This window comes from Hordeum vulgare, chromosome 2H (genome assembly GCF_904849725.1).
Source record: "Hordeum vulgare subsp. vulgare chromosome 2H, MorexV3_pseudomolecules_assembly, whole genome shotgun sequence".
Classification (NCBI taxonomy): domain Eukaryota; kingdom Viridiplantae; phylum Streptophyta; class Magnoliopsida; order Poales; family Poaceae; genus Hordeum; species Hordeum vulgare.
The window spans coordinates 533,894,320-533,966,408 of NC_058519.1; the positions used below are offsets into that span (position 1 = coordinate 533,894,320).

Consider the following 72,089-nt stretch of genomic DNA (forward strand, 5'->3'; position numbering starts at 1 on the left):
TGCTCACGAAATTATTTTTAATTCCTATTGAGAAAGATATTGTGAGTTGATTATTTTTGCTGGTGATTGATATGCAAATTTCCCTAATTGTTCAGAATTTTTGGGATAGCAGAGGTATACGAAATATGCAAAATTCTACATATTTTTCTGTTTTTCACAGTTTCTATTTTTGTTGTGTTGATTGCTTATTTTGATGAAACTATGGTTAGTATCGGGGGGTACTAGCCATGGAGAAGTGAGAATACAGTAATATACCATCAATCTAAATGGAAATTAAGTTTACTACAGTACCTAAAAAGTTGGTGGCTTGTTTTCTTATGCTAATGATATCACGAGTTTCTGTTTAAGTTTTGTGTTGTGAAGTTTTCAAGTTTTGGGTGATGTTCTTATGGACAATGGAATAAAGAGTGGAAAGAGCCTAAGCTTGGGGATGCCCAAGTCATCCCAAGATAAATTCAAGGACACCAAAAATCCTAAGCTTGGGGATGCCCCGGGAAGACATCCCCTCTTTCGTCTTCAATCCATCGGTAACATTACTTGGAGCTATATTTTTATTTACCACATGATATGTGTTTCGCTTGGAGCGTCGTGTATTATAGGAGTCTTTGCTTTTTGTTTTATCACAATCATCCTTGCTGGACACCTTTTTGAGAGGGACATGCACTCATCGTGAATTTGTTAGAATACTCAATGAGCTTCACTTATATCCTTTGAGCTAGGCAATTTAGCTCCCATGAGCTTCACTTATATCGTTTGAGCTAGACAATTGAGCTCCCATGAGCTTCACTTATATCTTTTGAGCTAGGAAATTTTTCTCCCATGAGCTTCACTTATATCTTTTGAGCTAGATAATTTTGCTCTAGTGCTTCACTTAAATCTTTTTAGAGCACGGCGGTGTCATATTTTGTAGAAATAAAAACTCTCAATCTTCACTTATATAATTTTGAGAGTGCTCTCTCTAAGTAACTTGGTAATTGGCATGTGTTATGAAATTAGTCTTAAATATGATAGGCATCCAAAGAGCATATATTAAAAACTTTCATATTCAAGCGCATTGATTAGTAAGAGAAGTTTGATTCCTCACAATTAGTTTTGAGATATGGATATGGTAATGTTAGAGTCGTGTTAGTAGGATGTTGTGAATCTAGAAATACTTGTGTTGATGTTAGTGATTCCCGTAGCATGCACGTATGGTGAATCTCTATGTTAGGAAGTCGGAGCATAATCGATTTATTGATTGTCATCCTTTGTGTGGCGGTCGGGATCGCGCGATGGTTAACACCTACCAACCCTTCCCTTAGGAGTATGCATTTAGCACTTTGTTTCGATTAATAATAAAACTTTCACAATAATTATATGAGTTCTTTATGACTAATGTGAGTCCATGGTATAGATGAACTCTCACCTTCCACCATTGCTAGCCTCTCTAGTGCCGCGCAACTTTCGCCGATGCACAAACCCACCATATACCTTCCTCAAAACAACCACCATACCTACCTATTATGGCATTTTCATAGCCATTCCGAGATATATTGCCATGCAACTTCCACCGTTCCGTCTCATGACATGTGCCATCATTTTCATTTTGCCATTGCATGATCGTAACATAGCTAGCGATATGTTTCAACGTCATACGCTAAGCTAGATCGTTGCACATCCTGGTACACTGCCGGAGGCATTTCCTATAGAGTCATTATTGTTCTAAGTATTGAGTTGTAAGTAAATAAAAGTGTGATGATCATCATTATTAGAGCATTGTCCCATGTGAGGAAATAAAAAAAGAGGCCAAAGATGCCCACCAAAAAAAAGAGAGAAAAAAATGAAATGAGAAAAAAGAGGCTAAAGAGCCCAAACAAAAAAATGATGAGAGAAAAAGAGAGAAGGGACAATGCTACTATCTTTTTCCACACTTGTGCTTCAAAATAGCATCGTGTTCTTCATGATAGAGAGTCTCTTGTTTTGTCACTTTCATATACTAGTGGGAATTTTCATTATATAACTTGGCTTGTATATTCCAATGATGGGCTTCCTCAAAATTGCCCTAGGTCTTCGTGAGCAAGCAAGTTGGGTGCACACCCACTAGTTTTCTTTTTGAGCTTTCATACACTTTAGCTCTAGTGAATCCGTTGCATGGCAATCCCTACTCATTCACATTGATACCTATTGATGGGCATCTCCATATCCCATTGATACGCCGAGTCGATGTGACCATCTCCTCCTTTTTGCCTCACAACCTCCACCACACTCTATTCCACATATAGTGCTATAGCCATGGCTCATGCTCATGTATTGCGTGAGAGTTGAAAAGGTTTGAGAAAGTAAGAGTGTGAAAACAATTACTTGGCCAATATCAGGGTAGTGCATGATTTAAATTCTTTGTGCGGGGACGATGGAGCATAGCCAGACTATATGATTTTGTAGGGATAACTTTCTTTGGCCTTGTTATTTCGAAAGTTCATGATTACTTTGCTAGTATGCTTAAAGTATTATTGTTTTCATGTCAATATTAAACTATTGTTTTGAATCTTATGGATCTCAACATTCATGCCATGATAAAAAATTTACAAAGAACAAATATGTTAGGTAGCATTCCACATCAAAATTTTGGTCTTTATCACTTCCCTACTCGAGGACAAGTAGGAGTTAAGCTTGGGGATGCTTGATACGTCTCCAACGTATCTATAATTTTTGATTGTTCCATGCTATTATATTATCAACTTGGGATGTCTTATATGCAATTAAATGCCATTTTATACCATTTCTGGGACTAACCTATTAACTCAGTGTCTAGTGCCAGTTTCTGTTTTTCCGTGTTTTTGACCTTTTTTAGAAAAGAATATTAAACGGAGTCCAAACGGAATAAAACCTGCAGGATGATTTTTTCCATAATACAAGATACCGAGAAGACTTGAGAACCAAGGCAGGTAGTTTCATGGGAGGTCACGAGCCCCCTAGGCGCGCCTAGCTGAAAGGATTGATATGGTTGACTAGGGGGTGAATAGGCAACTACCAATCTTTAGCTTTTCCTAACAAATTAGTATTAGCAACATAAAGGTTCTCTAAAATGACACTAGGTGAGCAACCTATATGATGCTACTTACAAAGAGTAATGAAGCAAGTAAGATATACTCTACAACAACAACAAATACAAAGTAAAGGTAAGAGATAACCACAAGTGGAACCGATGAAGACGAGGATGTGTTACCGAAGTTCCTGTGGAGGCACAATGCTCCCAAATAAGCCACTAGGGCCACCGTATTCTCCTCACGCCCTCGCACAATGCAAGGTGTCGTGATTCCACTATAGGTGCCCTTGAAGGCGGCGACCAAACCTTTACAAACAAGGTTGGGGCAATCTCCTCACAATGCTTGGAGGCTCCCAACAAGACCACGGAGCTTCACCACAATGGAATGTGGCTCCAAGGTGACCTCAACTGTCTAGGGTGCTCAACCACCCAAGAGTAACAAGATCCGCAAGGGATTAGTAGGGGGAATCAAATATCCTTTGGTGGAAGTGTAGATCAAAGCCTTCTCAAGCAATCCCTAGAAAATCAACAAGGTTGATTGGCTAGGGAGAGAGATCGGGCAAAAATGAGCTTGTGGAGCAACAATGGAGCTTAGAGGGGTTAAAGGTGAGCTCTAGGAAGAAGAAGATACCTTTATATAGTAGGGGGCACATCCACCCGTTACCCACCTACCACATAAAAATACAAGCGGTACTACCGCTACCTAGAGCGGTACTACTGCTCCTGAGAGTGGTACTACCGCTCAGCTTCTCACCAACCACGGTAGTACCGGGATACTACCGTGCCAACACCTCCTTGGAGAAAAGTATGCGAAAAAGCCCATCAGCGCGGTAGTAAAATAATACTACCACAGTGAGGGCGGTAGTACCGCCCTTGGAGCGGTAGTAAAAAATTACTACCGCACTTGGGGCAGTAGTACCGCTCCTGGAGCGGTAGTAAAAAATTACTACCGCACCTTGGGCGGTAGTACCGCTCTTGGAGCGGTAGTGAGAGCGGTACTACCGCTTACCCTTTTCGCATAGACATAGAAAACAGTCATTGGGGCTCCATTGTGGCCAAAATATAGGAGGGTGCATGAAGAGTGTGCGTGAAGATTCCACCCAAACCTTTCCGACGTGGACTCCCTCTTAATAAGAAAACTTTCCTACGACTCAAACTAAGAAGAGAAACATAGAAGAAAGTCCGTCTTCGAGAACCTCCGAGGGGCGTCGAGTCATCTTGTGCCTAGAAGAGAATAGTCTGAAATGCTCAAGACACAAGATTAGTCCGCACAACAATTGTCATCAATCACTAAAACCACTTAGGAGAAATATGCCCTAGCAATCTCCCCCTTTTTCGTGGATTGATGACAATGCTGGATTTGCACAGAACAATATAGATAGGCATATGCAAACTCCAAAGTTTACACAACTAGAGACTAGTTTCCTCTGGGTATGTGCATGCCAACAACCAACCACAGAGCGAACACTCCGCCTAGATTATATAGACTAAGCCATCCTTACTACATATGTATGAGTAGATGCAAGAATATGGAAGCATGGCATATCATGTGAGCAAAGGAATACTGGCACAAGATAATATGTCACAATGCTAATAACAAGATAAATAATACTGAGACAAATGATAAGGAAGATAAAGCATATGTCTCACACCATGATAGGGTCTCACGGCTCATAGTCTCAACCATAAAGCAAAAGCAACTAACGGAAGCAACAAAGTTTTATCAAACCAAATAACCAGGAAACCTAGAAAACGAGCAAATCCTACACTCTCCCCCCTTTGGCATCGGAACACCAAAAAGGCAGAGAGGACCCCTACGACCCAGGTGGTAGTGCGAACGGGAGAGAACGAGGGCATCAGTCGGTGTCCTCCTCATCAACATACTCCTCATCTGAGTCATCGTCGGTGTCCTCCTCAGATGCAGCCCACTGAAACTGGTGCTTCGCCATCCATTGAGCCTCCGGGGTGATCTCGCGCTCAGAACCGCTGGAGAAGGGCAGGTCAAGCTTCCTCATGATCAATTTGTCACGTTGGCGACTCTCTTTCTGAGCAACATGGGTCTTGTACTCGCCCTTGGCCTGCATGCAGAACAAGGTCTTCATCCTGTCGGTGAGCCGTTTGGCCCATGATGGTTCCGCAGAGGCAGGCATATGGGAACCCTCACCCTGTTGGTGAGCCTCTGGAGGGGCCTCATCCTCAGCATTAACCACATCCTCATCAGAATCCCTCGGGGCAGCAGGACGAGAGGAGGTGTTGGCCCATTTGTCCTTCTGGCGCAGTTTGATGGACTCATGGCGAACCCAATCAGGAGCAAGAAACTCAACCCCGGGAAAAGTCTTGGCCCAAGTGGTCTTGATGAAGAAAAACAAGTAAGGACCGTAGATTGAGACCTTACGGTTGATGACTGCGGAGTACAGCTCATTCCACATGACATGAGAGACATCAAGGGGTTCACAATGACGATTCTTCCCCTTCTGACACATGAGTAGCATATCTACCAGGTAAGAGTGAACTTGGTCCTTGTTGCCAACTCTGGGAAACAGCGTGTTGCGAAAAATGCGGTGCATCACATCCAGAAAGGGGTTCATGACATAATAGACCTCACCAGTTGGGGTGTGCTTCACACTGAGGTAAGGGAGCAGCTTCTCCTTGGCAGTAGCTTGAGGCTTGGCATGGGGGCGCAAGCCAACAGGATGATCGAGGCCCTCATCCCTAACCTGAAGGAGATCCATGAAATCCTTCCATGTAGCAGTCAGATGCTCTCCATTGGTCAGCCAGGTCATGGTACGAGCATCATCATGGTGAAAGTGAACTGTGGCAAAGAAGTGAGCCACTATCTCAATGTCAAAATCTTGCTGAAAAGAGATGCGGTCCACAATCTGAAGCTGGTCCACCAGAGAGAGGGCCTCCCCAAAGTAAGACATGTCCTTCTTCAAGTGATCAAGATCAATCCATTGCACCAGTACATACAGATTCTTCTTCGATATGAGAACATCTTCATAAATCAGGAACTGATCGTGATTCCAAAACATGTCACCTCCATGGAATGTCTCCCTATCGCTGGCATAGGGATTGAGCTTGTAACGGTGTTGAAACTCAACTCAGCGGCATGGTGTTCCAGTTGACTGAGTTCTTCTTCGGAGCAGGCTTCTTGAAACTGCGCTTGGGTGCATTGGACCCTTCATATGGGTCGGAGGAGGGACGCTTGGAGCTGGCATTGCGAGGCGGGTTCGAATGCCGGGAACCACCACCTGGGACACGCAAAAAGCACAAAAAACACGAAAGACAAGGAAAACAAGTCAAGGCAAAGATCAAGAAGGACCGGAAAACCCAAAGAACACAAGAGAGAAGTGTGTGTGCAAAGAGGGGAGCGGTAGTACCGCAGATGGAGCGGTAGTAAATTTTTACTACCGCTCTGGGAGCGGTAGTACCGCTGCTGGAGCGGTAGTAAAATTATACTACCGCTTACAGGAGCGGTAGTACCGCTGCTGGAGCGGTAGTAAAATTTTACTACCGCTCTGTAAGCGGTAGTACCTCTCCACGAGCGGTAGTACCGCGCCGCGAGGGGCGGTAGTACCGCACGGGAAGCCTAATCCCATATCTAATCATGATTTTGAACAATAGAACTGCGAACTAGTATCTAAAACCTTAGATCTGGAATCCTTTGCACTCCTAGACACACAAACCCCATATGCCAAGGGACCACACTAACCAAGACTGCCACTAAATCCCAATCACGTGAAGAAATGGTGCCATGAGTGACCGGAACAACGATATGCCCCTAACCCTAGATTGAATCAACAAGAAAGCAAAAGAACGCAGATGAGGGGTAGTGCCGGGGTCCATGGCGCGTGGGGAAGAATCCCACCGGTCGGAATCGGAGGACGATGGTCGGATAGGGAGATCCGGCAATCCCTTTGGGCAGTTCTTGGAGAGAGGAGAGAGAGAAAGAGAGATGAACTCGGGGCTGAGGGGAAAGAAAAAGGCCTCCCAAGCCCTTTAAATAGCCCCTAGGTCGAGGCAGCGTTGTACTACCGCAGTCATCGCGGTAGTACCGCTGCCCAAGCGGTAGTACCGCTCCCGCAGCAATAGTAAAAAATTACTACCATGCTGGGGGCGGTAGTACCGCTTGGTAAGCGGTAGTACCGCTCCCCCAGCGGTAGTAAAATTTTACTACCGTGCTGGGGGCGGTAGTACCATGCACTAAGTCAAAAATTAGCCAAAAAATGAGCTCTCTGCTCCTTAGGTGGTAGAAGGATGTTGATCAAAGCAAGAGAAACAAAACACAGGAACAAAGAAGGATCACAGAAAGAAGAGAATCAACACAGAATCTCCAATGGAGAGGGCGGTGGCCAAAGCCACATGTGTTTGAGACAAATGGTATGACACCGCGAAGAATTATCCTTGGGTTCATGACCATAGCTCATCTTTGAAGCACAAGTGCCATTTAATAATGGTCAAAGTGAAAGACTTGATCGATTTATGCATAATGGGGGGAGGGAAAGTTCATTGAGAGAACAACACTCCCCTATGTCCATGCCTACACCTAGAGCAAGATGTAATGCAGAGTGAGGTGCAAAGTGCCTAGTTTCAATCCACATTACTTGAATCAATGATATTTAGCTCATGCCTTAACTCCCGGAACCTTGCTTCATCTAGGGGCTTAGTGAAAATATCTGCAAGTTTCTCTTCAGTGTTGATGAAGTGAATCTCAGTATCACCTAGCTTGATATGTTCAAGAATGAAGTGATGGTGAATATCAATATGCTTGGTCTTGCTGTGTTGCACCGGATTGAGGGAAATCTTGATAGCACTTTGATTGTCACATAGAAGAGGCACTTTGTCACAAGTGACACCGTAATCCTTTAAAGTTTTCCTCATCCATAGCAACTGGGCACAACAACTTGCAGCTGCCACATGCTCAGCTTCGGCGGAAGATAGTGAGACACAATTCTGCTTCTTTGAGGACCAACTTACCAGTGAACGACCAAGGAATTGGCATCCTCCAGAGGTTGACTTCCTCTCCACACAGTCTCCTGCCCAATCTGAGTCAGAATAGCCCACTAGGTTGAAGTTTGCTCCTTTGGGATACCATAGACCAAAGTTTGGGGTATGAGCCAAATATCGAAAGATTCGCTTAAAGGCCATAAAATGGCTTTCTTTTGGTGCAGATTGAAACCGTGCACAAATCCCTACACTCAACATGATACCGGTCAATATGCACAAAGGTAAAGAAGGGATCCAATCATGGAGCGATATACCTTTTGATCCACTGTTTTACCATTGGGATCACTGTCAAGCTTGCATCTTGTTGGCATGGGAAACTTAACCGGCTTGACATCCTCTAGCTCGAACCTCTTGAGCATGTCTTGAGTGTACTTGGCTTGTTTGATGAAGGTCCCTTCTAAGCCCTGTTTGATCTCAAACCCGAGGAAGAACTACAACTCACCCATCATAGACATCTCAAATTTCTCGGTCATTAGTGCAGCACATTCTTCATTGAAAGATTCGTTAGGAGAACCAAAAATGATATCATCAACATATAGTTGGCATATGAACAAAACCCCTTTGACCCTCTTAGTAAAAAGAGTGGGATCTATCTTCCCAATTTCAAATCCACGATCTTGTAACAACTCAGTAATATACTCATACCACGCACGTGGGGCTTGTTTAAGGCCATAGAGTGCCTTATTAAGTTTGTACACATGATTGGGGAGCTTGGGATGTTCGAACCCCTGGGGTTGTTTGACATAGACCAACTCATTTAAAGGACCGTTAAGAAAGGCACTTTTCACATCCATTTGTTGTAATTTGAAATTATGATGAGAAGCAAATGCAAGCAGCATGCGAATAGATTCTAGACAAGCAACAGGGGCAAAGGTTTCACCGTAGTCGATACCCTCGACTTGGGAGTAGCCTTGAGCCACCAATCTTGCCTTGTTTCGAATCACAATCCCATTGGCATCTTGCTTGTTTTTGAAGATCCATTTGGTCCCGATGACATTATGTTCCTCCTTTGGTCTTGGCACTAAATTCCAGACTTGATTACGCTCGAAGTTGTTGAGTTCTTCATGCATGGCCATAAGCCAATCCTCATCATCGAGTGCTTCCTGTACCTGTTGAGGTTCACAATACGAAACAAACGCGTGATGCTCACAATAATTCCAAATTTGTTGACGAGTGGATACTCCCCTTTTAAAACTACCAAGCACATTCTTCATAAGATGTGACTTGACTCTCAGCTTGTTCGCAATCTTGGCTGCGCGACGCTCCAAGAGTTCTGCATTGGATAACTGGGGAGCATCAACTTGATTACTTTGCTTGCCCTTGCGTTTTGATCCTCCCTTTGCACCAATAGCCCTCTTAGGCGCCGCAGAAGGGAATTGAGAGACAGCATCCTGATCAACTTAATTTTCGACTTGAGCAGGTTCACTGGTTTGTCCTTGTTCTTGTGGTTGCCCTTGATCTTGATCTTGTACTTCTATTTTGTCTAGATCTTGTAGTTGCACTTGATCTTGATCTTGAGCAGATTCGGAACCTTGTGAAAGCACTTGTACATCATGGGACACATCACCATCTTTGAGCAATTGATCTTGTCCTTGAACTTGTTCAACTGGTTGAGGGTCTTCTCTTTGTTCATCGGAAGTGTGTGGGGCTTGTGAGGATGATGGCTCCACTTGAGTAGAGCATTGTCCTTCTCCTTTGGCCACAAGGGGTTCCTCAATGGGGAGTATTTGACCAATCCCCATTCTTCTTATAGCTTGGGGAGGAATTTCATCACCTACATCACAAAGACCACTTTGCTCCACTTGGGAGCCATTATTTTCATCAAACTCCACGCTACACGTATCCTCAATGAGCCCGGTGGACTTGTTGAGGACACGGTAAGCATGAGAGTTTGTAGCATAACCAACAAAGATGCCCTCTTCTGCTCTAGAATCAAATTTAGCTAAACGTGCACCTTTCTTGAGAATGAAACACTTACACCCGAATACCCGGAAGTACTTGAGATTTGGTTTGTTTCCGGTGAGAATCTCATATGGGGTCTTGTTCAAGCCTTTGCAGATATAGAGCCGATTGGACGCATGACATGTTGTGTTGATGGCTTCGGCCAAAAGTTCTATGGAGATTTGAATTCCGCCATCATTGTTCTTGCAGCGTCCATCAATGTTCGGTTCTTCCTTTCCGCCACACCATTTTGTTGAGGGGTATATGGTGCTGAATATTGATGTTTTATTCCCTCATCACCTAGAAACTCATCCAAGGTGTAGTTCTTGAACTCGGTGCCATTGTCACTTCTAATCATCAAAATCTTTGCTTCATGTTGACGCTGAGCTTCATTAGCAAAGTTGATGACAGTTTGTTGAGTCTCACTCTTCCTCTTGAAGAAATATACCCAGGTGTATCTTGAGTAATCATCAACAATCACCAAGCAGTACTTTCTGCCCCCAAGACTATCAAATGATGGAGGACCGAAGAGATCCATATGAAGAAGCTCCAACGGCCTCTTAGTGTAAATGAGAGTTGTTGGACGATGAGCAGTTTCATGAATCTTTCCTTCAATGTAGGCATTGCAAGCACGATCTCTGGCAAAACTCACATTCGTTAGTCCACGAATATGGTCCCCTTTGAGGAGACTTTGCAAATATCTCATATTGACATGAGCTAGTCGGCGATGCCAAAGCCCGCCCACATCAACTTTAGCCATTAGACAAGTCGCAGTCTTAGTGGGTCGCTTTGAAAAGTTCACCACATAGAGACCATTTTCGACATATCCAACATAGGCTACTTTAAGAGTCTTGCTCCACAAAAGGACCACAATATCAAGATTAAAGAATGTGGAAAAGCCCATAATTGCAAGTTGACGAACCGAAAGTAAATTGTAAGCAAGGGACTCAACAAGCATGACCTTCTCAATAGATAACTCTTGAGAGATGACCACCTTACCAAATCCCAATACCTTTGAGGATGATGCATCGGCGAATTGGACATGGGTGGGCATAGATGGGGAAGGATGCACATCCACCACTAAGTCCTTGCTTCCGGTCATATGATTTGTTGCTCCACTATCGAGCAATCATGACACCCCGCCGGAAGCAAACTCCTGCAATAGATCAAGGCTTGGTTTTAGGTACCCATTTTTGAATGGGTCCTTTAATGTTAGAGACAAGGGTCTTAGGAACCCAAATAGCCCATTCAATGAACTCATAGTAAGAACCAACAAATCTGGCATAAACATGCCCGTCACCAGCACGACATAAAACATAGGAAGGATTGAGTTTGCCGACTGTGTTGGTAGGAATGGTTTTGCCCTTATTGACGCTACCATTTTCCACCTTGTTCTTGTTCACCTCCTGAGTCCCTTCGCCCTCTTTGACAAAGATGTCCATGAGGGTAGGGGATCGTTTGTTCCTGTTCTTCCTTTTTCTTTTTGACTTGGATGTAAGTCCAAGTCCCTCCTTTCCTACCACACCCTTTTGATTGCTCAAGAGGTCGTTCAGGTTCTTCTCACCTTGGATGCATGACACAAGGCCCTTCTCAAGTTTATCCTTCAACTTGGCATTTTCCTCCACAAGATGTACATGCTCACAACAAGGGTTAGTTGTACAAGCATTATCAATTAAAATGAAAGGAGGACAAGTAGATATTTCCTTGGTAAGCTTTGCTTGGAGTTGATCATGAGACTCTTTTAGGGAGAAATGACCACCTTTCAAGACCTTGTGGGCCTTGTCAAGTGTGTCAAACTCCACTTTGAGTCTGTCATGGCCAACCCCAAGAGCATCCTTTTAAGACTTAAGCATACGAGTAAGAACAGTACCATGATCTAGTTCCTTTTGCAATTTAGCGTAGTCGTTGTTGTATGACTCCTCAAGAGCCAAACGAAGAGTGCGCTCCTTTTCTAGTGCAATAGATAGTTCAGCAATCTCATCGGCATAGTCACGACTATGTCCTTGCAGCTCGGAGATGGTCTCCTCATGAGAATCGATGAGGTCATTAGCCCCACCCAGCTGTTCCCAAAGAGCAACAAAGTGCTTTTTGGTTTCTCCTTTGATTGTAGACAGAAATTTGTCAAGATCATGCTCATTAAGTTCCACAACATCACTATCATCAACACAATTCAACAATGAAGGAGCAGTAGTGATGTTGGTCTTGATGATGGGTGTTACCTGATCGATACCTTTGGCCATGAGGCACTTGGCGATGTGGTTATTGTTGGGGGCGTTGAAGAGAGACACATTCTTGGGAGAAGGAGTGGCAATGGCGACAGTCGCAGTTGGCACCATATCGTCATCTTCATCATCATCGGAGGGGTACTCTTCAAGCGCCACCATACCCTTTGGGTGGGGTTTCTTGACAAAGTTGTTCTTGTTTGGGAACGACTTGGTTTTGTATTTGCGAATGAGCTTGCCCCCGTTGTCTTCCCTCTTCTCATAGGGACATTCTGCCACGAAGTGACTCACAGTACCGCAGTTATAGCATGTCCTCACTCGTTGCTTGGGTTTGAACCCACTTGAGTTGTTCTTGGTGAAGTTGGGTCTTGAGTTCCTCTTATTGCCCCAGAATTGCCTTGACACAAGAGCCATGTGTTCGTGATAAGCACACTTAGTGTCTTCAGGGCAACTCTCCTCTTCATCATCCTCTTCTTCTTCAGAAGCAGCCTTTGCCTTTAAAGCAAGGTTGGGTGAAGCTGTCTTTGACCGAACTCGATCAAGTGCATTGTCAGCGGTCTCGTTCATGATTGACATTGCAATGAATTCATCCAACACCTCACTGGAAGACAAGGAGTGGAAATCTGGTCGTTGGCGAATGACTGATGACATGGCTTTGTTGAAAGGCATGATGGCCTTGAGAAACTTGCGCTTGATCCATGTGTCATCCACATCCTTGCTCCCATGATCCTTGAGAGCAACAACAATAGCAGTCACCCTTCGATAGAGATCACGAGGGTCCTCATCTTCCTTCATCACAAACTCATCGGCCTTATCAAGTACCACTTCATAGTTGGACTGTTGAATGCTTGAGCTTCCCTTGTACAGCACCATAATGTGCTCCCAACAGTCCTTACCCAGAGTGAAGGGGCGCAAGTGAGGAAGATCTTCAGGAGGTACTGTGGACTGTAGAATAAACAATGTGGAGTGATTATATTGATTGTCCGCTTCTTCTCTTGGAGTGAGGTTGCTTGGGTCATGAGGATAGTAGCCTTGCTCGATGATTCTCCATAAATTTGTTGAGTTGTGATTCAAATGAGACTTAATAGAAAACACCCAGTTAGCAAAATCACCCTTAACAAGCTTAGGAGGAGGACCAACAGGGTTAAGACGCGATGTGGGAACAAGTCCTCCATAGACCATGGGAGGTGGAACTGAGGCATAGGTTCCAGTCCCATCCTTTTCGAGAGGGGACGAAGGTCGCATACCTTTAGCCGCTTACTTAGTGGAATTGGCCTCCGAATCTGTGTTGGCGGGTTTAACCACCAACGCCGGTTCAGGTGAACTTTTAATTCCCTCAATTAACTCTTTAAGCATGGTTTTGACTTCGTCCGTCAAGGACGTCTTGCGGGTGGCCATAGCCGTATTCAAGTCGTCCCTTGTGACCGAAGTCAAGTCCATGGCCTTGGGTTGCCCATGGGGAACTCCCTCTTCATCTTCCATACTCTTCGGGTGGTGAAATCCTTAATAAAGAGACGTGGCTCTGATACCAATTGAAAGGATCGATATGGTTGACTAAAGGGGGGAGAATAGGCAACTACCAATTTTTAGCTTTTCTTAACAAATTAGTATTAGCAACATAAAGGTTCTCTAAAATGACACTAGGTGAGCAACCTATATGATGCTACTTACAAAGAGTAACGAAGCAAGTAAGAGATACTCTACAACAACAACAAATACAAAGTAAAGGTAAGAGATAACCACAAGTGGAACCGATGAAGACGAGGATGTGTTACCGAAGTTCCTTCCCTTTGACAGGAAGTACGTCTCCGTTGGAGCGGTGTGGAGGCACAATGCTCCCCAATAAGCCACTAGGGCCACCGTATTCTCCTCACGCCCTCGCACAATGCAAGGTGCCGTGATTCCACTATAGGTGCCCATGAAGGCGGCGACCGAACCTTTACAAACAAGGTTGGGGCAATCTCCACACAATGCTTGGAGGCTCCCAACAAGACGACGGAGCTTCACCACAATGGAATGTGGCTCCGAGGTGACCTCAATCGTCTAGGGTGCTCAACCACCCAAGAGTAACAAGATCCGCAAGGGATTACTGGGGGAATCAAATATCCTTTGGTGGAAGTGTAGATCAAGGCCTTCTCAAGCAATCCCTAGAAAATCAACAAGGTTGATTGGCTAGGGAGAGAGATCGGGCTAAAATGAGCTTGTGGAGCAACAATGGAGCTTAGAGGGGTTAAAGGTGAGCTCTAGGAAGAAGAAGATACCTTTATATAGTAGGGGGGCAGATCCACCCGTTACCCACCTACCACATAAAAATACAAGTGGTACTACCGCTCCTGAGAGCGGTACTACCGCTCAGCTTCTCACCAACCATGATAGTACCGGGATACTACCGTCCCAACACCTCCTTAGGGAAAAGTATGCGAAAAAGCCCATCAGTGCGGTAGTAAAATAATACTACCGCACTGAGGGACGTAGTATCGCCCTTGGAGCGGTAGTAAAAAATTACTACCGCACTTGGGGCAGTAGTACCACTCCTGGAGCGGTAGTAAAAAATTACTCCCGCACCTAGGGCGGTAGTACCGCTCTTGGAGTGGTAGTAAAAACTTTCTACTGCTTTGAGAGCGGTACTACTGTTGGTACAATGGTACTACCGCTTACCCTTTTCGCATAGACATAGAAAACACTCATTGGGGCTCCATTGTGGCCAAAATATACGAGGGTGCATGAAGAGTGTGCGTGAAGATTCCACCCATCCCTTTCCGACGCGGACCCCCTCTTAATAATAAGACTTTCCTACGACTCAAACTAAGAAGAGAAACGTAGAAGAAAGTCCGTCTTCGAGAACCTCCGAGCGGCGTCGAGTCATCTTGTGCCTAGAAGAGAATAGTCTGAAATGCTCAAGACACAAGATTAGTCCGCACAACAATTGTCATCAATCACTAAAACCACTTAGGAGAAATATGCCCTAACACTAGCAGGCTCGTGGGCCCCCCTTGCCTCCTTTGCCCTACCTCTTTCGCCTATAAATTCCCTAAAATCCCGAAACCAATCGAGGGAGCCACAAAAATACTTTTCCGCAGCCGCAAGCTTCTGTCTCCGCGAGATCCCATCTGGGGACCGTTCGGGTGCCCTACCGGAGGGGGATTCGGACACGGAGGGCTTCTTCATCAACACCATTGCCTCTCCGATGATGTGGGAGTATTTCACCACGGACCTTCGGGTCCATAGCTAGTAGCTAGATGGCTTCTTCTCTTTCTTGGATCTTCAATACAAAGTTCTCCATGATCTTCATAGAGATCTATCTGATGTAACTTTCTTTTGCGGTGTGTTTGTCGAGATCCGTTGAATTGTGGACTTATGATCAGATTATCTATGAATATTATTTGAGTCTCCTCTGATTTCTTATATGCATGATTTCGTATCCTTGTACTTTGGCCAACTTGATCTATAATTCTTGCAATGGGAGAAGTGCTTGGTTTGGGTTCATAACGTGTGGTGTCCTCACCTAGTGACATAAGGGGTAGCGAGGCACGAATCGTGTTGTTGCCATCAAGGGTAAAAAGATGGGGTTTATCTCATATTGCATGAATTTATCCCTCTACATCATGTCATCTTGCTTAAGGCGTTACTCTGTTTGTTATGAACTTAATATACTAGATGCATGCTGGATAGCGGTCGATGTGTGGAGTAATAGTAGTAGATGCAGAAAGTATTGGTCTACCTGTTTCAGACGTGATGCCTATATGTATAATCATTGCCTTAGATATCGTCATGGCTTTGCAAGATTCTATCAATTGCTCGACAATAATTTGTTCACCCACCGTAATACTTGCTATCATGAGAGAAGCCTCTAGTGAACACTATGGCCCCCGGGTCTATTTTACACATTATATATTCAGATCTACATACAAAAATACCAAAAATACCTTGCTGCACTTTTATTTATATTTACCTTTTATCACTATCAGGTCTCACCTTGCAAGTAATCGTGAAGGGATTGACAACCCCTTTATCGCGTTGGGTGCAAGTTTGTTTGTTTTTGCGCAGGTTCGTTGGTGCCTCATCTTGATACTCCTACTGGATTGATACCTTGGTTCTCAAACTGAGGAAAATACTTATCTCTACTTTGCTGCATCACCCTTTCCTCTTCAAGGGAAAAACCAACGCAAGCTCAAGAAGTAGCAGTGTCATATCGTATCGCCATCAAGGTATACTTAACGCGGTTGACATTGTCATTCCCGACCATGCTCCTTTGCACCATCGATGGTGCATGAGGCATTTCTATGCAAACTTCTACCGGGCATGTGGTAGCAAGGAGTTGGCGGATGATCTTCAAGATTGTTGTCAAGCATTTCTGGACAAACGATTTGCAAGATTGTAGAACGCTTTGGTTGCAAACAAAAAACTTGATGCAGGTGGGCTTGAGTTTCTCAACAGGCACATTCAACTTCGGCCCAAGTGGGCACGACTTATGACGAAGATGGTCGAAGATATGGCCAAATGACAAATAACATGGCAGAATGCTTCAACTAGGTGCTGAAGGGTGTCTGTGCATTGCCGGTGACGGCAATAGTTCAATACACATTCGACAAGTTGAGAGCATACTTTCTAAAGTACTCGGAATAAACGGACGATTAGATTGCAGGAGAGAACAAGAAAAAGTACAAGTACCTGTTCCCACCAAAGGTTGGCAAATGGATGGTATTTCAATCATGGAAGGCTGACTCCCAAACAGCTACATTGTACAACAACGAGGATTGGACATACCAAGTGAATGAGCCCGGAGGAACGACAAACGATGTCCAGCAACACGGAAACAGGGCGTTCAAGGTATCTTTATCGTTGTGTGATTGCTCTTTTGGGAGGCCAAGGTTGCTTCATCTCGCATGCTCGCATTTGTACACGGCAGCTCGCACTAGGAATGTGGACGTCAACCATCCACTAACCGTGAGGGAGTCCGAGTTCTCGATCATGACCACGAAGCATACATGGGCTCCTAGATTTGAACCATACTTTGACCAATCACAATGGCCGAAGTATCATGGAGTACAACTATGGCCCGACCCGGAGTGGAAGGTTGTCAAACGGGGAAGACAAAAGACAAAGCATTTTAGAGGAGACATGGATGGATGGGGCCATGGTGGTGGCAGAGAAATGGGGAACAACCAATTCCAAGAGCCTACTGAGAGATCACGTTGTGGAGAGTGCGGTGTAACAGGGCACAACACAAGAAGGTGTACAAAAGCCAAAGAAGAAGTCCAAAAACAATGATTCAAGGTCAAGCCAACCAAGTCCTAGCCAACATGGTCCTAGCCAAGCAAGTAGTAGCCAACAAGGTCCTAGGCAAGCAAGTACAAGCTAACAAGTTCCTACTCAACATGTTCCTAGCCTACTTGGGCTTACTAGAGGACGTGGTGGTGGTGGTGCTAGAGGCAGGGGTGGGATAGGTCGGGGTGGTGCTAGAGGCAGGGGTGGGATAGGTGGTGGTGGTGCCAGAGGCAGGGGTGGGATAGGTGGTGGTGGTGCCAGAGGCAGGGGTGGGATAGGTGGTGGACTTACTAGGATTGTTATGCGTGGATACCTACGAGGACCATTTTCGTATGTCACATATTTGACTTATCTTTATCAGGTTGTTTTTCATCCTCCTTTGTATGTTATTGTACTAACTCTGAGCCTTGTTGTTTTTATGTAGGTATCGCGGCGTCTCAACCCAACAAGGCAACAACGGAGGGGGGAGGAGAAGGATGCAACCGGTGAGGACCAGTGGTTGTGGGAGAGGGTTGCAAAGAAGTTGAGAGAGGAGGACGCAGCCAAAGCACGGAAGAAGAAGGAAGAGGAGTATGAAGCAAGGATGAAGGACGAGCTGAAAATAATAATTGACCACTGGAGATATGAGAAAAGGATGAAGGAGCAGCACAAGAAGATGATGGAGAAATGTCAAAGAGAATTTGCAGCTAGCTTTAACAAGATGCTGGCAGAGAGCGCAACAAAGAGAGAGCAGGAGCATCAACGCTTCACGGAGAGGGTGATGGAAGAGGCTTCAAAAATGCGCAAAAGGGGAGAGGAAGAGGAAGAAGAGAGGAATAAGAAGAAGGGAAAGGGGCCTTCCTCGATACAATAGAGCCGGAGGCTTCTATTCTCACGCGCGCTTTCATCTTTGAACCCTTTGTGTTGTTGAAACTTGTTCACTTGCGCGCTTTCTTACTATGAAACTCCACTATTATTTACTTTAAAACCCTATTATGTATCTTTGGACATATTATGTATGTTTCAACCTATTGTGTTATATGTTTGAACCTATTGTGTTGTATGTATGTTTGAATCCTTTGACTGTATGTTTGAATCTTATATATTGTGTTATATTGAACTCCACTAGTATGTATGTTTGAATCTTATATATGTGCTGCAGTTTTCAGCGTGCCAGAAGGTGTGGCGCCTGAGGCCTAGTGTGACGCCTCAGACTTAGGGTTGCACATGTGAACCATAGTAACATAAAGTCAAGACTTCAGATGCTAATAGGTTGAACATGTGTGGCGCCTAAGCCTTGGGTGCCACACATGTGAAATTGCTGGCAGTAAAAAAGCCAGTAGGTTGAACATGTGTGGCGCCCAAGACTTGCGCGCCACACATGTGAAATTGTTGGCAGTAAAAATGCCAGTAGGTTGAACATGTGTGGCGCCTAAGGCTTGGGCGTTGCACCTGTGTGGCGCCTGAGTCTTAGGCGCCACACATGTTAAACCTACTGCCATCTCTTATTTTCCACATCATTTCAAAGCATTGATTCGCAACATTACAAAGCATATTAATTCACAAAACTTAAAACACCCAGATAGACCCAATTCATAGCATTAAAACACCCAGAAGTGCAAATGGTTCAGAAATAGTGCAAATGGTACAAATGGCCACAACTACTAGCCAAATGGTTCACAAATAGTGCAAATGGTTCACAACACCCACAAGTTCAAATGGCCACAAATAGTGCAAATGGTACAAATGGTTCACCCAACTACTTGGGGCCTCGTCCCCTCTTAGAAGCTAGCTTCTTTCTTCTCACAAAAGGCTCCGGTTTATCCAACTCATCGTCATCGTCATCCTCATCCTCATCGTCCATACCTCTCATCCTTGACAGACGCGAGCCCCCGGCGACCGGGTTCTTTCCTTTGTTCGCATAATCATCCGGTAAGTACTACTTAAATTCCTTCATAGGCTTCAACATGTAAGCGGAGCGTTGGAAAGCCTTCAACGTCATTTCGTCCTCAACCTATTATGCGAAAACAATATCGTCATACATATGAAGGTTGAAAGTGCACAATGTATGATGGCTATTTCATACCTCTCGAGTGCCAACATCATCCTCTAAATGAGCTCCCGAGGTAATGTCACCATCGTCCATACGAGCTCCCGAATAAGTTGAATCGTCTAGAGTATTTCTATGGGATGAACCGGATCTCGAAGGTTCGGAATATTCAGGGTCACGGCAACCTAAAATGTTGGACAGGCGCCGCAACTTCTTGCCCTGTTTCTGTTAGATTGAAAGAGAAATGAGATATATAAGGTACCTTATGTTGCATTCGTCGGCAAAATCTGACTCATGACACAACACCTTCATGAAAAGTCAAAGTGCAGATTCTCCCTTTTTTCCTCCATGTGTCTTGTCTAGAATAGCTTCGGTAGCATCAACTTGTTTCTTGATCTCTTTGCTCTATGATCACAAGAAAATGACATGTAAGGCAAGTGCATATGTGTACTAACGTTCATACATAACATAGGGGAGTACACTTACCACAAAGTTTAGGACTAGGGCGAAAGAAGTTTGGTACCCTTCGCGAATTAGCATGTTGTATTCGCCATGGGCAAGTGCATCGTACTCAGTGGGTTCTTCCAATATGTCCTCCTCGTAAGCTGACGGACAAATCTTGACGTGAGTACTCTCCCGAAGCCATCTTACGTAGTTGTTGAACGCAAGCAGACAATGCTCGCGTGGCTGGGTTCCTTGCGTACTCGTAGCTGCCTCCACACTTTGCTCGAACATGATGACATAGTTCTTATGATGCTTGTGCCAATCCTTGATCTTTCGCTGCCTCCTCCTATCCAACCCGCTTTTTACAAAACTCATTATTAGCTCGCTCAACACTAAACTCAAACATACTTCTTTATTGTGAATGCTTTGTTACCTGTGAAGCTGTGTGTCAGTGTCCACCCACTCCGGCGGGTGTGGCATATAAGTGGACAACGCATTAGCCAAAGATATTTTTCCTGCAGGCATATTGGATTGAGCTGGAACGTGTGTGCATCACCAAAGCTTGGCCCGGCACCATATGGCTGCCATTCCACCTATAACACAACATAAAAGGCACAATTCATTTTCCTCACAACAAAAGTTGGGAGTCGATACGACTCAAACGTATCTATAATTTTTGATGGTTTCATGCTGTTATCTTGTCAACTTTGGATGTTTTATGTACCTTTTATATCTTTTTTGGGACTAACTTATTAATTCAGTGCGAAGTGCAAGTTCCTGTTTTTTCTGTGTTTTTGACTCCTTTCAGATCTCATTTTGGAACGGAGTCCAAACGGAATAAAATCCCCGAAATAAATTTTTCCAGAACAGAAGAAGATCGGGGGACTTGAGGGCCAAGGCACGAGAGCCACAGGGGGGCCACAAGCCCTGTAGCCGCCACCAGGGGGCGGCGGCTACGAGGCTTGTGGCCTCCCTGGCGCCCCCCTGCCCTAGCTCTTTGGCCTATATATTCCCTAAAATCCAGAAAAAAATCAGGACATCCACGAAAACACTTTTCCGCTGCCGCAAGCTTCCGTTTCCGCGAGATCTCATCTGGAGACTCTTCCCGGTGCCCTGCCGGAGGGGACTTTGGAGTTGGAGGGCTTTACATCAACATCATCGCATCTCCAATGACTCGTGAGTAGTCCACTTCAGACCTACGGGTCCGTAGTTAGTAGCTAGATGGCTTCTTCTCTCTCTTGGATCTTCAATACAAAGTTCTCCATGATCTTCATGGAGATCTATCCGATGTAATCCTCTTTGGCGGTGTGTTTGTCGAGATCCGATGAATTGTGGATTTGTGATCAGATTATCTATGATATATATTTGAGTCTTTGCTGATTTCTTATATGCATGATTTGATATCCTTGTAAGTCTCTCCGAGTCTTGGGTTTTGTTTGGCCAACTAGATCTATATATAATTCTTGCATGGGAGAAGTGCTTGGTTTTGGGTTCATACCGTGTGGTGACCTTTCCCAGTGACAGAAGGGGCAGCAAGGCACGCATCGTGTTGTTGCCATCAAGGGTAACAAGATGGGATTTTATCATAGATATGAGATTGTCCATCTACATCATGTCATCTTGCTTAAGGCGTTACTCTATTCTTATGAACTTAATACACTAGATGCATGCTGGATAGCGGTCGACGTGTGGAGTAATAGTAGTAGATGCAGAAAGTATCCGTCTACCTGTTTTGGACGTGATGCCTATAGATATAATCATTGCCATAGATGACGTCACGACTTTGCGCGGTTCTATCAATTGCTCGACAGTAATTCGTTCACCCACCGTCTACTTGCTTTCATGAGAGAAGCCACTAGTGAACACTACGGCTCCCGGGTATATTCACAACTATCGTCTCCACTTTCGCTTTTACTTTGCTTTGTTTTCTTTTTGCTTTCAGTTCTCACTTTGCAAACTATCTATAAGGGATTGACAACCCCTTCATAGCGTTGGGTGCAAGCTCTTTGTGTTTGTGCAGGTACTTGTGACTCGACGTGCACCTCCCACTGGATCGATACCTTGGTTCTCAAAACTGAGGGAAATACTTACCGCCACTATGCTACATCACCCTTTCCTCTTCAAGGGAACACCAAGGCAAGGCCCCAAGGCCGCGGGGAAATCCTTTGCATATTTGCCAAGGAAGTCCCTATAGGCGTAGCCCGTGATAGAAGGATTCCTGGCGCCATTGCGAGGGAAGGTCTGTTGTCGCAGTAGCAGGAGTCAACTCTGAGATGTTTACCTGCTCGGCGGTAAGCGAATCCATCTCGTTCGTGTATTGCTTGTACAATAGATTCACATCGCTCGCCACTTCCGATACCACGTCCCACTTGTAAGCCCAGGTAGGAAGCCGTACAGGGTTGCCGTGGTCATCCCAGGGCTTCCACATTGCGGCTTTAGGGCGTCCAACAGGAAGGCGTTCCCAGCTCCATACCGAAAGTAGGAGCATACAACCACCAATTCCACCGTCCTTTGTGGATCTGCGACAAGCATCGTCCAACTACAAGTAACAACAAACATGGATCAGTTAAGCGGAAAAGTATAAAACTGAACTTACTATTAACAATTTATTACCTGCCGGTACAAGTAGGCCAGTGCGGCCGACACTCAACCGAACTTGTTGTCGAAAACACTCAATGCCTTCAGCCACATCCATGGAGCATTCTTGCCAGTGCCGTCAGCGAATATAGTCCTATAGATCACATACCACATGTACACACGAGCATAAGTCTGGATCACCTCATCATTTGCGTCCTCAGGACAATGAGCAAAGTTGGCGGCAATCCAAGTGAAAGAAGCGCCAACCGAGACTCTATCTTTCTTCCCTCCATCTTCTACCTTCGGCTCTGGAGGTGACATACCAATAAGGGCCTCCATTTGGTGTCGCCATCCCTCAGAATTAGTTCTCATACAAAGAGGCTTCCCCTCGATCGGAAGTGCGATGATCATGGAAACATCTTGAAGAGTCACTGTCATCTCTCCCGTCTGGAGGTGAAAACTATGGGTCTCCGGCCTCCACCGATCAGTAAGTGCACTGATTGCCGCAACATTCAGGTTGGGCGTTGACTGACTCACAAGCTGAATGAATGGAAGGAGTCTTGTCATCTCGATATATGGTGTGTATCGCTCATCGTACGACATGACAGTCGATGCCCCATGAGACCGAATCTTCAAGGGCATAAGCTTCTGCAAACATAGAGGAGTGATATGATTACAGTTTCATCTTATTAAATAAATACATGATTTTTGAACATATGATTTACTTACCATTTCCTTCTCCGACATCAAATAGGCACGGTGTTCAACGTTATAGGCATCATTCAAAAGCCACAACATCCTACATATCACATCATAATCGACGAAATTTTCCGAAATTGTCCTATCCCTAAAAAATAAAAAGATGCCCACCCAGGTATGGTAGGCTACGACGTACATCAGAGAAAATTTGATAAGGGCCAGGGCGATGGGCTTTCACGTAGGCAGCCATGTACGCAAGAGCACGCAGCAGGCCGATAGCCGGATCCCATCTAGCAATCGATTCACGTGAAAAAAGAAAGAGAGATGGCGATCCCTACAGGCTACAACCGCCCGCGATTCCCAGTCCAGCCCTAGGCCACCGACGTCATACACCGCATGCCCCCCTCCTGGCTCCTTAATTCCTCTCTAATCCAGTTCATCGGTGTCACTAATTCAATTCCCAGGGCCCCATATCATCCGCTCTTCTCACTTGAATCGCTCTCCGACTCTAACCAGTTGGCCCTGTATAGCAGTATCGGGACAAGCACTAACGCTCATCACTCATAAGTCATCACATATTTAGGGACCCTCACGTATATCATAGTCATGTTGCCTTTCCTTGATTGTTACCCTAATATCTTAATTGGTTATCAGACAAGTTGATTGTTACCCTATTATCTTAATTGCTTATCACATCTAATTTACTGTGTCCATGACAGTTGCATCGACCGACATAAGCTTTTCAAAGTTGAAATTATTAAAAAACAATTTGATATCAAAAAGGAGTCAAAAGTGCATCGAGAAGAAATTATTAAATATCATTGACATCGACCACATCGACCATAAGTGACTTTGCATCAAGGAATAGAAGAAAAATTTAAGGTAAGATATATAAACTACTAGATGTGTAAACTGATTTTAAATGCATTTGAGTTTTATTAAAAATATTTAGTATATACGCACATTCATGTTATTATTATGATGTCTATATTAAGGGCTTCAAGTTTTAATTTCGCCCCGGGCCCCCTATATCCTATGATCGGCCCTGCTCAAATCCAATCAAAAAATGGCTCTCAACTTAACTAACCCAAATCTGAAAAATACACAATGCTATTTGGATAGATAGATGGAAAACGGAAGAGATTACCTCGTACACAAGTTTAGGGGATCAATCCACGAAAGAAATCACCAGATCTAAAGCATTTAGAAGAGGGGATTCGGATGAGGAGAAGAGGCAGCCGCCAGTTTCAAAACAGAAAGGGAGGGGAATGAGGAGGGGGTGGGGGAGGGGGGGTGGCCCGTGGCTGGATAAGTCACAGTGTGGCGCCTAAGCGCTCGGTGCCACACTGTAGAGTGTGCAACGCTTGAGGCTTAGGCGTCACACTGTCTGGGGGTGGGGCCAGCTGTGCCCACGTATGAACCGACGTCTGAGGCATCACACAGTGTAGTGTGACGCCTAGGTGTCGGACGTCGTACGAAAGGGTGAGCTCAATGATTTTTTCTCCCCTAAGGTTCACTTTGTGAATTCTTTCAACCGAGAGGTCAATTTTGTTAATTTTACCCAACAAGCCAGCATCCCGCCGTCGTTGTTCGAGTCGAAAGTCGAAACCAGGCACACCAGAGAAGCCAAGCCAAATTTCCAAAAAAGAAAAGAAAAAAAAGAGAAGCCAAGCCACGACAAAACCAGGCAAGGCCAAACCCCCACCTCGCGATCTTCTCCTGCACACGGCGTGCGGAGCGGACCCCTTTCCCTTTCCCCCCAACTTTCGACTTTGGGGCTTTCGCGCTTCGTCTCCTTCCCTTTCCCTGGTCCACCCCCACCCTCCCCGCGCTCCTCTCTCGGCCGCGGCCGCGGCCGCCAGGCGATGCAGCTGGACGACTCTGACGGCGCCCTCGACTCGTGGGCCCGCTTCTGCGCTCTCTCCGCCGAGCTCGTCGGCGGCGCCGGAGACCTCTCCGTCGGCCCCCGCCTGGCGCCCGTCGTGGCGGACCTCTGCGCCCGCGACCTCGCCACTCTCGTCCGCGACTACTTCCTACACAACCTCGAGGTCCGCGACTCCCATTCCCCTCTTCCTCCCTCACACCCACACTTTCGTACTGCTCTGTGCTGCTACTTCCGAGTCGGACGGGTTGGGAACTCGGGATACACTTCTCGTTGCGCGCTGGGTGTTTGCGAGAATGCCTGTGCCGAATCGCAGAGGGCGCAGTGTGGGAGTACGGGGTTGAGATCAAGGCTCCCCGTGTGCGTTCGCGTAAATGCCCGTGTGAAATTCCGGAGTGCAATCAGCGTTGGGATTCGGGATTAGGGATTGGGCCAGTCTGCGTTGCGTTTCTGGATGAACTAACTCGCCTCCGGTTCTTCTCTTGGCATAACAACGGTGGTTGCTGCTCTTAGCATCTTAGGCCTCTTCTTCCGCACAGTGAACTATACATCTAGAAATGTCACCGCCAATCTGTAATAGGCTAAGATTGGTTGTTTTAGCAATGTGAAGTTTCAAGAGAGCTTCATGTTTAACCCTGTCGCTCATGACTCCGTTGATGGAATTGGGAGCTACGCTCCTTGAATCGGAATATAAAACTGTATATGTAGCGAGTCAGGGATTTGTTCAAGTTGTACATGTGATCCCACTCGAATTCACATCATGCTTTAACATTAATGAATAAGTCATTAAGTCGTCTCCATTCGCTCAACTCTGTTAATTTTTAATGTCAGAACTCAAGCTGTAACAAGCAACTCAGAAAGTTTCTTAGCTGTATATTGCTAATCTGGGGTGACTTGGAAAACTGTCTGTGCCATTTCCATTTTCTGGGAACCCTCCATGTGGCACAAGAGGAGTTTCTTGTGGGGTTATACCACCAAATGCAAAAATCAGTAGTGTAATAGTGTGTATAATTGGAGTAGCCAAGTAGGCCTACTGCACTGGTTGATTTGATTTACAAACTTTATTTAGCTTTCTGAAGTTTTTAGTTTCTTGTTCCATTAATTGGTAAATGTAATAAACGAGCTTGTATATCCTAATAAGCTATAGCCAGTGAGGCCATAAACCTTGAGGCTTGAGCTATCCCATGTTATACACTATGGCACCATGGACTACCGAGACTAACACTTGCTTCCAGCAATATTGTTAAGACTCACTGCTTCTGACTTCCCTTCTATCATCTGTCTATGAGGTAGTCAACCCATCTTCCATGTGTCCATAATGTAGTTAAGAGAAAGAGATAGCTAAAATACAGTGGTCAGGTAGGTTGTATGCTCGATTGTCCCTCTAGAATAAGGGTATTTTTGCCAGACTGGTTAGGCAGATATTGGTGTAGTTACCTCTTTTGCAGAGTAGTAACGAGAGGCTGCAGGATGGATCTGCAACCATAATGCTTGTTATTCACTTATCTCTGTTGTTCCTTCAGTGTAGTTGAGTTAGCAATGAGTAGCAGGCAACCCCAATCTTGAGATGTCATATTAGTTGATGACTTGATGCTAGCCTGTTAGCTTTGCTGAATTTGTCACTTGCACTAGCACATTGTTTCTGATAATATGGATTTTTTATTCAACTTCACTTGTTAACTCGCCCCTTTGCAGGAAACATTTAGAAACAATGCAGTCAGGACGTTCTGGCAGAAATTTCATCCTTATAGCAGTTCTTCTGCAGTAGAAAGAATTAAATTCTGTGTAAGTTATGGAAAACCTAATTATTGTTTGTTCAAGGCCTTTGTTTACCGTTTCATTTTTCTTCAGATTTGAAGTCTATCTGTTTCATATTTTGCTTATACAACCAGGATGCATAATGTTACATATTTGAATCAAGAAGGAAAATAGATAGATTATACCTGAAGCTCATTTGTGCAAAGCAAATACTTAGAGTGCATTTACCCCTCCGTACCAAATTATTTGAAGTTCTAGCTTTGTCCTAAGTCAAACTTCTATATATTTTACCAAGTCTATAGAAAAATGTGCTAATATATACAACATCAAATATATTTTCTGATGAATCCAAGGAAACTAATCCAGTATTGTAGATGTTGATATTTATTTCTCTTAACATGGCCAAACTTATAGAGGTTTGACATAAGACAAAGCTAGAATTTCAAATAATTTGGAGCTAAGGGAGTAGGTACCAGTCATAAAAATGATAAAATGTTAAAAAATTTAAGGAGTAGGATAAACTGATATAGCCCAGCTTGACCTTGAATATGTTGGTGTGGTTGAAATTGCATGTGTTGTTTTGAAGTGATATGCACCATCAGATTTCCGTACTGTAGCATGGACATGGATAATGTACCAAATGTTGATGTGTTAATCTCAATAAAAATATCATCAGTAGGTTTAATTTGAGACACCTGGTTTCACCCGGTTAAAAATATTTTAGACATGATCACTTTACACCTTGTTTTATTTCTTTATAAATAACATAATCTCTCAAATTATGTATTCCAGGTTCAGGAAAGCTGGCCTGAGGATGTCTTAAGTGCAGCACTGGAGGACATATGCTTGGAAAAGAGTTACCAGGAAAAATGTGTCCTAGTTCTAGCTCATGCTTTACAATCATACGAGGAAAAGGCACATAACAGAAAGCTCAAAGCAGTTGAGTGTAGCTCCAGCTTAATGCCTAGGTACCAATTAATGGTATCATCTGTACTTCTGACAACACTGCCCTTGAGCTTTCCTGGTTAGCAACCTTTCCTTCTCCGTTTCATGAGAAGACAAGTTTTGTTTTCTTGTGTTTGACACGAATCGGTGTTCCGTTGGATACAATTATTCTGTTAATGAACCTTACGGCGTCGATTTTGAGTTAGGCTTTGCAATAATGAAAATCAACAAAACACAGAGGGTTATATTTTCTGTTCTTTGTTGAGGCACTAGTTATTGGCACCTTCAGTTCCTGTGATGGCATTACCTTGTTTACGGCCGTGCTTTTGATCAGGAAAAGTCATGTTCGCTCATGCTTGACATTTTACAGAGATTCTAAATGTCTATTTCAAGAAGAAACTGGAAGAACTAAATACCATGGTGGATGCATCTGATGAGAATGACCAACTTGCTAATAATGAACTTTTTGGAAGGAGCAACGTTTCTGCTTGGGATTCTAAAATGGACATTGATGGTCAAGAAACAGTTATTTCAGAAAGTTGTAATTTGGTTAAGAATATTGGAAAAGTTGTTTGTGATCTTAGATGTCTTGGTTTTACATCTATGACCGAAGATTCTTATTCCTCTGCAATAATTTGGCTTTTAAAGGTCCATACATCCTTCTGTGCCTAGCACCTACTCCATCTCTTATTTTGGCATAGATGCCCTTGAATTTATGGCAGTAACCTTATCTTAATTTATTCTCACTCTGCAGTCTAAAGTTTATGAACTAGCTGGTGATGATTACAGAATCCCTGTCCTTGGGTGTGTCAAGAAGTGGATTCAAGTACCCGTTCATATCACCATCTTGTTAAGTTTATCTATTTATAAGCATGACTATTTCCATGTCAATTTTCTTTTTATATCACATGCTTTTGTATTATGCTCAGCCAACTTAAGTAATTGAGCTTCCCGAGGTTAAATTATTCTTTGTATGCTTAGCCTGTTATGCTCAATCTTCAGACTTGAAGCTGTTTATGTAAAAGTGTAACTGCAGTGCACCTGTCATTGACCAGGATCTACTTCAGAACATCTTTGCTAATGTTCTTGCAGTTGTTTGATATCTATTTTTGGACCAGTTCTTTAGCATGTCATATTAGCAGATAGAGATCTTGTTATATTGTTATAACTGTTCTGGACTTATTGAATATGATACCCAGCTTATGGCTATATATTCTCCATGGATGCTGATGCTCCATGTTACTTACCTCTTCAACTTTTACGTAACAATATTAAGGAAACTTTTGGGTCTTGTCAGGCTATTCTGTCTTCAATTTATATATCTCCCCACTAGATGATGCTTACCTCTTAGGCTTGTGCTGACAATTTTTTTGGTTCTTGTCAGGTTGTTCCTCTTCAGTTTTTGCATGCTCTTTTGACATATCTTGGGGACTCTATTGACTATGACAGTGGATTATCTGGTCTGAAATCGCCCTTAGCCTCACGCCCTTCTTCCTTCCCAGGGATCGGTGTTCCTTCCGAAGCACTTCTAAGGTGGCACATGCGCCTTGAATATTTTGCTTATGAAACCTTGCAGGACCTAAGAATTGGCAAACTTTTCGAAATTATAGTAGATTACCCCGAGAGGTTAGCCATTTCTCTCTCTATATGATGATGTTAAGCATTTAAATAGGACTGAGATTTGAATATTGATTTATATTCTTGAATACTTTTCTCACTTCTGGAAGTGTAATTTTTGGCTACTTGATCCATACAACCTCTACAATGTCTTCATACCAATAATGGCTACTGTATACCCTGTATTCTTGCAGCCTATCCTCATTTAACTGAAGTGCAATATAGTTAAGAGGCTTAGAGCTTATATATCATGCTGTAGGTCATCTAGCTATTTCTTCACTAACGTGTATTTGATGATTTGCTTTATCCACCTTGATATGTGTCATACTCTTCTTTCTCTCTCCTTGTTTACATGCTTAGGTGTTCATAAAGTATGTTGACACTGTCATCTCGAATATCTGATTCTATTTTACGAATTACTTTCATGTCTCGTGTCACATTGACCCCATTCTTTTGTTACTTTGCATGTGTTCTTAACCTGTGCAAAATTTTATCATCTGGATGTTTCTTGGGTCATGGATGAAGTTCACCTGCTATTGAAGACCTAAAGCAGTGTTTAGAGTACACGGGGCAACACTCTAAGCTTGTTGACTCATTTATCTCGTCATTGAGATATCGCTTGCTTACTGCTGGTGCCTCAACTAATGACATATTGCACCAGTATGTTTCCACTATCAAGGCACTGCGGTCGATTGACCCCACTGGTGTATTCTTGGAAGCAGTTGGTGAACCAATTAGGGATTATCTGAGAGGTAGAAAAGACACTATTAAATGCATAGTGACAATGCTAACTGATGGATCTGGAGGAAACACAAGTGGGGGAAATGCTGGTGATAATCTTCTTGAAGAATTGAACAGGGATGCTGAAAACCAGGAAAATGCTGACTATGATGATCAGACAATCATTGATGAGAAGCAAGCTTGGTTGAATTCTGAAAGGTATGATTTATTCATTGCATTCACCATAACACCTGTTATTCCTTGAGCCCTTGGAAAGTTTGCTTCTCTAAGATCGTGGACTATGGCCCCAACTTTTACAGCTGGGAGCCTGATCCTGTTGAAGCAGATCCACTGAAAGGCAGCAGGAGTAGGAGGAAAATTGATATACTTGGACTGATGGTCAGTATAATTGGCTCAAAGGATCAGTTGGTCAATGAATATCGTGTAATGCTGGCCGAAAAGCTGCTCAGCAAATCTGATTTTGATATAGATTCTGATATCCGCACGCTGGAGCTTCTTAAGGTTAAGACCAACTTTTGTATTCACCCATACTTAGTAATGTTTTAAAGACGTATGACTGGATTGCATGTGATGCATTATGCCTTTGTTGTATCCTTTATTTTCTCATGATTATGTTGTTTGGCAGATTCATTTCGGTGAGAGCAGCATGCAGAAGTGTGAGATTATGCTCAACGACTTGATTGACTCGAAGAGAACCAACTCAAATATTAAAACATCATTATTAAATGCACCTGGAACTGGTACCATTCAAATACTGCATGTTGCTTCATAAACCATCAACTATCATTGTACCTGCATTTGAACCCTTATTTTTTTCTGGTAGTTGCTGGGCAAGAGGAGGCAGAAATTTCTCATGATGTTCTTGATGCTACAATAATTTCTTCCAACTTTTGGCCACCAATTCAGGTATTACCAGTAAGCTTTTATCTAAATCATGGTGGTACCCCCTCCCTTTTCATGCTGTGGATGAGTTATCGCTAATGACTCAGGCATTTCAATTAATAACATGCTATATCAATTAGGAGACCGTTGAGCCAGGAGCGTAAATTGGTGAAAGTGGTCTGTATTGATTGACATGCTATCCTGCTGTACAAAGAGATATGCACCAACAGTAATAAGTAAATTGTTTTGCCAGAATTGTTTGTCATCAAATCTTGGTACCAACTTTTTGTCAGTGTCTGCCATCTTCAAATCTTGATTGTTTCGTACATAGAACAATTCCTAAGATTCAGTTTCTGTCACCACATTTTTTTTAATATCTGTTATTTTTAAATGCATAATTTCCAACATCAAAACTTTCCTCCTTTTGGGTGCAAGGGCATACAGAGTTGAAGATGATTTCCTCACCAATGCATGTGGTTAATTGTACTGTAGTTAATCTGATGGTCTGTTTACTGAAGGGTTGAACTGTGAGCTTTTGCTGTTTGATGTACTTTCTTGATTCACTAAACCTCTATACTTGCTGCAAATGTAGACAGAAGATCTTGCAGTTCCTGCTTCAGTTGATAAACTGCTGTCTGATTTTGCACAAAGATTTCATCAGATAAAAACTCCACGGAAGCTATTGTGGAAGAAAAATCTTGGAACGGTCAAGGTTTGATATCAAACTTGAAGTTGACGGGTATATTTGGGTAACCATCAAGACTGAAGAAATATCTCTTACGAGCTCTCTTTTCATTTCCAGTTGGAACTGCAATTTGAGGACAGAAGTATGCAGTTTACTGTAGTGCCTGTGCATGCTGCAATCATAATGCGGTTTCAAGAGAAACCAAGGTAATATCAATTGTCTTCCTGCATATCTCTTATGTTCTCATCTGACTAAAATCATCAAACATTTTCAGCTGGACTTCAAAGGCACTTGCTACCGAAATTGGCATACCTGTAGACTCTCTCAACAGAAGAATAGGTTTCTGGACAAGCAAGGTGTGTCACAAATGTATTATGAAGTCAAAATACTTTTATTGTTCACGTGTAGCATGCTGTTACTACCTTTTGAACTCTTTACTCATCTACTCCCTCTGTTTCTAAATATAAGCATTTTTAGAGATTTCAGTAAGGACTACATACGGACGTATATAGACGTATTTCAGAGTGTAGATTCATTCACATTCATTTTGCTCCCCATGTAGTCCATATTGGAATCTCTAAAAAGGCTTATATTTAGGAACAGAGGGGGTATGGCATTAATATCAGTGTCAACATTGCTTTAAGTTAAAAAAACTGTTAACGCTGTTATTCTTGGCATTACTAATGAAAGGTGAAATGGTACTTTCAGTTTTTGTAACTACGATATTTCAATGTTTGCACTTAATAAGATGGACTAGATGGTTGATAGTCTTGGGATCAGAGTTACGCACAAAATATATAGATCCATATATATCTCTAAACATGACCGAAAGTGCTCTTCTGAGCAGGAGCACATGTGCTCGCGATATCCCTCCTGTCCGTGATCCTCAAGATTCCCATTCTGACACGTACAGGCCCAGGTAATACTCACGTATATCTATTAAAGAACAGTTCTACTGGCCCACTTCTGGCAAACAACTCTTGGTACGGCGTCAGCTACCTGTGCTCCAGCTCAGCCGCTCCGTCACGGACTAGGCCGCTAACTCCAGATTCTGGACCAACGCTGACAGCTACCTCATTTATTTGCGCCCCACTGTTGCACCTGCCCACTTCAGTCGGACCACCTATCAGTGAAAATGTTTGCGACTTGGATTTGTTATCATATTCCACTCGAATTCAACATCCCCATGAACTTTGGTTTTGCAAAGTTTCATCAGATTATTTCTGGAGCGTATCCCCCAGGTTACTTCTTTAACTTGCAACACAGTTGACATTATTCATGTTTTTTTACAACCAAAATGGAATCACGACTCCAATAACTACAAAACCCTGCCATCATGGTGGTGTGCAAACACATATGTCCCAAATTCGCGTAGGCACCACAAATTAAACATCCTAGCCATGTAAGTTTCACTCCATGGATTCTCAAAACTACTTAACTGTGATCACAAGTTTTTGCTTTGTTCTCTCACGCCCACATGATAGAGTCTCGCAGTCACCACAAGGTGTTTCGCAAAACAAGTCGAATAACACATTACTATGGGAGCTACCAACAAAAAATGATAGTCATATATGGTTCAGGTACTGCCACGTTTTTACAAGCTTTCAAGTTGTCCTCGCATGCGTAGACGATCTCATGCTCATAAGGAATTCTACAAAGTTTTACGCCAGACTTTGTCTGCAACTTTTGGCTTGCTAACATTAATGTTACTAGGTTGCTCTTTCCCATCAGCACCAACACAAGGTAGAAACATCTTCGTCAACTTAGCTTCATATATAAACATCAACCATGAATCCAGCAAAACCACCCTAAGGTACTCCCTCCGATCTAGTAAGTGTCGCAGTTTTAAACTAGGTTACTTCAAAACTGTGACACTCATTATGGATCGGAGGGAGTACCATACATAAGTTTCATACTTAAGTTCCATATAAGTAGTTCTACAGAACTACTTAAACATTGAGATGACCTCATAAGCAATCAACCGGCGGAAGTAGTGAAGGCGGTTCTGAAAATATTAACACCCCACCTTGTTAGCATTACTAGTGCATTTCATATCAGTAGAGCATCAGGCTCATTGCGCGTACCAGTGTGAGGGGATTGTAGAGGTACATCCCTAGAGCAGGGCACTGAAATTTTGCAGCTGGGGTGCATCCCCACATTGTAGATCACCTTCCATCATTGAGATGACACATGCTAATCTGCTATGTTTGCATGGATGTAGCCACGGAGACCCTCCAGAATGATGTTTGGGTTGTCTTCATGCTTGTTCTTCATCTCCTCTAGTGACTTGGATGTCTTGCATGTGTCCATCACACATAGTGTCTTTTCCTCAACATCAACAACATAAAGAGACAACGAATCCATCATCGGCACAGGGAGCATCATCTGAGTGATCAACAATTCAACACAATTAGTAATTAGGTGCAGGGCAGAGCAATGTTTTGATAGTACTCCCTCCATAAAGAAATATAAGTGTGTTTAGATCATTAAAGTAGTGATGTAAACACTCTTATATTTCTTTACAGAGGAGTAGTATAATATTGTAAACATATGTGCACCTTCTTGGTCCACTCAAGCCTATAGCTAAGCGCCGCAAAGCCCATCATCATATTCATGTGATTGTAGTCCAGATTGTAGGAGTTGTACATCAAGGCAAGCTGCGTCAACACAAGTTTCAGTTACTGACTGATACACATTACTTCACAAAGTTGAGCATAAAGTCATGTGGATTTACTCACCACAAAGCGCACATCGAATATGTGGCGCCACCTGATCTGCCATGACCCATACATCCGCCCTTCCTTGTAAACGATAATTCGGCTCAAACAAATCCACCCAATAACGGTTAGTCGTCCGTTAGGTTCAAATTCTCTCACGAAACCATAACATGACGACTAGATATGGGACAAGGTATTCGAACCATTTCCTACGAATTAAAAACCACCGGGTTTTTAAGTGTTTTCACTTGCCAAGTAGATATTTTAAGTGCAGCTTTGATAAATTACTTGTCAAGCTCCCTCCTTGTGCACGTCAACATCGTGTTGTACAAATACAACGCATCCTTGTGCACGTCATATCTTCTGCTACAGTCAACATTTTATTAATTTCGTAATCCTAAATCCATACAGATGCATGCTTGTGATCAGCAATTATCTATTTTTTTACTTATTATTTCTTTCTGTGCCTAGCCTTTATTCGCTCATATCAGAATTTAATATGCCAAAAATAAAACAACACTGCAATCCTTTTGTAAGCACCAGTTAGTTTCACATCGGTGGATACTTTGCGCCCTACCAATCTGAATATTCTCTGCATAACATGCTGCATCGTGTGTCTCAGCAGTAACAGGGCAGGATTGAAAGAACCACACCAGTCTCAGATTATATGTATACGCACTTTACTTTCCCAGGAGCTATCTATTACTAATTCTGCAAAAAAAATGCAGGGGACAAATTCTGCAAATGCACTCATGGCAAAAGTTATTACCATCTCTGCAATCCAATTTTTGCAATTGCATTCCGCCCTAATTCACACAAACACTTTGAAACCAAAAGCACCCAGAGCCAAGCGATTACCTTCGCGTCCATCCTGGAGTTTTGGGGTCAATCTGACCAATCGATTGCTCGGATGCTTGCAGTTGAGCATCTTACTTCCCCCTCTGTTGCACAAATCTGCACGTGCGCGCTAGCTGTGGCCATGGGGGCACCTCAACAGCAACCGAGGCCACCGAGGGGTAGCACAGCGGCTCAATTGGAACCTCGTTCTCTTTCCCCTCTTCTATCACGGCGGTCCTGCATCGGCCAAATCCGCCATCAAGACACAACCCCCATGCAAATTGACAATCACAAATTAGGCAGCAAGGAGCACAGGAGGTTACCTCCTAATTGATGACATCAGGAACTCCATTCCAGCAGGTGCCCGTGGTGTATTCTTCGGCGCCGATCTCCGCTGCTGAGCAAGCCGCGGTGGCCAATGAAAACCAGCGTAGCCGGCCTTGGCTCCATCCCCTTATTTACTACTCTGCCATCGCCCTACCAGAAATCCAGCTTCCCAAGCCTATGGATCAGGAGGAGATCCCCATTCCGAGCCACGGCTCTTCTGTTCTCCCGTCACGGCGGCAACTCCACACTCCGCAACCAGCCTTATCCGTCTACTGTATTTCTGCTTTTCACCATTTAAAAACGATTCACTGACGGGGCACAGGAACTTGATGCAACTCATCCCGAAGATAGATCGAGAAGACCAGATTTCGCGCTCATGTGTGCTCGCGACCAGAAGCACCGTGTCCTAAACATGACCTGCTACTGCATTTCTGTACAAACAGTTCCCAAACAAGGTTCTTAACCATGCCCTGCTTCAAAACACATCTAAGCGTTTCATACTATATGTTATAGGGGGTGCTGACTGAATCGGTGGGACCAGATGCCGATGATCATATCTTCACAATTGTTGATAGCATGTCTGATGTCAACAAAAACAGCATCGTGAACGAAAGCTGTGAAGCGTTTCAAATGAATGAGGACGAAGGTGAAAGTTCCGTTGCATCCGTTGAGGAACAACTTAAGAAAGAAATGACAGTCTATGAGGTTTGACTCCTTGCGGTCTCATATATTTTCCTCTCTAATACTCAGAACATAAATGTTTCTTACTCCCCCTTTCTTAGTTCTCTGTGATTTGACCATCATTTTACCCATTTGGATGCACTGCAGAAATTCATCATCGGAATGCTAACCAATTTCGGCAATATGACACTGGATAAGATACATAACACTTTGAAGGTAGACAATTTGAAATCTCGTACAGTTCCTATTTCTGTTATTGACATATTTTCTACTCACTGGTTTCTTCCAATATTATTTGTTCCAGATGTTCTGCACCGAACCATCGTATGATAAATCACTGCAGGAACTACAGGGTTTTCTTGCGGGTCTGGTATCAGATGAAAAGCTTGAAATGAGAGATGGACTGTACTTGCTAAAAAAGTAACTGCTACTTAGGGTGACACATTCTGCTGTTAGATTAAGGATGACAGGCAGTCAAACCAAGATGTAATCCTTTATGTCAAAATCACTCTGATCCAATATATTCGATTATTCTTGTGTCAGAAACCATCAACTCCATGATACCTGCGCCCCAAAACATAATGGGCGTGTTTGGTTGCCAGGCCCGCTGTCAGCATCTTTTTTGTGTTGAGTTGTTGGCTTACATGTAAGTAGTATTGAACCTGCATGGCACGGTTCTTAAAGCACCTCTGAGTCTGGCTTGCTGGGAACGTTTGAATGCCAGGCCCGAGCAATGCGAGGAAGCGCACGTTGGTGGCTCGCTGGAAATGTGTTAGCAGTTAATCATCTTATGCCCTTGTCCCCTTCCTCCTGCCCACACCGATGATCTCCTCACGTGTTGGATCCGGTTGCCGGGCCTGCCTCGCTGCCGTGGTCGCAAAGCTCGACGCGTGCGAGCTAATCGAGGCCCCTGTCGTCGTCGTCGTGCTCAAGCTGCTCATGGGCCTACTCGAGGACTCGCAGCGGCTAGCACGCGGCCACGGCAGGCAGCCGGGTGCGGACAGCAGGGGTTGCGGCGGGCTACGGAAGCGTGGGTCCGACGCGAGCTGGGGCAGCGGCGGGAGGGCGTGGGGGCGGGGCGGTTCGACGCGGCGCTCTGGCACGACATGTTCGGTGCGGTCGAGACGTGGCTCGGGGACCCAGGCGGGGTGGGTGACGGGTGCGCGGTGGCGACGCTGGCGCTGGTGCGGTTTCAACCCCGTCCGACGCCTTGTCGGCGGCCCTGCGCCCGTTAAACGAACCGGTGGCGGCAATCCGGACGCCGCCGGTGGACGAGCGGTGAGCTCCCGTAGGTGGTGGCGCTGCTCTGCGCCCGCGCACGCCCCTGCACTAGAGCTCTGCCCTCTGCCTTCGAATCACATACTCCGGCCGGCGCGAGGTGCTCGACGCCCTCCTTGCCGAGGGCCTCGTCAAGCGCCCCCTCTGCCTCCAGTGCACCGTTGCTGACACCGACACAACGAAGGAGGAGGAGAAGACGATGGCGTCGAGCGCGGTGGCACGTTTCACGGTGAAGGTGAAGGCCGGGCAGGGGCTTCGGCCGCGGGACAAGAGTGCGGCGTGTTAGACTAGTGAATGCATCAGTAGTTAGTTTAGCGTAAGTGTGCGTGCGTGTGTGCTCTCAGGGTCAACACACACGATCACCACCTCACCTACATGCAGTACGTGGTCTAGCGCACGTCCTGATGATCGTGTGTGCCCTCTGTAACCTGAATATTACTGGCACCCGACGAATGGAAAAGCTGTGTTGGATCCTCTTCTCTCCTTTCATGGTATCAGATGACCAGTTCATGCACAACCCATTCGCTTCCGCTCCCATGGACTCCAACCCCATCGTCTCTCCCACCTCCTCCCAAAATGCCGACGATCTTCCTGCTCCTTCTGCAGCCGCCGGCGTCCTTGGCTCCGGGTTTCTCTCTACCGCACCCATCGGCACGGTCGCCGCGGCGACCCCGCTCCGCGCCTTCCCTGCCTCTGTGCTGCAAACGATCGACATTCGTCATCACGTTCCAGTCGTCCTCGACCTCCATGCCGACAACTTCTCCTAGTGGCGGCGTTTCTTCCTCACCATCGTCAGCATGTTCGGCGTCCGCGATCACCTCACCGCCGAGGTTGCCGGCCTCCCCGCGACTCGGATTGGACGATGATCGACCACTGTGTCGTGCATTGGCTCTACGCAACCGTCTTTGCGGAGCTGCTCGACGCTGTCATGCAGCCGGAGGACACCGCCGCGACGGTGTGGGCCGCGGTCACCAGCATCTTCCACGACAACGAGCTGTCCCGCGCCGTCTAAATCGACGCTGAGTACCACGATCTCGTCCAAGGCGACCTTACAATCATGCAATACTGCACGCGCCTCAAGTCCTTCGCCGACCAGCTGCGTGATCTCGGGCAGCCCGTCACCGAGACCCAGCAGTTGTTCAACATGCTGCGTGGTCTTGGGCGACAGTACCGCGGTGCTATACCTCACATCACCTCCCGTACTCCACTGCCCACTTTTCTGCAGGCCCGTTCCTTCTTGCTCCTTGAAGAACATCGTGCGGAGCAGGCGGCTCGCCAGCACACTGCTCACGCGCTCGTTGCCGCGCGTTCACCACCGCAGGCTCCAGCGCCTGCACCGGCTCCTGCCCCGGGCCCCGACGCGTCGTCGGGTCACGGTCGTGGCCGCGGGCGCCGCCGCGCTGGCAAGGCCCCAGCGCAGTCTTCCTCGAGCCAGCCTCCGGCTCCCCGCCCGTCGGTGTTCCCCGGCCCTGCACCAGGCGCCAACTCTTGGACCGGCATGCCGCAAGCCTGGCCGATGGCCTGGCGTGCCCCCGGTGCTGGCGTCCTCGGCCCGCGGCCTGGCACTCCTCCGCAACAGGCTCTGCTGGCCCAGCACCAAGCTGCGTACGCCCCGTACGGCTACACTGCACCACCGCCGGTTCTACTACGGCTCTCCGGGTGCCAGCTTCAGCACTGCGCCCGCTCCGCCCCAGCCGTGGGACATGGGGCCGTTGCACACTGCCCTCCAGAGCACCTCCGCCACGTCTGGCGCGCCGACCAGTACCTCTGATTGGTACCTCGACTCTGGCGCCACCGCCCACATGACGTCGAACTCTGGTAACCTCCGTGTTGTTTTTCCCTCGTCCTCCTCTCATATCGTGGTGGGCGATGGTTCTCGCCTTCCGATCACCCACACAGGCCATGGGGCACTTGTCACCACATCTTCTCCCCTCCAACTTCGCAATGTCCTTCTCTCTCCTAAACTTATCACAAGTTTATTATCTGTTCGTCAGCTTACTCGTGACAACTCTGTTTGTGTCGAATTTGACATGTTTGGCTTCTCTGTGAAGGACCTCAGCACACGCATGGTGATTCTCCGATGTAACTCGGATGGCGATGTGTATCGCGTGACTCCTGACTCGTGCACGATCTTCCCGCACCACTTCGCTGGTGTGGCCTCCGTTGATCTCTGGCACCAACGCTTGGGTCACCCCGGCCATGCCGCGCTTCGTCAGGCCATGGAGCTTCTTCCCTTCACCTGTCAGCCGTCCGCCCTACATACCTTCACTGTGTGTCGTCTTGGGAAGCACACACGCCTTCCATTTCAAGCATCAACTCATCGTAGCTTTTTTCCCTTTCAGTTACTTCATTTAGATGTTTGGACTTTGCCTGTTGTAAGCGTGTTTGGTTTTCAGTTCTATCTAGTGCTCATCGATGATTGTACTCATTATGCCTGGACCTTTCCTTTACGTCATAAATCTGATGTTCTTCCTACACTTGTTGCGTTTTATGCCTACGTACAGACACAGTTTGAGCGCCCCATCCTCGCCCTTCAGACCGACAACGGCCGCAAGTTCGACAACCTTGTTGTTCGCTCCCTCCTCACCACCCACGACACTGTGTTTCGCCTCTCGTGCCCCTACACCGACCAACAAAATGGGCGCGCCGAGCGCACTCTCCGCACGCTCAATGACAGCACATGTGCGCTCCTCTTCCAGCCTCCATGCCACCTCGCTTATGGGTTGAGGCTCTTAGTGTCGCCACGCTCCTCATGAACTACAAACCATGCCACACCAGCTCGCCACGCACCCCCATGAGCTCCTCCTCGGCTTTGCACCAGATTACACTCTTCTCCGCGTGTTCGACTGTCACTGTTTCCCTAACACCACGTCCACCTCTCGCCATAAGCTTGATCATCGATCTGTGGAGTGTGTGTTTCTCGGCTACCCACCCGACCATCGTGGTTACCGTTGCTACGACCTTTCCTCTCATCGTGTCATCACCTCACGTCATGTTCGTTTCGATGAGGACATTTTTCCGTTCGCAGCTCACCACCCTCCTAACCCCGCTGTTCCACTTGTGCCTCGCCTGGTTCCCACTCCTATGCAGGTATGTCCACCTTCAGGTGATGCTGTTCCTAGCGCTAGTCAATCACAGGTGCCATCGGGCGACCCTCGTTCTGCTAGCTCCTGCAGCTCGAGTGCCGGTGCTGGCTCACCCTTGGGTGGCCCCGGTTGTTCACCCCAACGCGTCATCGCGCCCGGTACACCGTCGACTGCTGGCTCGCCATCGGCTGGTTCTTCTTCGCCTTCCTCGAGTGCGCGCTCCCGGCTTTCTAGCGGTGCCGCTGCTACCTGGTCACGCGGTGATACGTCTCCAACGTATTTATAATTTTTGATGGTTTCATGCTATTATCTTGTCAACTTTGGATGTTTTATATGCATGAATATGCTATTTTATATCTTTTTTGGGACTAACCTATTAACTCAGTGCCAAGTGCCAGATTCTGTTTTTCCATGTTTTTGACCTTTTTCAGAGAAGAATATTAAACGGAGTCCAAACGGAATAAAACCTACGGAATGATTTTTTCCATAACAGAAGATACGCACGGGACTTGAGAACCAAGGCAGGAGACCTCGTGGGAGATCACAAGCCCCCTAGCCGCGGCCTAGGGGGGTGGCTGCGCCTGGTAGGCTTGTGGGCCCCATGTGGCTCCTTTGCCCTACCTCTTTCGCCTATAAATTCTCTAAAATCCCGAAACCAAAGAAGAGAGCCACGAAAATACTTTTCCGCCATCGCAAGCTTCTGTCTCCGCGAGATCCCATCTGGGGACCGTTCTGGTGCCCTGCCGGAGGGGGATTCGGACACGGAGGGCTTCTTCATCAACACCATTGCCTCTCCGATGATGCATGAGTAGTTCACCACAGACCTTTGGGTCCATAGCTAGTAGCTAGATGGCTTCTTCTCTCTCTTGGATCTTCAATACAAAGTTCTCCATGATCTTCATGGAGATCTATTCGATGTAACTTCCTTTTGCGGTGTGTTTGTCGAGATCCGATGAATTGTGGATTTATGATCAGATTATCTATGAATATTATTTGAGTCTCCTCTGATTTCTTATATGCATGATTTCGTATCCTTGCAATTCTCTTCGAGTTATGGGTTTCGTTTGGCCAACTTGATCTATAATTCTTGCAATGGAAAAAGTGCTTGGTTTGGGTTCATACCATGCGGTGTCCTCACCTAGTGACAGAAGGAGTAGCGAGACACGCATCGTGTTGTTGCCATTAAGGATAAAAAGATGGGGTTTATGTCATATTGCATGAATTTATCCCTCTACATCATGTCATCTTGCTTAAGGCGTTACTCTGTTTGTTATGAATTTAATACATTAGATGCATGCTGCATAGCGGTCGATGTGTGGAGTAATAGTAGTAGATGCAGAAAGTATCGGTCTACTTGTCTCGGACGTGATGCCTATATGTATGATCATTGACTTAGATATCGTCATGACTTTGCGCGATTCTATCAATTGCTCGACAGTAATTCGTTCACCCACCGTAATACTTGCTATCATGAGAGAAGCCTCTAGTGAACACTATGGCCCCTGGGTCTATTTTACACATCATATATTCAGATCTACATACAAAAATACCAAAAATACTTTGCTGCACTTTTATTTCTTTTTACCTTTCATCACCTTCAGATCTCACCTTGCAAGTAATCGTGAAGGGATTGACAACCCCTTTATCGCGTTGGGTGCAAGTTTGTTTGTTTTGCCAGGTTCATTGGTGCCTCATCTTGATACTCCTACTGGATTGATACCTTGGTTCTCAAACTGAGGGAAATACTTACTTCTACTTTGCTGCACCACCCTTTCCTCCTCAAGGGAAAAACCAACGCAAGCTCAAGAAGTAGCACGAAGAATTTCTGGCGCCGTTGCCGGGGAGTATTCAAAGTGAAGCATATCCAAGTAACTATCGCAAACTCATCTCTTCCATTTACATTATTTGGCTTTTGCCTCTCATTTTCCTGTCCCCCACTTCTGAAAAAAAATTACAAAAATATTTGCCTTTTTCGTTTGTGTTTCCTTTGCTTGTGTGCTATGTGCCTTCAATATGCTTGCATCTTCGCTTGCTGAAAATCTATTGATATGGATCCTCACCCACTTGCTAATCTCTTTAAGAGATCCAATTATGTTGAACCAATTGCTAGTGAGTTTTGTGCACTAGATTATCTTTATGAAGTTTTGCTTGAGATGCGTGAATCTGAAAATTGTGATGAAGAAATTTATGAAGTGATTCACGAGGGCTCCTTGAATGAAAAGGATGATTGCAATGGTTTCACTATAAATTCTATTAATGACAGTCATGACTTTAGTTGATGATAATCCCACTATTTTTGAAGAGCGTCAACTTTGCATGCATGTGGATCATGAAAAGAATATCCTATGTGATAGTTATATTGTTGAATTTGAATATGACCCCACATGTAATTATTAGGAGAGAGGAAAATATGGTTTTAGAAATTTTCATATCACTAAATCACCTCTCGTTATATTGAGATTGCTATTGTCTCTTTCTTCTTCCTTGCATATGGTAACTATTGGTTGTCTTGACAATTTGTTTTCCTATAAAATTCCTATGCATAGGAAGTATGTTAGACTTAGATATGTTTGTCACATGTTTCATGATGCTCTCTTCGTGTCCGATTGCTATCTTTTATGTGATCATCATTGAATTATCAATGCCTAGCTAAAAGGCTTTAAACAATAGCGCTTGTTGGGAGGCAACCCAATGAATAAATTTATTTTTGCTTTTCACTTTCTATTTTGTTGTGTCCACACCATAATAATTCTGTTATGATTGTGTTTTCTTTTTATGTTTCTTTTAGTGTTTGTGCCAAGTAGAACCTTTATGATTAGTTTTGGTGATAGTTGTTTGATCATGCTGAAAAAGACAGAAACTTTGTGCTCACGAAATTATTTTTAATTCCTTCCAGAAAGAGATTTTGAGTTGATTCTTTTTGCTTCTGGTTTATATGCGAATTGACTTAATTGTCATAATTTTTAAGAATTTTTGGGATACCATAGGTATACTAAGTATACAGATTACTAGAGACTGGTCTGCTTTTGACAGATTCTGTTTCTATTGTGTTGATTACTTATTTTGATGAACCTATGGTTAGTATCGGGGGGTACGAGCCATGGAAAAGTCAGAATACAGCAATATAACATCAATCTAAATGGAAATTAAGTTTACTACAATACCTAAAAAGTTGGTGGTTTGTTTACTTATGCTAATGATATCACGAGTTTCTGTTTAAGTTTTGTGTTGTGAAGTTTTCAAGTTTTGGGTGATGTTCCTATGGACAATGGAATAAAGAGTGGAAAGAGCCTAAGCTTGGGGATGCCCAAGTCATCCCAAGCCAAATTCAAGGACACCAAAAAGCCTAAGCTTGGGGATGCCCCGGGAAGGCATCCCCTCTTTCGTCTTCAATCCATCGGTAACGTTACTTGGAGCTATATTTTTATTCACCACATGATATGTGTTTTGCTTGGAGCGTCGTGTATTATAGGAGTCTTTACTTTTTGTTTTGTCACAATCATCCTTTGTGACAGCCCGACACCGACGCTTCAGAAGATTCCCCTTTTAATTCGTTGGCGTAGTGTGTTTTATTTTGTTTGTTGCATTCATCTTGCGCATCATGGCATCATGCATGGCATCATGTCAACTGTGTTCATGTTGCTCCTTGTTGTTGGAGTGTTAGGCTTTGTGAGTGTGGCATTGTATTGTAGGTGTGATGAGAGTGGGTGCAACAAGTCACTTCAAAACCCTTGTTCCACCATGGACATAAAACCTTCTCTCCTCTCTTATCTTATTTTGTGGCTGCTTTAAAGTTTCAGTTTTAACACCTATAAAATGTTCATCTTCTTTTAAAAATCCTTTTATTAAATGTGGAGGCAACCCCTTTGGTTTTTCTTTATTTACACATTTTGTTTTATTTCAAAACAGAGTCTCATTTTTTTTCCTTTAAAAGGGTTTTATTTTTATTCTTCAAAAGGTCCCAATCTATTTTTATTTATTGGGGCATGTTTTAAGGAGCCCAAAAGTATTTTTATTTTCGTTAAATTCTTTTTCTTTTGTGTGTGGTTTTGTGTTTTTTTAACCAGCTTATTTTGTGCGAGGCCTTTTAGCCGAACAGAGCCAGGCCCACCGAAGCCAACCTACCCGAGCCGGCCCAAGGCCCCTGCGCTGCCCTAACCTAGCGACAGGGAGACTCCTCCCGATCCCATCTCCCCCTCATTTCTCCCTCCTGCGCTGTCGTCCTCCCCATGCCCCCGCGCTGCAACCTCCCTAGGCTCGAGCCCCTCCTCTCGATCCGTACCTCCTCCTCCCCTCCTCGGAACCTCCACCTAGCCCGTTTCCCCTCTCCCTGATCTCCCTCGCTTGCGCCCAGGCCTGGAGCCCCCTGCCCAAGCTGGCGCCGTTCCCGCCTCGACCTCGTCCCGAGCCCCGCGGCTCTTCCCGCCACCATGCTGCCTCGCCGGCAGGCCGCCGGAGGCCAGCCCCATGCCAAGCCCCTCCAGGGCCCCGACCTCGCCTCCTCTCGCCGGTAGCTCGCCCCGCCACCTGCTGCGGCATCGCCGGCCGCAAGGATCCGTCGCCGCCTCCCTGCCGAAGCCGAGCTCGCCGACCGTAGCCGCTAGCTCCTCCAGCCGCGCCATTTTGCCGCGCGTGGGGTTGCTGTCGCGGTGGCATGAAGCTGCTGCCAAAGCTTGCTGTTGTGCGTGTTGCTGCAGCCGCTTGCCTGCTAGTTGCTATTGCGTTGCTTGCTGCGTTGCCGCTTGCTGTCGCTGTTGGCTGCTGCTTGCCGTTGCTGCCGCTTGCCGCCGTTGCTGCTAGTTGTTGCTGTTGCTTGCTGCTAGTTGCTGTCGCTTGTTGCCGATGCTAGCTGTTGTTGCTTACCACGATGCTGCTTGCTGTTGCTATGCCACTATAATGCGTGTTGTCGCTGAAGTTGTTGAGTTGCTGTCGATGTCGCTGCTGAAGCTTGCTGTTGCGTTGCTACTTGCTGCTGCTGCCGCTAAGCAGTTGCCTTGCCCTGCTGCCTTTTGGGACATCGCCGAAGACCGCGTGCACCATCCCCACCACCGTGGATCCGACAAGTTCGCCGAGTACCATGACGTCCTCGACGACCCCGAACATCTACGGAGCAGTGTACGTCTACCAACACGAAGAAACGTGTGCCACTACGCCAAGTGTACGACTACCGTCGACAAGATCGCAAGTACCACGACTTCCATGACATCCATGACGACCTATGTACACCTACCCCACAATGATCTAAACCGCTCTGATATGCACGCTTCGAAGGTATACGTTGGAATGTTGTCGTGAACCGAGTGCATGTGATGTATGAGATGTAACCATATGCTTGCGCCATATATGTTGCCCGTTGCACGTTGTCCCTCTTTTGCTGTGCCCCTGACACATGGGAACCCGATAAAAGGGATCACCCCATCATTATTTGGTTTGACACGCACGCGCTTCGAATTCGTTGGCACCGATATCTCGTTGAGTTATCGGGATAGGAACGTTGCCGTGGCTTCATTTCCGTTTTGCCGCCTTGGTACCCTTTCGTTTGCCTTGGCGACACATGCTTCTTATCTCTTCTTGCCCGTGTTGTTATGAACTCGCATGCATGATGCATTCATGGCATAATATCTTGTGTTGCATGTTTCTTGAGACGTAGCGACTTTCAAGACCCGCGTGATAACCGACTGGGATGTCATGTAGAATCACCCGCTTCACCTCTTGCCATGTGAAACAACATTTAATATTGTCGTGTAAATAAGCGAGAGTGAACTAAATAATTAAACGTGGAGTTTCTTCGATATGCAACTCGTTGCATATCGAGCTTCACTTAATGTGTAGTGTTTGTGTGAGGTGAATTGTCATGCCATGCCTTGCATCATTGAACTGGTCATGCATCATATTAGGTTGTGCATCCTGTTGTGCATCGTGTGGTGTATATCTGTGTTGATGCTTGTTTCCGATTTGCTCCGTCTCGATAGAGTTTCGCAAGCGTGTCGGAATGTGAGGACCCGTTCGACTACGTTGGTTCGCCGACTTCACAGAGTTCTTCTTCTTCCAAGCGGGATCTCACGGAAGATGACCATTTCCCTAGATACCATTACTATCATTGACATGCTAGTTTTTATCGCTTCTATCGATTATGTCTTGCTGCCTACCACCTGTTAAATATCAGCCTCTCAACAATGACATGAAAACCTTCAACCTGTTCAACCTAGCAAACCACTGATTGGCTATGTTACCGCTTGCTTAACCATGTTGTTAGCGTTGCTAGTTGCAGGTGCAGTTGCTTCCATGTGTTACATGGGTTCCTTGTTATATCATCATATTTAAATGTTATTTAATTTAATGCACCTATATACTTGGTAAAAGGTGGAAGGCTCGGCCTTTCTAGCCTGGTGTTTTGTTCCACCTTTGCCCCCTTAGTTTCGGCTACCGGTGTTATGTTCCATAATTGAGCGCTCCTAACACGATCGGGGTTGTTATGGGGGACCCCCTTGATAATTCGTTTTAGATTAAAGCTGGTTTGGCAAGGCCCAACTTTGGTACTTCCTCCGTCAAGGTTTAGAAGGCGTGCATGCAAATTCTCTAGAACCTAGGCGGTTATTGATTGGCTGTAAAATGAGTTAAATAGCATTCACACTACGCATGCATATAGAAATAGTACAACGGAGTACTATTTAGCTGTAGGAGTAAATGCAATGCACCTTAAGCCTTGTGTGTTGTGGAAATGCACGCAAACTTAACAGTGCCTTCTAAACCGTGACGGAGGTAGTACTACATTTGCCTAGTAACTAATGAACCGCATAGGGAGTAATTAACCCGAGGAAATTTAATCAACCCCCGGGCCAGTGCTCCTCATGAGTGTTGGTCCAAAATGGACAGACTGCGGGGCCACCACGGGGCAACTCGAGGTTTGGTACCTGTAGGCTTTTCCATCCGTCGTGTCCTGAGAATGAGATACGCGGCTCCTATCGGGATCATCGACACGTCGGGCGGCTTGCTGGATTAGTTTTACCTTTGACGAGATATCTTGTGCATCGGGATTCCGGTGATGCTTTGGGTAATCTCAGAGTTGAGGTTTTCCACTAAGGAATCCGACGAGATCGCGAGTGTCGTGATCGAGGATTTCTATGCGGCTTGTGGTTATTTGTGATGGACTAGTTGGAGCACCCCTGCATGGTTAAATATTTTCGGAAAGCCGTGCCCACGGTTATGTGGCAACGTGGAAACTTTGTTTAACACTGGTTCTAGATAACTTGAAGTTAACTTAATTAAAATATGCCAACTGTGTGCGTAACCGTGACTGTCTCTTTCGTGAGTTCCTTCTCCGATCGAGGACACGGTGGGGTTATGTCTGACGTAGGTAGGTGTTCAAGATCATTCATTTGATCAACCGTAGTTCACGTCCGCTATGCGTGGATCTTCCCCCTCTATTTCTTGTACTCGTAAGTTTAGCCACCAAATATATGCTTAGCCGCTTGCTGCAGCCTCACCACTTAACCATACCTCACCTATTAAGCTTTGCTAGTCTTGATACCTTTGGAAATGAGATTGCTGAGTCCCATGTGGCTCACAGATTACTACAGCACCAGTTGTAGGTACAGGTAAAGGTTACTTGACGCGAGCGCGTTGATTGTTCATTTGGAGTTGCTTCTTCTTCTTCTTCTTCTTCTTCTTCATCGATCTAGGATGGGTTCCAGGCCGACAGCCTGGGATAGCAAGGATGGACGCCGTTCTTCTTTTCTCGTTTGTTTTCGTCCGTAGTCGGACCCTACTCTTATTCATGATGATTATGTATTGTACTGATGTGACTCTGATGTAGCTTGTGGCGAGTGTAAGCAAATTCTATATATATATATATATATCTCTTCTTTTCAGTACATGTACTTGTAACGATATCCATTCTTGCGAAACGATAAGATGCGCTTCTATCCCTGACGAGGCCCTCGTGCCAAATTGAGGATAGGGTCGCATCTTGGGCGTGACAAGTTGGTATCAGAGTAGTACGGACCTAGGAGCCCCTTGTTTGATTGAACTTGGCCGAGTCGAGTCTAGTGAAAAACTGTTTTGAGTCTAGTTATATATCAGAGAGTAGGATTCTTTTTTCTCCACTTCTATGCTCTGGTGAGGATTCTTGACGTAATATTTTAATTCTACTCCTCTTCTCACTCAAAAAAATTTAGGATCATGCGGATATTTTTGGAATCTATATGATGCCGATGTGACGGAGTTCTGTCTTGGTGCCTCCTGTCTGACTTGATTTATTTCGGGGAGTTGAGCTCCAGGGGATTCTTGAGCACATCGTTATCATTCAGATTTCTTAGTATCTAAGAACGAAGGATGATCGTAATTGCTTCAATACTAGTAGTGGCGAGATAACCCCGATGTCCCCAGTACTGGTGCAGATTGTTTGGGAGTACTCCCATACTTTGTATCATTGTGATCACGAGGGTCTGTAGCAGATGAAGGTCCGAGATTCTGGTCGTGTGTTGACGGATGTGATACATTGGACGGGTTAGTATAGGAGTTGTGTGAATATTACTCCTTGTATCCGTGTACCAGATTGCATGACCAGAAATTTCGGAATTCTTAGGTGGGAATTCAAGTAGTTACTTATAGGACAATCTTCCAACAAATGCATGATGTTAGGTTGGGGTTCGACATCTAGTGGATTCGTTTGTTGACGGTCTTCTTACAGCGGTTCACGTTGTGTCTTAAAGATTCCTTGTAGCTTGCTACGACCCGGGGACGCTTCGTATGTCGGGTGCACTGCCTTGCACTTGATGGCTACTGTAAGGTTCGAGCCCGTGCGATCCTGTCCACGAAAATATCGGATGAAATCTTTCTCCTGAGTTTGTTCTGGCTTGTTTCATAAGCCTAATCCCTTTGTTTTGTTGAATATGGTAATTCGAGTTGCTTCGATGTCAAGTGGTGATTTTAGATCTTTCCTAGTGGTGTTCTCATATTCTTATGAGAGTGCTAATCCTTTTGCTTAATCAATTGTCATGTCAATTCTTGTCAACCGGAGTTGTCATGTTAATTCTTTTGCAACCAGTGTGCTTCTCTTCGACTGAACTCAATCCTCTCCAATTCTTTTGCAAGATCATTCTCTCAATTCTATCAGGAGTGTGTCTCATCTATTCCAAGTTGTCTTTTGTTTTCCCCACCCTCCCACCCTTTTTCTCAGTGATTCAATTTTCATCCAAGAGTTTTCTTTTCATTGTGCTTCCGCTGTCTGTTGTTTTCTCTCTTACCCGGTGATTCACTGTGAAGATTCTCAGGAGATTCGTGTCATATTTGTTCATTCTTGTCATCCTTACCGGTGAATTTAATTCAGTTGTCTGTGTTCATCTTATCCTTTTCGTCCTTGTAATTCTTTCCTATGTTGATATTCTTATGAGCCTATCTTGCTATTCATTCCTCTTTTTTCTATGCGGAGTGTTGAAGATATCTCAGAAGTTTCGTGTTTTCAATTCTTTTAATTATTTCGAGGTGCTAACCTCATCTAGTTCTCTTCTTACCGGTGCAATATTTCTCTTCTAAGCAATCTTTTCTAATGGTGGTTTCTTTGAGTGTCCCCATAACCCACAGGTTCTTTCCCAGGATCTTTCCTGGCTCTTTAATCTTTTCCCGGAGATCTTTAATTCTTTTCAACTATGACGTAAGTATGAATTTCATCAGTCATATTCCTTCTCCAAGATCAGTTGAACTTATTTCCGTCTGTGGTCCAACCTTTCATTCTTCTTTATTCCGGAGTGTCTCAGTATTATTGGTGGTGTTCTCCTCCTCATTTTTAGCTTAGAAGACCGAAGGAGTGTTTCTCTCAATTCTTGGTCCATTCTCTTGGGGATTCGTCATTTCAGCTTTGTGCCATCATCTTAATTGTGTCAATCATGAGTATTCCTTTCTTGCTATCCGGTGCATTTCTGAGTTGTTTTCATTCTCGATCCTCCGAAGGCCATCATTTTAGAAGATTCTTCATTCTCAGCTTTCAGCTTTCATCCTCAATTCTTCTCAATTGTTGTCTCTTCGTTCATCTCTCAATTATTCCGGTGCCTTGTTTAAGTTTTTCTTCTCTCAGGTGGCACATGATCTCTTCATTCTCATGTATCTCCATTCATGCATGATTGCCTCATTCGTTTCAATTCTTGTCGGTGGTTGTTTCAAGACTTCTTAAGTTTGTGCTTTATCTATCTCTCTTTAATCTTTTCAAGAAGATTAAGTCGTATGCTAAATCCGTTGATTGTCGTCAATTTAATTTGGTCAAGGATTAGCATAACATAATTCTTATTCTTGTTTCATCAAATGATTTCAATTCTTCGTCCGGAGTGGCTCATGATATCAATTCCTTTTTCTCAAGTGTTCTTATCTTTTCTTTTCTGGAGTTTCAAGTTTTCTCAAGTATCTCTTTGTGAGGCTCCATCTAAATCTTCACAAGGTCATAATCTTATTCTTTTCTACCTTCTTATCATTGCATCATCCTTTTGATACGGAGGCCCGTCATGGTGGTTCTTCAAGGATGTGATTTTCTCAAAGTGTTCTTCAAGATTCCTGTTGGAGTACCTCAAGTATTCTTTCTCTTGCATTTCCAATGCGTTGTTCTCCTTTATCCTTTGAGGTGGTATTGTAGCATTCTTGTTAGTGTAGGAGCCTCGAAGAGTTTTCCTTTCAAGAATGAGATAATTAAATCCACCAATTCTATAATCATGAGATATTTTTTTCAACTCATGATTCTGGGTTGAGTATCTTGGTTTAGTTTTCACCTAAAGCTTTTCCTTAGGATTGTGGCTATTATGGTAATTATCATTTATCCAAGTACTCAATGTATCCTCTTGGTGAAAGAAGTGTTCATATCTTGTTGCTCCCAATCTATCCTTGTTTCTTTTAGTGGTTGGTTGTCACCTCATAAATGCTGAGATGATTTTCATAAGCCCGCTACTATCTTGTTCGTCGATGTTGATTTTCCAACTACTACGTCAATTCTCTGTCTGGAGGCTCTTCAATTCTATTGTGATGATAGTTGTCATTCTTTTCTTCATTCTCTTCTTCCGTATGAGCTAATTCCTATTCTATTGTTCCGGAGGCATTGTAATGTTGCTCTTTTGGGTCTATCATCTTGTTCTATCAAGATTGGTGTGTTCCCTTGTTCTATTTAGTTGTTTGTTATGAATATTGTCTATTTCTCCCATCTAATCGAATTTTTTGTCCCATTTTCCTACCGAAGTGCTGCCGAAATTTTCCGTGAATTCTTTCTTGTTTATCATATCAGTCCTCATCGCTTTGCAACCTTCAAGGATCGTTGTTTTCACTCGTTTGTGAAAGAAGCGACTAATTTTTACCTCTTGTTCTTTCTCATCCTCTTCCCCTTTCATTCTTGGATCTCGGGGCGAGATCCTCTTGTAGTGTAGGAGAGTTGTGACAGCCCGACATCGACGCTCCAGAAGATTCCCCTTTTAATTCGTTGACGTAGTGTGTTTTATTTTGTTTGTTGCATTCATCTTGCGCATCATGGCATCATGCATGGCATCATGTCAACTGTGTTCTTGTTGCTCCTTGTTGTTGGAGTGTTAGTGCTTTGTGAGTGTGGCATTGTATTGTAGGTGTGATGAGAGTGGGTGCAACAAGAGCCACTTCAAAACCCTTGTTGCACCATGGACATAAAACCTTCTCTCCTCTCTTATCTTATTTTGTGGCTGCTTTAAACTTTCAGTTTTAACCCCTATAAAATGTTCGTCTTCTTTTAAAAATCCTTTTATTAAATGTGGAGGCAACCCCTCTAGTTTTTCTTTATTTACTCATTTTGTTTTATTTCAAAACAGAGTCTCATTTTTTTTTCCTATAGAAGAGTTTTATTTTTATTCTTCAAAAGGTACCAATGTATTTTTATTTATTGGGGCATGTTTTAAGGAGCCCAAAAGTATTTTTATTTTCGTTAAATTCTTTTTCTTTTGTGTGTGGTTTTCTGTTTTTTTAACCAGCTTATTTTGTGCGAGGCCTTTTAGCCGAAGCAAGACGGCCCAAGGCCCCTGCGCTCCCCTAACCTAGCGACAGGAAGACTCCTCCCAATCCCATCTCCCCCTCGTTTTTCCCTCCTGCGCCGTCGTCCTCCCTATGCCCCGCGCTGCAACATCCCTAGGCTCGAGCCCCTCCTCTCGATCTGTGCCTCCTCCTCCCCTCCTCGAAACCTCCCCTAGCCCGTTTCCCCTCTCCCTGATCTCCCTCGCTCGCGCCCAGGCCTAGAGCCCCCTGCCCGAGCCGTCGCCGTTCCCGCCTCGACCTCGTCCCGAGCTCCCGAGCCCCGCAGCTCTTCCCGCTGCCCTGCTGCCTCGTCGGCAGGCGCCGGAGGCCAGCCCCGTGCCAAGCCCCTTCATGGCCCCGACCTCGCCTCCTCTCGCCGGTAGCTCGCCCCGCCACCTGATGCGGCGTCGCCGGCCGCAAGGAGCCACCGCCGCCTCCCTGCCGAAGCCGAGCTCGCCAGCCACACCCGCTAGCTCCTCCAGCCACGCCGTTTTGCCACGCGTGGGGTTGCTGTCGCGGTGGCATGAAGTTGCTGTAGAAGCTTGCTATTGTGCCTGCTGATGTGCCTGTTGCTGCAGCCGCTTGCCTGCTAGTTGCTGTTGTGTTGCTTGCTGCGTCGCCGCTTGCTGGCGCTGTTGGCTGCTGCTTGCCATTGCTGCCGCTTGCCGCCGTTGCTGTTGCTTGCTGCTAGTTGCTGTCGCTTGCTGCCGATGCTAGCTGTTGTTGCTTGCCGCGATGCTTCTTGCTGTTGCTATGCCGCTATAATGCTTGCTGTCGGTGATGTTGTTGAGTTGCTGTCGATGTTGCTGATGAAGCTTGCTGTTGTGTTGCTGCTTGCTGCTGCTACCGCTAACCTGCTGCCTTGCCCTGCTGCCTTTTGGGACGTCGCCGAAGACCGCGTGCACCATCCCCACCACCGTGGATCCAACAAGTTCGCCGAGTACCACGACGTCCTCGACGACCCCGAACATCTACGGAGCAGTGCACGTCTACCGACGCGAAGAAACGTGTGCCACTACGCCAAGTGTACGACTACCGCCGACAAGATCGCAAGTGCCACGACTTCCACGACATCCATGACGACCTATGTACACCTACCCTACAACGATCCGAACCGCTCCGATATGCATGCTTCGAAGGTATACGTTGGAACGTTGTCGTGAACCGAGTGCATGTGACGTATGAGATGTAACCGTATGCTTGCGCCATATATGTTGCCCGTTGCACGTTGTCCCTCTTTTGTTGTGCCCCTGACACATGGGAACCCGATAAACGGGATCACCCCATCATTATTTGGTTTGACACGCACGCGCTTCCAATTTGTTGGCACCGATATCTCATTGAGTTATCGGGATAGGAACGTTGCCGTGGCTTCGTTTCCGTTTTCCCGCCTTCGTACCCTTTCGTTCGCCTTGGCGACACATGCTTCTTATCTCTTCTTGCCCGTGTTGTTATGAACTCGCATGCATGACGCATTCATGGCATAATATCTTGTGTTGCATGTTTCTTGAGACGTAGCGACTTTTAAGTCCCGCATGATAACCGATTAGGATGTCATGTAGAATCACCCGCTTCACCTCTTGCCATGTGAATCAACATTTAATATTGCCGTGTAAATAAGCGGGAGTGAACTAAATAATTAATCGTGGAGTTTCGTCGATATGCAACTCGTTGCATATCGAGCTTCACTTAATGTGTAGTGTTTGTGTGAGGTGAATTGTCATGCCATGCCTTGCATCATTGAACTGGTCATGCATCATATTAGGTTGTGCATTCTGTTGTGCATCGTGTGGTGTATATCTGTGTTGATGCTTATTTCCGGTTTGCTTCGTCTCGATAGAGTTCCGCAAGTGTGTCGTAATGTGAGGTCCCGTTCGACTACGTTGGTTCGCCGACTTCACGGAGTTGTTCCTTTTCCAAGCGGGATCTCAGGCAAGATGACCTTTTCCCCAGATACCATTACTATCATTTCCATGCTAGTTTTTATCGCTTATCGATTATGTCTCGTTGCCTACCACCTGTTAAATATCAGCCTCTCAACAATGCCATGAAAACCTTCAACCTGTTCAACCTAGCAAACCACTGATTGGCTATGTTACCGCCTGCTTAACCATGTTGTTAGCGTTGCTAGTTGCAGGTGTAGTTGCTTCCATGTGTTACATGGGTTCCTTGTTATATCACCATATTTAAATGTTATTTAATTTAATGCACCTATATACTTGGTAAAAGGTGGAAGGCTCGGCCTTTCTAGCCTGGTGTTTTGTTCCACCTTTGCCCCCTTAGTTTTGGCTACCGGTGTTATGTTCCATAATTAAGCGCTCCTAAGACGATGGGGGTTGTTATGGGGACCCCCTTGATAATTCGTTTTAGATTAAAGCTGGTCTGGCAAGGCCCAACTTTGGTACTACATTTGCCTAATAACTAATGAACCGCATAGGGAGTAATTAACCCGAGGAAATTTAATCAACCCCCGGGCCAGTGCTCCTCATGAGTGTTGGTCCCACCTGAGCGATGTCCGACGCCCCTCTGGTCACCCGGAGGTTTAGCGATCCCGACGTCTAGCTCATCCGTCGTGTCCTGAGAACGAGGTACGCGACTCCTATCGGGATCGTCGACACGTCGGGCGGCCTTGCTGGACGCGAACGGGTCCTCACATTCCAACACGCTTGCGGAACTCTATCGAGACGGAGCAAACCGGAAACAAACATCAACACAAATATTCACCACACGATGCACCACATGACGCAAACCTAATATGATGCATGAACAGATCAATGATGCAAGGCATGGCATGGCAATTCACCTCACACAAACTCTACACATTAAGTGAAGCTCGATATGCCACGAGGTGCATATCGACGAAACTCCACGTTTATTTGTTTAGTTCACCCCCGATTAATTACACGGCAATATTAAATTGTTGTTAACATGGCAAGGGGTGAGCGATGATCCTACATGGCAACCTAGTTGGTTAACATGAGGGGCTTAGCACGGACGCTACAGCACAAGATACATGCAACACAAGGTATATATTCCATGAATGCGTCATGCATGTGAGTTACAACATCACGGCAAGAAGAGAAAGAAGCAGGTGTCGCTACGGCGAGCGGAAGGGAACCATGGCAACAAGTCGGGAATGATGCCACGGCAACGTTCCTATCCCGATACTCAACGAGATAACGTGCCAACGAATAGGGAGCGTGTGCGGGAACGTCAAATAAAGATGGGGTGATCCCGTATCTCGGGTTCCCATGTGTCGAGGCACAACAAAAGAAGTACACGTGCAATGGGCAACATACGGTGCATACATACATTCAACTCATACAACACATGCATACAGTTCTCAGCCATGTCTCATTGTTATACCTTCGACGCGTGCGAATCAGAGGGGATCGGGTCATAGAGGACGTCGTGGAAGTAGTTGTCGACGTGGTCGTCGTGGAAGTAGTTGTTGTCGTGGTCGTCGTGGAAGTAGTGGTACTCGGTCTCGCCGATGGTAGTCGTTCTCTTGTCGTCGGTACACGGTCTTCGGCGACGGTAGTCGTTCGCTCGACGTTGTGGTTCTCGGGTCTTCGGCGCCGGTAGTCGATCACGTCTCCGTCGATGTTCGGGGTTCGTCGAGGTCGTCGTTGTACTCGCCGAACTTGTCGACTCCATGCGGCGGGGATGGTCTACGCGGCGACGACAACATAAGCAAGCAACAGCAATCTACCTAGCATCTAACAACAAAAGCAACTAAGACTATCTATAACAGCTAGCTACCTACAACAAGAGCAACAACAACTAAGCTACGACAACCAAGCAGCAAGCAGGCAGCACGCTAGCAAGCAAGCTACAGCAGCAAGGCAGAAGCAGCAGCGGCTACATCGCGCATCACAGCAAGCAGCAGCCTAGCGAGCTACCATCTACAGCAATAGCAAAGCGACCCAAGCAGCAAGCAGGCATCGCAGCAAGAACAACGTCAACAATAGGCAACGAGCTACTACTACAGGCATCGGTCGGCAGCATGCACAGCAACAGCAAAAGGCACGGCAACAACAAAGCGCAGCAACACGCATGCATCGGCAGCAGCAAAACGGCAACGGCTCCAGCTAGCTAGCTAGCAGCAGCAAGGCAACGACAACAACATCATCTACAAGCAAGCGGCAACAGCAACACAGGCGGCAGTAGGAGCAGGCAATGACGACGAGCTCCAAGGTTCTGTGGGTGCTGGCTGGAACTGCGGCGGCCACCGAGGAGGTTCCCGGCGGGGCCCTGCGAGGTGGGACCCGGTGTGGCCTAGGGGAAGAGGGAGACCGCGGCCACGGGGCTGGTCTCTGGGAGCTGCAGTGGGCGCGGCGGAGGTAGGCACGGACACAGGGAGTCCGAGGGGGCAGCGGAATCCGACCGGAACAGGCACGGGCGGTGACGCAAGGTAGGAGGCGGTGCGGGGCAGGGTGGAGCAGCGACCGGGGTTTAGGGGCGGCACCAGTGCGACGAGGGGAACCTCCCTGGCGGGACGGCGACCGACTCGGGCAAGGGGGTCCCGAGGAGGAGACGAGATGGGGGAGGAGGCGCTGGGAGGTGAGGAGGAAGAAAGGGGGTAGGGGGCTGAGGGAGCAACGGCGCACGGGAGGAAGACGCTCACGGGATCGGGATCGGGCTGCACTAGGGCAGGCAGGCACGGGCCTCGCGGGCCTTGGGCCAGCTCAGCAGCACTAGGCTGGGCTCCTTTCCCTTCTTCGGTTTTTTTTGTTTTTTAACAGAAAAACTCACAAAGCGAAAAGAATTAAACAAAATTAATATAATAATTAAAAAAATGTTTTTGGGATCTTTGAAAAAAATAAACCCCAACTATAAAAATAGCTTGGGCATCTTTTAAACGAATAAAAAAAATAAAACCTTTTGAAGAATAAAATAAAATCCCTTTTGAAAAATTAAATAAAAGCTCTTTATTTAAAGAATAAAATAAAAGCCCTTTAAAAGAGAAAAGAAAATGAGACGGTTTTTTTAAAATAAAACCAAAGGAGAAAAATAAAGAAAACCCAAGGGTTGCCCCCGCATTTAATAAAAGGAGTTTTATTGAAAAGAAGAAGACAAACCCTTTTAAATAGGGATTTAAAACGGGAAACTTTAGCAACCGCAAAAACGAAATAAGAGGGGAGAGGGGGAGAGAAGGTTTTTAGGTCCTCGGTGCAACAGGGTTACGAGCTTGAACTTGTTGCACCCAATCACGTTGCAAGGCCCTAAGGCACATACACACATGCGCTCACACTCAAACAACGAGGTGCAACTAGCCACACCAGACAAGCACAGATGACATGATGCCATGCATGACGCGATGATGCAAACTACATGACGATGCAACCAAAAAAAATAAAATAGCCACACGACGGAAATGGAATAAAGAGCGGAATCTTCTGGGCGTCGGCCTCGGGCTGTCACATCGAGAGTCTCTTGTTTTGTCACTTCCATATACTAGTGGGAATTTTCATTATATAACTTGGCTTGTATATTCCAATGATGGGCTTCCTCAAAATTTCCCTAGGTCTTCGTGAGCAAGCAAGTTGGGTGCACACCCACTAGTTTTCTTTTTGAGCTTTCACACACTTATAGCTCTAGTGCATCCGTTGCATGGCAATCCCTACTCATTCATATTGATATCTCTTGATGGGCATCTCCATAGCCCATTGATACGCCGAGTCGATGTGACCATCTTCTCCTTTTTGCCTCACAACCTCCACCACACTCTATTCCACCTTTAGTGCTATATCCATGGCTCACGCTCATGTATTGCGTGAGAGTTGAAAAGGTTTGAGAAAGTAAGAGTGCGAAAACAATTACTTGGCCAATACCGGGGTTGTGCGTGATTTAAATTCGTTGTATGGGGATGATGGAGCATAGCTAGACTATATGATTTTGTAGGGATAACTTTCTTTGGCCTTGTTATTTCAAAAGTTCACGATTACTTTGCTAGTATGCTTGAAGTATTATTGTTTTCATGTCAATAGTAAACTATCGTTTTGAATATTATGGATCTGAACATTCATGCCACAAGAAAGAAGTTACAAAGAACAAATATGTTAGGTAGCATTCCACATCAAAAATTCGGTCTTTATCACTTCCCTAGTCGAGGACGAGCAGGTGTTAAGCTTGGGGATGCTTGATACGTCTCCAACGTATCTATAATTTTTGATGGTTCCATGCTATTATCTTTTCAACTTTGGATGTTTTATATGCATGAATATGCTATTTTATATCTTTTTTGGGACTAACCTATTAACTCAGTGCCAAGTGCCAGATTCTATTTTTTCCGTATTTTTGACCTTTTTCAGAGAAGAATTTTAAACGGAGTCCAAACGGAATAAAACCTGCGGGATGATTTTTTCCATAACAGAAGATAGGCAGGGGACTTGAGAACCAAGGCAGGAGACCTCGTGGGAGATCGCAAGCCCCCTAACCGCGGCCTAGGGGGTGGCCGCACCTGGCAGGCTTGTGGGCCCCACGTGGCTCCTTTGCCCTACCTCTTTCGCCTATAAATTCTCTAAAATCCCGAAACCAAAGAAGAGAGCCACTAAAATAATTTTCCGCCGCCGCAAGCTTCTGTCTTCGCAAGATCCCATCTGGGGCACGTTCTAGTGCCCTGCCGGAGGGGGATTCGGACACAGAGGGCTTCTTCATCAACACCATTGCCTCTCCGATGATGCGTGAGTAGTTCACCACAGACCTTCGGGTCCATAGCTAGTAGCTAGATGGCTTCTTCTCTCTCTTGGATCTTCAATACAAAGTTCTCCATGATCTTCATGGAGATCTATCCGATGTAACTTTCTTTTGCGGTGTGTTTGTCGAGATCCGATGAATTGTGGATTTATGATCAGAGTATCTATGAATATTACTTGAGTCTCCTCCGATTTCTTATATGCATGATTTCCTGTTCTTGTAATTCTCTTCGAGTTATGGGTTTCGTTTGGCCAACTTGATCTATAATTCTGGCAATGGGAGAAGTGCTTGGTTTTGGGTTCATACCGTGCGGTGTTCTCACCTAGTGACAGAAGGGGTAGCGAGGCACGCATCATGTTGTTGCCATCAAGGGTAAAAGGATGGGGTTTATGTCATATTGCATGAATGTATCCCTCTAGGCGTTACTCTGTTTGTTATGAACTTAATACATCAGATGCATGCTGGATAGCGGTCGATGTGTGGAGTAATAGTAGTAGATGCAGAAAGTATCGGTCTACTTGTCTCGGACGTGATGCCTATATGTATGATCATTGCCTTAGATATCGTCATGACTTTGCGCGATTCTATCAATTGCTCGACAGTAATTTGTTCACCCACCATAATACTTGCTATCATGAGAGAAGCCTCTAGTGAACACTATGGCCCCCAGGTCTATTTTACACATCATATATTCAAATCTGCATACAAAATACCAAAAATACTTTGCTGCACTAGTATTTCTTTTTACCTTTCATCACCTTCAGATCTCACCTTGCAAGTAATCGTGAAGGGATTGACAACCCCTTTATCGCGTTGGGTGCAAGTTTGTTTGTTTTTGCCAGGTTCATTGGTGCCTCATCTTGATACTCCTACTGGATTGATACCTTGGTTCTCAAACTGAGGGAAATACTTACTTCTACTTTGCTCCATCACCCTTTCCTCTTCAAGGGAAAAACCAACACAAGCTCAAGAAGTAGCATGCGGCGCCACGCTGTCCACCAACTTGGAGTGCAGTGCTGCTTCAAGCTCGGCCGTTGCTGCTGCCTCCGAGGGCTCTTCGTCCTCATCTTCGAGCACACGCCCTGCTCCTCACCAGGCCGTCACATGTGCGCGCGCTGGCGTGTTCCGCCCCAACAAAAATTACGGCGATGACTACGTGCATGTCGCGTGTTGTGACAGCTCGAGACTGACGCTCCAGAAGATTCCCCTTTTATTCCGTTGCCGTCGTGTTATTATTTTGTTTGTTGCGTTAGTCATCGCATCATTCGCATCATCCGCGTTGCATCGGCATCTCGTTGCCGTGAGTTTTCAAAACTTGCATCCATTGTTAGTCGTCGGTTCTCTCTGTTTTCGTTGTTGACCGTTTTGAGACCAACCACACACGCACGCGTCCGCGACATCGTCAAATCCTTGTGTTTTAAAAGTGTGTATAAAATATTCTCTGATTGGGTTGAAACTTGGTCCATAGATACAAGGATAAATTCATCTCTCAACTCCTAGCATCTAACCCGTCCAGTGTATCACATCCGTCAACACATAACCAGAATCTCGGAACCTCATCTATCTCACACACTCGTAATCACAACGATACAAAGTATGGTGATACATCCGGATCTATCTGCACCAGCACTGGGGAAGTCGTACTCCTCTCGCCACTACTAGTATTGAATCAATTTCGAACATCCTTCGTCCTGAGATATTAAGAAACCTGAATGATAACGATGTGCTCAAGAATCCCCTGGAGCTCAACTCCCCGAAAGAAATCAAGTCAGACAGGAGGCACCAAGACAGAACTCCATCACATTGACATCATATAGATTCCAATAATATCCGCGTGATCTTAAAAAAAATTAAGTGAGAAGAGGAGTAGAATTAAAATTATTACGTCAAGATTCCTCACTAGAGCATAGAAGAGGAGAAAAAAGAATCCTACTCTCCGATATATAACTAGACTCAAACAAGTTTGTCACTAGACTCGACTCAGCCAAGTTCGATCAATCAAGGGGGCTCCTAGGTTGGTACTGCTCTGATACCAATTTGTAACACCCAAGATGCGACCATATCCTTATTTTGGCGTGAGGGCCTCGACAGGGATAGGAGCGCATCTCGTCATTTCGCAAGAATGGATATCGTTACAAGTACATGTACTAAAAAATCAGAGATATATGGAATTGGCTTACACTCGCCACAGGCTACATCAGAGTCACATCGGTACAATACATGAACATCAAGTAGAAGAGCAGGGTCCGTCTATGAACGAAAACAAACGATAAAAGAACGACGTCCATCCTTGCTATCCCAGGCTGCCGACCTGGAACCCATCCTGGATCGATGATGAAGAAGAAGAAACTCCAAATGAACAACCATCACACTCACGTCTTAATACACTTTACCTGTACCTGCAACTTGTGTTATAGTAATCTGTAAGCCACACGGGACTCAGCAATCTCATTTCCAAAGGTATCAAGACTAGCAAAGCTTAATGGGTGAGGTATGGTTAAATGGTGAGGCTGCAGCAAGCGACTAAGTATTTATTTACTGGCTAACTTACGAGTACAAGAATAAAGAGGGGGATGATCTACGCATAGCGGATGTGATCTGTTGATGATCAAATGAATGATCATGAACATCTACTTACGTCAGACATAACCCCACCGTGTCCTCGATCGGAGAAGGAACTCACGAAAGAGACAATCACGGTTACGCACTCAGTTGGCATATTTTAATTAAGCTTAGTTCGAGTTATCTATAACCGGATGTTAAACAAAGTTTCCACGTTGCCACATAACCGCGGGCACGACTTTCCGAAAGATTTAACCCTGCAGGGGTGCTCCAACTAGTCCATCACAAATTACCACAAGCCGCATAGACATCCTCGATCACGAAACTCACGATCTCGTCGGACTCCTTAGTGGAAAACCTCAACTCTGAGATTACCCAAAGCATCACCGGAATCTCGATGCACAAGATATTTCGTAAAAGGTAAAACTAATCCAGCAAGGCCGCCTGACGTGTCGACGATCCCGATAGGAGCCGCGTATCTCGTTCTCACGACATGACGGATGAGCTAGCCGTCGGGTTGGCTAAACCCTGGGTGACCAGGGGGTGCCGGACATCGCTCAGGTTAGACCAACAATCAAAAGGAGCACTGGCCCGGGGGTTGATTAATTACTCCGCGGGTGTCGGCGGGTCCCTATGCATTTTTAATAGATTATTAGGCAAGTGTAGTACCAAAGTTGGGCCTTGCCAGACCAGTTTTAATCTAAGACGAATTATCAAGGGGGTCCCCATAACAACCCCAATTGTGTTAGGAGCGCTCAATTATGGAATATAACACCGGTAGCCGAAACTAAGGGGGCAAAGGTGGAACAAAACACCAGGCTAGAAAGGCCGAGCCTTCCACCTTTTACCAAGTATATAGGTGCATTAAATTAAATAGCATTAATAAGGTGATATAACAAGGAACCCATGTTATCACATGGAAGCAACTGCACTTGCAACTAGCAACGCTAACACATGGTTAAGCAAGCGGTAACATAGCCAATCAGTGGTTTGCTAGGTTGTGAACGGTTGAGGGTTTTCATGGCAATGTTGAGACTCTAATATTTAACAGGTGGTAGGCAACGAGACATAACGAAAGAAACGAGACAACTAGCATGTCAATGATAGTAATGGTATCTAGGGAAATGATCATCTTGCCTAAGATCCCGCTTGAATGAAGAAAGACTCCGTGAAGCAGACGAACCGACGTGGTCGAACGGATCCTCACACTCCGAAGTGGTCGGAACTCTATCGATACGAAGCAAAAAGGAAACAAGAATCAACAAATTATATTCACCACACAATGCACAACACATGTGATGCATGAACGGTATCAATTATGCACGTATGACATGGCAATTCACACAATCAAACACTACACATTAACTGAAGCTCAATATGCAACGAGTTGCATATTGACGAAACTTCACATACAAATTATTTAATTCACTCTTCTTTAGGTACACGACAATATTAAATGTTGTTAAACATGTCAAGAGGTGAAGCATAATTAAACTGCCTACCTAGGCATTTTAAATGAGGCCGGAAACGACATATAGCATCTCTAAGATGACCCCATACGTTAATTTATAATTCTGTCCAGATCTGAACTAACACGTTTTAATATTTGTTAAACAACAAAATAAAGTTGTGACACGATCACATCATTTAAGTCCACTTTGAAATATTTGTGTTGTAGATCAATGGCTCACGCGACAGTCACCCTAAATTTTAATACGTTCCTAGAGAAAGCTAAGTTGAAAGATGATGGAAGCAACTTTGTAGACTGGGCACGTAATCTTAAGTTGCTCTTGCAAGCTGGGAAGAAGGATTATGTCCTTAATGCTGCGCTAGGAGATGAACCACCCGCTACGATTGACCAAGATGTTAAGAATGCTTGGTTAACACGTAAGGAGGATTACTCAGTAGTTCAATGTGAAGTCTTGTATGGCTTAGAGCCGGGACTTCAACGTCGCTTTGAGCGTCATGGAGCATTTGAGATGTTCCAGGAATTGAAGATTATCTTTCAGAAGAACGCCTAGATCGAGAGGTATGAGACCTTTGATAAATTCTATGCTTGCAAGATGGAGGAGAATTCGTCTGTCAGTGAACATGTTCTCAAAATGTCTGGGTACTCAAACCGTCTAGCTGAGCCGGGGATTGAACTCTCGCAAGAGTCTATCACTGAAGGAATTATTCAATCACTGCCACCAAGCTACAAGAGCTTTGTGTTGAACTATAACATGCAAGGGATGAACAAGTCACCCGGCGAGTTATTCGCGATGCTGAAAGTCGCAGAATCAGAACTCCGTAAAGAGCATCAAGTGTTGATGGTGAATAAGACCACTAGTTTCAAGAGAAACGACAAAGGCAAGAAGGGTAACTCCAAGAAGAGCGGCAAACCTGTTGCCAATCCGACGAAGAAACCCAAGGCTGGACCTAAGCCTGAAACAGAGTGTTATTATTGCAAGGGACTGGGTCACTGGAAGCGTAACTGCCCCAAGTATTTGGCTGATAAGAAGGCGGCCAAGGAAAAATCAGGTATATTCGATATACATGTTATTGATGAGTACTTAACCAGCTCTCATAGTAGTGCGTGGGTATTCGATACCGGTTCTGTTTCTCATATTTGCAACTCGAAACATGAACTGCGGAATAAGCGAATGCTGGCGAAGGATGAAGTGACGATGCACGTGGGAAATGGTTCCAAGGTTGATGCAATCGCCGTCGGCACAGTTTCACTTCAGTTACCATCAGTATTAGTTACGAACTTAAATAACTGTTATTTAGTGCATGCGTTAAGCATGAACATTATATCTGGATCTTGTTTATTGCGAGACGGTTACTCGTTTAAGTCAGAGAACAATGTTTGTTCTATTTCTATGAGTAATATCTTTTATGGTCATGCACCCAATGTGAGAGGATTGTTCATATTGAATCTTGATAGCGATGATACACATATACATAACACTGAGACCAGAAGAGTTAGAGTTAACAATGATAGCGCCATGTTTTTATGGCACTGCCGCTTAGGTCATATTGGTGTAAAGCGCATGAAGAAACTCCATTCTCATGGACTTTTGGAGTCACTTGACTTTGATTCACTTGACACGTGGGAACCATGCCTCATGGGTAAGATGACTAAGACTCCGTTCTCCGGAACAATGGAGCGTGCACGTGACTTGTTGGAAATCATACATACTGATGTGTGCGGTCCGATGAGTGTGGAGGCGCGCGGAGGATATTGTTATTTTCTCACCTTCACTGACGATTTGAGTAGATATGGTTATGTCTACTTAATGAAGCACAAGTCTGAAACGTTTGAGAAGTTCAAGCAATTTCAGAGTGAAGTTGAAAATCATCGTAACAAGAAGATCAAGTTCCTACGGTCTAATCGTGGGGGTGAATATCTGAGTTTCGAGTTTGGTGCTCACTTAAGACAATGTGGAATAGTTTCACAGTTGACACCGCCTGGAACACCACAGCGTAATGGTGTGTCTGAACGTCATAATCGTACTTTATTAGAGATGGTGCGATCTATGATGTCTCTTACCGATTTGCCGTTATCGTTTTGGGGTTATGCATTAGAGACAATTGCATTCACTTTAAATAGGGCACCATCAAAATCCGTTGAGACGACACCATACGAACTGTGGTATGGCAAAAGGCCAAAATTGTCATTTCTTGAAGTTTGGGGATGTGATGCTTATGTCAAAAAGCTTCAGCCTGAAAAGTTGGAACCCAAAGCGGAAAAGTGCATCTTCATATGTTAACCAAAAGAGACAGTTGGGTATACCTTCTATCTCAAATCCGAGGGCAAAGTGTTTGTTGCTAAAAACGGAGGTTTTCTTGAGAAGGAGTTTCTCTCGAAAGAATTGAGTGGGAGGAAGATAGAACTTGATGAGGTTGTCGAACCTCTAATCCCTCTAGATGGTGGCGCGGGGCAAGGGGAAACCCCTATCGTTGCGACGCCGATTGAGGACGAAGTTAACGATGATGATCATGAAACTTCGGATCAAGTTCCTATCGGACCTCGCAGGTCGACAAGATCACGTACTGCTCCTGAGTGGTATGGTAATCCTGTCTTATCAATTATGTTGTTAGACAACAATAAACCTACGAATTATGAAGAAGCAATGGTGGGCCCGGATTCTAACAAATGGCTGGAGGCCATGAAGTCCGAGATACGATCCATGTACGAGAATAAAGTGTGGACTTTGGAAGTACTACCTGAAGGCCACAAGGCTATTCAGAACAAATGGATCTTTAAGAAGAAGACAGACGCGGACGGTAATGTGACCGTTTATAAAGCTCGACTTGTGGCAAAGGGTTTTTCACAAGTTTAAGGAGTTGACTACGATGAGAAGTTCTCACCGGTAGCGATGCTTAAGTCCGTCCGAATCATGTTAGCAATAGCTGCATTTTTTCGATTATGAAATCTGGTAGATGGATGTCAAAACGGCGTTCCTTAACGGTTTTCTTAAGGAAGAGTTGTATATGATGCAACCCGAAGGTTTTGTCGATCCAAAGAATGCTAACAAAGTGTGCAAGCTCCAACGATCCATTTATGGATTGGTGCAAGCATCTCGGAGTTGGAATAAGCGATTTGATGAGGTGATCAAAGCATTTGGGTTTATACAAGTGGTTGGAGAATCTTGTATTTACAAGAAAGTGAGTGGGAGCTCTTTGGTATTTCTAATATTATATGTGGATGACATATTACTGATTGGAAACAACGTGGAGCTTTTGGAAAGCATAAAGGATTACTTGAATAAAAGTTTCTCTATGAAGGACCTAGGAGAAGTTGCTTACATTCTAGGCATTAAGATCTATAGGGATAGATCGAGACGCCTGTTAGGACTTTCACAAAGCACATACCTTGATAAAGTTTTGAAGAAGTTTAAAATGGATCAGTCCAAGAAAGGGTTCTTGCTAGTATTACAAGGTATAAAATTGAGTAAGACTCAGTGCCCAGCAACTGCGGAAGATAGAGAACAAATGAGTTTCGTCCCCTACGCTTCAGCCGTAGGTTCTGTCATGTATGCAATGTTGTGCACTAGACCAGATGTTAGCTTGGCCTTAAGTATGGCAGGCAGGTTTCAGAGTAATCCAGGAGTGGATCACTGGACGGCGGTCAAGAATATTCTGAAGTACCTGAAAAGGACTAAGGAAATGTTTCTCGTTTATGGAGGTGACAAAGAGTCGTCGTAAAAGGTTACGTCGACGCAAGTTTTGACACCGATCCGGACGAATCTAAGTCACAAACCGGATATGTATTTATTCTTAATGGGGGTGCGGTAAGCTGGTGCAATACCAAGCAAAGCGTCATAGCAGATTCTACATGTGAAGCGGAGTACATGGCTGCCTCGGAGGCAGCAAAGGAGGGTGTCTGGATGAAGCAGTTCATGATAGATCTTGGAGTTGTGCCGAGCGCACTAAATCCAATAACTCTGTTATGTGACAACACTAGTGCCATTTCCTTAGCAAAGGAACCAAGGTTTCACAAGAAGACCAGACACATCAAACGACGCTTCAACCTCATCCGCGACTACGTCGAAGGAGAGGACGTGAATATTTGCAAAGTGCACATGGATCTGAATGTAGCAGACCCGCTGACTAAACCTCTTCCACGGGAAAAACATGATCAACACCAGAACTGTATGGGTGTTAGATTTATTACAATGTAAATCGCATGGCGATGTGAGGACTAGATTATCGACTCTAGTGCAAGTGGGAGACTGTTGGAAATCTGCCCTAGAGGCAATGATAAATAGTTATTGTTATATTTCCTATTTAAATATAATCGTTTATTATCCATGCTATAATTGTATTGAATGAAAACATAGATACATGTGTGGATGCATAGCCAAAACAATGTCCCTAGCAAGCCTCTAGTTGGCTAGCCAGTTGATCAAGGATAGTCAAGGTTTTCTGACTATGTGCAAAGTGTTGTTGCTTGATAACTGGATCACATCATTAGGAGAATCATGTGATGGACTAGACCCAAACTATGAACGCAGCATATTGATCGTGTCGTTTTATTGCTATTATTTTCTGCTTGTCAAGTATTTATTCCTATGACCATGAGATCATATAATTCACTCGCACCGGAGGAATACCTTGTGTACATCAAACTTCACAAGGTAATTGGGTGACTATAAAGGTGTTCTACAAGTATCTCTGAAGGTGTCCTTTGAGTTAGTATGGATCAAGATTGGGATTTGTCACTCCGTGTGACGGAGAGGTATCTCGGGGCCCACTCGGTAATACAACATCACACAAAAGCCTTGCAAGCAATGTGGCTAAGTGTAAGTCACGGGATCTTGTATTACGGAACGAGTAAAGAGACTTGCCGGTAACGAGATTGAAATAGGTATGCGGATACCGACAATCTAATCTCGGGCAAGTAACATACCGAAGGACAAAGGGAATGACATACGGGATTATATGAATCCCTGACACTGAGGTTCAACCGATAAGATCTTCGGAGAATATGTAGGATCCAATATGGGCATCCAGGTCCCACTATGGGATATTAACCGAGGAGTGTCTTGGAGCATGTCTACATAGTTCTCGAACCCACAGGGTCTGCACACTTAAAGTTCGATGATATTTTAGTATAGTTGAGTTATATGTGTGGTTACCGAATGTTGTTCGGAATCCCAGATGAGATCACAGACGTCACGAGGGTTTCCGTAATGGTCCGGAAACGAATATTGATATATAGGATGGTTTCATTTGGTTACCGGAAAGTTTCGCGCAATTCCGGCAGTGTACCGGGAATGACGAATGGGTTCCGGGAGTTCACCAGGAGGGGCCCACCCACCTGGGAGTGAGCCCAAGGCCATAGGGTGGCGCCACAAGTCCCTAGTGGGCTGGTGGAGTCATCCCAAGGGGCCCATGGCGCCACATAAAGGAATACCAAAAGAAAAGAAAAGGAAAAGGGAAAGAAGGGGAGGTGGGAAGGAAGGAGTGGACTCCTTTCCCCAAACTGAATTGGGGTGGGAGTCCACCTCCTACCCTAGCGCCGGCGCACCCTTGAGGGCTTGGCCCTCAAGGCAAGCCCCTCCCCCTCCCTCCTATGTGTTGGGGAACGTCGCATGGGAAACAAAAATTTTCCTACGCGCACGAAGACCTATCATGGTGATGTCCATCTACGAGAGGGGATGAGTGATCTACGTACCCTTGTAGATCGTACATCAGAAGCGTTAGAGAACGCGGTTGATGTAGTGGAACGTCCTCACGTCCCTCGATCCGCTCCGCGAACAATCCCGCGATCAGTCCCACGATCTAGTACCGAACGGACGGCACCTCCGCGTTCAGCACACGTACAGCTCGACGATGATCTCGGCCTTCTTGATCCAGCAAGAGAGATGGAGAGGTAGAAGAGTTCTCCGGCAGCGTGATGGCGCTCCGGAGGTTGGTGATGACCTTGTCTCAGCAGGGCTCCGCCCGAGCTCCGCAGAAACGCGATCTAAAGGAAAAACCGTGGAGGTATGTGGTCGGGCTGCCGTGGGAAAGTCATCTCAAATCAGCCCTAATACCTCCATATATATAGGAGGAGGGAGGGGAGGCTTGCCTTGGGGCTCAAGGAGCCCCAAGGGCTGCGCCACCAAGGGGGGAGAAGTCCTCCTCCAATCCTAGTCCAACTAGGATTGGAAAGTGGAGTCCTTCTCTCCTTTCCCACCTCCTTTTTTTTCTCTTTGATTTCTTATCCTTGGCGCATAGGGCCCTTTTGGGCTGTCCCACCAGCCCACTAAGGGCTGGTGCGCCACCCTTATGGCCTGTGGGCTTCCCCGGGGTGGGTTGCCCCCCCCCCCCGGTGAACTTCCGGAACCCATTCGTCATTCCCGGTACATTCCCGGTAACTCCGAAAACCTTCCGGTAATCAAATGAGGTTATCCTATATATCAATCTTCGTTTCCGGACTATTCCGGAAACCCTCGTGACGTCCGTGATCTCATCCGGGACTCCGAACAACATTTGGTAACCAACCATATAACTCAAATACGCTTAAAACAACGTCGAACCTTAAGTGTGCAGACCCTGCGGGTTCGAGAACTATGTAGACATGACCCGAGAGACTCCTCGGTCAATATCCAATAGCGGGACCTGGATGCCCATATTGTATCCTACAGATTCTATGAAGATCTTATCGTTTGAACCTCAGTGCCAAGAATTCATATAATCCCGTATGTCATTCCCTTTGTCCTTCGGTATGTTACTTGCCCGAGATTCGATCGTCAGTATCCGTATACCTATTTCAATCTTGTTTATCGGCAAGTCTCTTTACTCGTTTCGTAATACAAGATCCCGTAACTTACACTAAGTTACATTGCTTGCAAGGCTTGTGTGTGATGTTGTATTACCGAGTGGGCCCCGAGATACCTCTCCGTCACACGGAGTGACAAATCCCAGTCTTGATCCATACTAACTCAACTAACACCTTCGGAGATACCTGTAGAGCATCTTTATAGTCACCCAGTTACGTTGCGACGTTTGATACACAAAAAGCATTCCTCCGGTGTCAGTGAGTTATATGATCTCATGGTCATAGGAATAAATACTTGACACGCAGAAAACAGTAGCAACAAAATGACACGATCAACATGCTACGTCTATTAGTTTGGGTCTAGTCCATCACGTGATTCTCCTAATGACGTGATCCAGTTATCAAGCAACAACACCTTGTTCATAATCAGAAGACACTGACTATCTTTGATCAACTGACTAGCCAACTAGAGGCTTGCTAGGGACGGTGTTTTTGTCTATGTATCCACACATGTAAATGAGCCTTCATTCAATACAATTATAGCATGGATAATAAACGAGTACCTTGATACATGAATTATAATAATAACTATATTTATTATTGCCTCTAGGGCATAATTCCAACAGTCTCCTACTTGCACTAGAGTCAATAATCTAGTCCTCACATCGTCATGTGAATTACATTGTAATAAATCTAACACCCATACAGTTCTGGTGTTGATCATGCTTTGGCCGTGGAAGAGGTTTAGTCAGCGGGTCTGCTACATTCAGATCCGTGTGCACTTTGCATATATTTACGTCCTCTCCCTCGACGTAGTCGCGGATGAGGTTGAAGCGTCGTTTGATGTGTCTGGTCTTCTTGTGAAACCGTGGTTCCTTTGCTAAGGCAATGGCACCAGTGTTATCACAGAACAAGGTTATTGGATTCAGTGCGCTTGACACCACTCCAAGATCCGTCATGAACTGCTTCATCCAGACACCCTCCTTAGCCGCCTCCGAGGCAGCCATGTACTCCGCTTCACATGTAGAATCTGCTACGACGCTTTGCTTGGAACTACACCAGCTTACTGCACCCCCATTAAGAATAAATACGTATCCGGTTTGCGACTTAGAGTCGTCCGGATCTGTGTCAAAGCTTGCATCGACGTAACCTTTTACGGCGAGCTCTTGGTCACCTCCATACACGAGAAACATCTCCTTAGTCCTTTTCAGGTACTTCAGGATATTCTTGACCGTTGTCCAGTGATCCACTCCTGGATTACTCTGGAACCTACCTGCCATACTTATGGCCAGGCTAACATCCGGTCTAGTGCACAGCATCGCATACATGATAGAACCTATGGCTGAAGCATAGGGGACGGAGCGCATATGCTCTCTATCTTCATCAGTTGCTGGGCACTGAGTCTTACTCAATCTCGTACCTTGTAAAACTGGCAAGAACCCTTTCTTGGACTGTTCCATTTTGGACCTCTTCAAAACTTTATCAAGGTATGTGCTTTGTGAAAGTCCTATCAGGCGCTTTGATCTATCCCTATAGATCTTAATGCCTAGAATATAAGCAGCTTCTCCTAGGTCCTTCATAAAGAAACTTTTATTCAAGTAACCCTTTATGCTCTTCAAAAACTCTACGTTGTTTCCAATCAGTAATATGTCATCCACATATAATATCAGAAACGCCACAGAGCTCCCACTCACTTTCTTGTAAATACAAGATTCTCCAACCACTTGTATAAACCCAAATGCTTTGATCACCTCATCAAAACGTTTGTTCCAACTCCGAGATTCTTGCACCAGTCCATAAATGGATCGCTGGAGCTTGCACACCTTGTTAGCATTCTTAGGATCGACAAAACCTTCGGGTTGTATCATATACAACTCTTCCTTAAGGAAACCGTTAAGGAACGCCGTTTTGACATCC

At 45.2% G+C, this 72,089-nt stretch overlaps 1 protein-coding gene across 1 annotated transcript; it reads left to right on the plus strand.

The window, feature by feature from the left end:
* Positions 1-25,008: 25,008 nt before the first annotated feature.
* On the plus strand, positions 25,009-36,826 carry LOC123427046 (anaphase-promoting complex subunit 2). Its single transcript, XM_045110983.1, has 16 exons — positions 25,009-25,260; positions 26,790-26,879; positions 27,645-27,876; positions 28,168-28,445; positions 28,552-28,623; positions 29,182-29,423; positions 29,940-30,353; positions 30,455-30,656; positions 30,781-30,895; positions 30,979-31,061; positions 31,630-31,749; positions 31,840-31,928; positions 31,997-32,078; positions 36,117-36,308; positions 36,432-36,500; positions 36,589-36,826. Exons 1-16 carry the CDS (start codon positions 25,078-25,080, stop codon positions 36,706-36,708), a joined length of 2,583 nt encoding a protein of 860 aa, XP_044966918.1. The 5' UTR covers positions 25,009-25,077; the 3' UTR covers positions 36,709-36,826.
* The last annotated feature ends 35,263 nt before the right edge of the window (positions 36,827-72,089 follow it).

Coding starts and splice junctions, on each gene's coding strand:
- LOC123427046 (XM_045110983.1), top strand. CDS start 25,078: ATGCAGCTGGACGACTCTGACGGCGCCCTCGACTCGTGGGCCCGCTTC. Junction 26,880..27,644: donor TAGAAAGAATTAAATTCTGT/GTAAGTTATGGA, acceptor TATGTATTCCAG/GTTCAGGAAAGCTGGCCTGA. Junction 28,446..28,551: donor CAATAATTTGGCTTTTAAAG/GTCCATACATCC, acceptor CTCACTCTGCAG/TCTAAAGTTTATGAACTAGC.